Source organism: Pangasianodon hypophthalmus, chromosome 15, assembly GCF_027358585.1.
Source record: "Pangasianodon hypophthalmus isolate fPanHyp1 chromosome 15, fPanHyp1.pri, whole genome shotgun sequence".
Classification (NCBI taxonomy): Eukaryota; Metazoa; Chordata; class Actinopteri; order Siluriformes; family Pangasiidae; genus Pangasianodon; species Pangasianodon hypophthalmus.
Window position 1 is genome coordinate 22694693 of NC_069724.1, and position 72089 is coordinate 22766781.

Sequence of the window (72089 nt, forward strand, 5' to 3'; positions counted from 1 at the left end):
CACATTAACTGTTTTAATGCCGAAATTAATGTTAACAACTGTTCACATGTCCTGACACTAGACTCTATTTAAGAACAACTCATTAATTAACACATTATCTTCGTTATTGAACTTGCAGGACTTCCTTGTTCCATTGTCCATACCTAATTTAAATAGAATAAAAAAAAAAAAATATTTACATTTTACTTGTTGCTTTGCTGCTTGCTAGTGCACATTTCCTTTAGCAACAATCATTAATATAGTAAACTCTCACCCAAAACGCCTGACTCATCTAAGTCTCCAATATAAACAAAATTGGCCAAGAATTAAAGGTACACAAGTTTCTACTTCCCTCATTTACAGTTGATTAGCCAAGGATACGTCTATGGTGCAAAACTGTGCTATGATAATACAGCTAACATAGAAAAAAATATATAGCTGCCAGCTTAGCTTTGTGCTAAACATGGTTTAGCTCAGTGATACCTGTGATAGCTCAGTGATAGCTCAGTGATAGCTCAGTGATATTCATGTAAAATATAATCAAATTCTGTCCATTTTTCTACATATCAGCATAACCTGCAGTGGCCGAAACTTGAGGCAATTGTGTAATGATTAATATTTTATATTACCATTAGGTTTTCGTGATGCTAACCTCTTAGCTTCAAGCTTCCCTTACATGCTAGCAACTTTAGCTTAGTGTCAGGCCAAAAAAACCAGCGAAGCAAACATGTCTTGGCAGACTGACTTGATTTGGTGTAAAGGGGAAATAGTGTAGATTTTAATTTTGGACACACTTTCCTTTAAAGAAGGCCTGACTTCTGTAAAAAGGTAGAAAGAGTTTCTTTTCTCTACAGTGACTCTTTTCCCTGAAGAAAAAAAACCAAATGTCTGCATTAGCTACAGCTTCGGGGTATCTTTTTTTTTTTTTTTTCTAAATCCCTGTCTTTTTAAACTCGACATAATTGTGAGCCACCTTTTCAACACAAATTCCTCTGAAAATACATTAAACCTATTTCACCTCATCATTTCAGTCTCCTTTGTCTTTCTGTCTTTGTATTTATTCACAATTATAAGACATAAAGGTTTAGAGGCTGAACTTTATAACGGATACGTGCTATTGCTGAAGTGTGATATGGAGACCCAGAACACCTTTGAAAAAAAAAAGTCCACAACAGTATTTTTTCTTGCCTTTACATTTACGGCGTTTAACAGATGCTTTTAAAAACATTTACTCATTCTAATCTAAGAATACCATAATCCTAAAACCCTGTTACACATGACCTAGAGCGAAAATTGCTAGGCTACAGTGATGTTAAACACTCAATGCCTACAGTAACTATTTAGGTAACATTCTAGCCAGTTAGGTTACGCTAACATTTGCTTGCTGGCAATCGTTAGCAGCTAACAGCTAACATTAGCTGCTCAATAGGAATTTAGCTTTTTGAGTAGAACATGAAAACTTTATATGCACTTACCTTATTATTATTCCATTTCTACATATCTTCCATTTTGACTCAAATCAACACCTACGAGTTATATGAGTATACTAATATGTGAGTATATGAGAAGAGCGTAAAAGCACATAGACCATTTGTTATTTGTTTGGTTACTCTGAGTGCGTCTAATTTTCCTCGCGAATCCTGGATGCTTCACCTTTGTACACTCTCAGAAATAAAGGTACAAAACTTATATACTTTTTTTTTGTTGTACAAGCAAGGGGACATGTTTTGTACCTTGAGGATGTATCTTTGGTGCATGTGGCGTACCTTTAATTAGCTTTTAGAGTAAAGCATAGAAGTGGTCCATATGTTCCAATTGAATAATTTATGAAGGTATGAAGATACATACTAAACATACAAAATGTGTCTCCTTGATAGTACCACAACAATGAGAAGTAAACTGTTTGGTACCTTTATTGGTACCATTATGCTTTCATGCTCCTTATGCAACGTAATGCATTGTTGCTGATCATGACACTTGTCTGCTAGCATACAGTGAGCAAATCATAAAAACCAGTCTGAGTCGAGACACTTCCTAGAGTAACCCGAGCAATCTTTGCAAACCACGAGTCTGTTTCATTTTGGCATTGTGATGAAAGTAGCGAAGGGAGCGGCGGAGTAGCCCATTTTGCCAGCGGGAGGTTTTGGCGACGGCCGCCAGAGGCTGTGCCCAAGAGCTCAATGAGGGTCCGAGCTGCCACACCCCGTCGTGCCCGGCGAGGCCCAAACACATGCGTCTATTTAAGTCCCTCAACACCACCACGGCACTCATGGCTGCCTCTACCACTGACCTCCTCTTTCTACCACGGGCCACTGGCAGCCACCAGGGGTGATTATAGTCCGGATATAGCGCTACATCATATGAGACCTGTGGTTCCCTGTCCCAGTCCTGGAGTTTCCCTGCTCTAACAGACTCATTTCAAGTCGTGAATGGCTTGTTAATTAGCTGATCAGTTAAATCAGGAGCATTAAAGCGAGTCATCTAGTACTCAAGTACATCATCTAGTACTCAAATCCTGGACTTGGACTTATTAGAGTTTAACTGGAAAAAGGTTTATTCAGCTTTTAATACTGTTACTGAATCTGTTTTGGCAATTCATTAAAGGTGCAATCAATAATTCTTTAATCAGAAAACTTTTTGCAATATTTGGTGAACTTCTCCTCATATACCAAAGGTGTTAATTAATTATAAGTTTATTCGACTTTAAATAATGTTACTCAGACTGTTTTTGCAATTCATTAAAGGTGCGATCAGTAATTTTTAATTTGGTGAAGAGCATACTGACAGCTGTTCATTAATTAATTGCTGAGATTTTTGGTGGCCTTGGCTCTGTAAACAGGAGGAAAAACACGAATGATGTGGACCACCAATATCCAACCCATTATCACAAAGTGTCACTACTTTAAACCTCTTTCACTAGCACTAACCCTAGACTAACCCATTTCACCCATGGTCATCTCTGAGTAGCTATACCTTAAATAAGGAATGAAACCCCTGAGAGCATGCTGTTATTGGAAAATAATCAACAATAGAATACAATTTTTATTTATTAAAGAATGGCGTGTTGTACTTTTAACCTGTACTTTTTATTTATAGTCATTTTGTGGAACATCTGCAAAACAACACGTCATAAATAAATCTCCTTATATTTGCTCATGACCTGATTGGTTGCGTGATTAAAAAGTGCTTGATTCAGCTGTTGAACTGTATTCAACTTCTTGAGGAGCTCCGCTGTAATGAAAATGTTTTAAAAAACACTAGTACTTTTTAATCGTTTCCGTAGGACTGCACGTAAAGCATGGGCTGGTGGTCGAGGAGAAAACACACAGTGTGAAAGCAGCCTAATGTCAGTAGATTAATTGGGGGTGGCCTTGTAGGTTTAAAATTGAAAAAAAAAGTTAAATAATGTCTAATAAAGTCACACAAAATAATACAGCAACTTTATATTGCATTAAACATAGGCTGGGTATGCAGAGCTTGGTACATTAAGCACACTGTACAATACAGGAAGAAAAAAAACCCCAAGATGCTCTGTACAGGACATGGTGAGTGGTCGGGAACATCCACCTAGTCAGCATTTCTTCTATACAAAACATTTTTATCTCTTTAAGAAGAAAAACAAAAATTACTCCATTCGAGGAGACAAAAAGAACACGTTATCGATCAGTGCAGCCAGAGATGTGGCAAGATAGCTGGGTAAACTTCCTGTAAGCAAACCCACATTAACGGGGCGATGGTACATACCAATAACCTTCATAAGGCTCTACTGTCAATCTGCAGCACACATCCTGCCAGCAGAACAAGAAAAACACAGCACCAGAGGCCGAGAATCAACTCAGAAACAACTTGTCAGCACAAATACGGCACAGCTAATTTACAAACCCACTTATTGAGCAACTGTTGCTAAATGTAAAGATTACACTCCCACAAACAGTGACAAAATAATGAAGGATTTTACGAAGACTGTTTTTTTCCTGAAGGCAAGATGGCCGCCATGACAATTTTTCAATATTTCTAATTGAATTTGTGACACCAAGATTGAATTGATGAGTCTAATCAGATAAATGAGTAGCTATCTTCCAGGCACCACAAGCTCCACAAATTTCATTCCCATGGCTCCATATTTTACATACGAAAGATTAATCGATTTGTTCTGTTCAGAAAAATGCACTGAATACAGGTTTTGGGTTTAAAGGTATAAAGGAATGAGACCATACACTTCCTTGACTTGTTAGCTGCATTTCAAAATTCAAGAAGGAAACACAAGACAACAAACATACTTTATCTTGGCTGAAGTTTTGTGGAATGGAGAAAATTGTGAAATTATTTCTAAATTTCTACGCACACAAGTGTATTAGCATGTTTGCCTCGCACTTCCAGGGTTGGGGGTTCGAATCCCGCCTCCGGCCTGTGTGTTCTCCCCGTGCCTCTGGGGTTTCCTCCGGGTGTTCCGATTTCCTCCCAAGACATGCGTTGTAGGCTGATTGGCATTTCCAAATTGTCCGTGGTGTGTGAATGTGTGTGAGATTGTGCCCTGTGGTGGATTGGCACCCCATCCAGGGTGTCCCCCGCCTTGTGCCCCAGGTTCCCTGGGATAGGTTCTATTCTCCCCCTCAACCCTGTGTAGGATAAGCGGTACTGAAAATGGATGGATGGATGGAAGGATGGATGGATGGACAAGTGTATCAAAATCATCCTACAGGCAGAAAACTGGGACAAAACTGAAAGTTATTTCTTTCACATACCTTTCATTTTCACTTAACAGCTACAATTCAGAGTACTCCATATTTGAGTAAGTTCAGAGAACAGTGCATACAGAAGAGTTTTATACCTCTTACACCACAGTAATTGGCTTGACACATACTATTTATCCTTTTATAGTTACATTTAATATTGTCGAACAAGTCTCACTTACATTATTGCAGTTCTAAAGAGTCATTCCCTCACCAGATCGTCATGTTACCGAGGAAGCGCAAACCACAATGCAATCTTTCCTATGTCTGAATCTCCCAAAGCGCTGACACTGGAGACTCCTTATGTGAAGCATACATCATACAAGTTCCTGTGAATGAGCTGTTACTATAGAAACAATAACATCTAACAACATCTAACAATGTGCACTTTAATATAAACCTGGGATTTAAATTACATCCAGCTTGATAGAAAATTAATCAACACCTCCTGACCAATCAGAGTGAAAGGGGTTTAGTCAGAAGTTGAGGAAAATGGAGGAGGCAAGTGCATGAAGCTGTGAGGATGTGCACTGGGAGAGTGTGTTTCACAAACGCTGTGTGTGTGGCAGTGATGGAGAGGCGATGGGTGCAGCTCCAACCAGTGGCATGAGCAATTGGCTAACAACCTCACGCATGCAAGTTGAGACACGAGACAGCATGTGTGTGCGTGTGTGCGTGTGTGTGTGTGTGTGCGTGTGCGTGTGAGGTGGGCTGAATCTTCCCACCTACCCTGCCATGAAGTGTGAGAGAAAGTGAGATCCAGCGAGCGAGAAAGAGGTAGAGAGAGGGAAAAACAGGAACGAGAGATGGAATATAAAGAAGGGAAAGCAGTGCAAAAAGAGGAGCATGTGGGAGAGACAGAGAAGGAAAAAAAGAGATGGAGAGGGATGTGTGTGTATGTGAAAATGTGTAGGAGAGGCTAGGAAAAACATTCCGGCTTGGCAGAGATATCACAGGAGTCAGAGAAGGAGAAAGAGAAAGAAAGAGAGAGAGCGAGAGCGAGAGAGAGAGGGGAGGGGGAGGCATCTCAATATCTGAGTATGTGGTTAGATCACATTCCTCTCCTTGCCTTCTCATGCAGTAGGCTTGGAGGCAGGGAGGGAGAGAGACAGACGGACAGACAGATAGACAGATAGACAGAAAGAGAAAAGGAGGGGGGAAAAGAGAGAAAATACAAGGAGTGAGAAGAGGGGAGCTGGCATGAACCAGTCAGACCACTCCAGGTGTGTAGCCTTGGCACTGCCTCGCCCTGAGATTCACTGGGACTAGCAAATGTCTCACACACACACACACACACACACACACCATGAGTTTCTCACTCTTGTACACACCCAACAAACCCCGGAACATTTTTCCTTTATTAAGATAGTAAAACAAATAATTAGTTTGCTTTTTTAATATATGAATATACGGTGAGTGCAAAAATTTGCACTTTTCACAAATTTGCAATTTCAGTTAATTTCTTAGAAATTAAAAAAGCAAAAATGCAAAATAATAATAATAATAATAATAATAATAATAAAATCAGGAACATCTGCTAAAACCTGACATGCTCAAAACCTGATACATTTTGGTCCAAATTAATTTTCTTTCCGTGCATTTTGCTAATTTCAACCTGCTTTAGGGAGAAGGATAAAATCACGAGCAAAGCCCTGGTGGACCGTACTAATTGCCCAAAATTTATTCCATCAATTTAATACCATTCCCGTTTTTCTCTACACTTTTTTTTAGCCACTTTTTGCACCATCCTCCCTAATGATTGACCTTGATATACAATATCTCCTCATTCCACACACACACTACTGAGGAATCTCCTCCTTGTAGGACGTACGACAATTTATTCTCATGTATGTAAGAGTTAATCCTAAACAGTTACCAAGTGCATGAGTACTTAACCACAATACAAACACGCCATGAGGTGGGCGGCGGCTGAAACATCGAGGTTTTACCAAAACGGCTGGTAAACATGTCACATACACCTCGGTAGGATTTAAAAAGTGTGGACCACACCTTTAATCAATAGTTGCATGAGGAATAATTGCGGCTGTAAGTAGGGAGTTAAGTCTGAGAACTTTGAAAGTAGTTCCAGTTGCAAGACAAATCACAGATTTATATTAATGTGCTCTTTCTAATGCAGTGTCGCTTCTACTGCTCCACATAACTTAAACCAAACAATAAAAAGATTCATTTAAAAACTGTGGTTATTTAAATATGAACATTGTTGCAATTGTAAAGTTTCTGTAAGGAGTTTTTTAAACATTTGTGAAAGGAGTCTCCAGTGTCAGTGCTTTAACAGTTTTTCCTCAACAGGAAAATCTTCAGGGTGTGGGACGTTGCAACTCTCTCTTAAATATAACTAAAAACATATATAAAGATCGTTTTTTAATAAACAAAATTCATTCACAAAACTCATTGGCAAATTGCTGTGGTTTAAGAGAAATGAAACACTTCAGGATGTGCTGTTATTGAAAAATAATCAGCGTCAGAGTAGTTACAGTAACTATGGTGTTTTGAGTAGAACCGGCTGGTCTTTTTTTTTTTTTTTTTTGCAAAAGTGCAAAAGTGAGCTGGACCTTTAACACAGCTGTGTTTGTCTCTGGGTGTGCCTGAGGTACAGAGCATCCGATCCACTTGCCAGAGGTCGACCCGTCTCCTGAGAGTCTCAACCCACTGCTCGAAGTAGGAGTTAAATTCAGTTAGGAGCTCATAGATGACAATCACCGTGACATCAAATCTCTCAGTTGTTAACACACTGCACTCCAGTTTTGGTCAGAACCTGGGTTATCTGCCAAAGCTAATGGGACAAGACACCAGCTGAACACCGCACCTAACGAATATCACAGTGTACACATGCCATTATTGAGAATGAATGTAGAAACACCTGGTGACTGGTGAGATTGAGGAAGCTCCTCTGAAAGAAGTTAGAATGAAGTTAGACTAGAGAGATGTGTATCTGTGCCCTTACAAAAAAAGCATTTCACATGTGATTATGTAAGGAATATGTGATTGCGTGTGAGAAACCTGTGCAGTTCAACATGTCCTGAAATGGCACATATGAACGCGAGTAACCACGTGACATCCTGTGAATATGTGTGAAAATAACACATGAAAATAAATGAGCCATGTTTAAAAACGAATACATACATGCGGAAATAAATGAGTCATGTGTAAAAAGAATCTCATGAAAATAAATGAAGCATGTGCAAATAAAGTCGCATGTGAAAATAAATGTCATGCAGAAAAAAACGTGAAGGTAAATGAATCATTTGAGAAAGAATCACATGTAAAAATAAATGAATCATGTGTAAAAAGAATCATATGAAAATAAGTGAATCATGTGTGAAAAGAATCATATGTGGAAATAAATGAATCATGTGTAAAACGAATCACGTGAAAATGAATGAAGCATAAACAAAAAAAATTGCAAGTGAAAATAAATGTCATGCAAAAAAAAATCAAATGAAAGTAAATGAGTCATTTGAGAAAGAATCACGTGTAAAAATAAATGAATCACATGTAAAAAGAATCACATGTGGAAATAAATGAATCAGGTGCAAAAAGAATCATGTGAAAATAAGTGAATCATTTGCAAAAAGAATCATATGTGGAAATAAATGAATCACATGTCAAACGAATCACGTGAAAATGAATGAAGCATGAGCAAAAAGAATTGCATGTGGAAATAAATGAATCATGTAAAATCATAAAATTGTAACAGATTCAGGACATTTTATTTTATTGGAAATAATCTAAATCTAAATCTTGAGCTCTTTAACAGTAAACATGTTGTTTTTTTTTTTTTTTTTCAAATTCATCTGCCTTTATAAAGCACCATTTATGATCAAGGTCAGAGAGTGTGATAATACAACGATGCACATTTTTTAAACAAAGAAGTACCACTTTGGTGGAAAACTTGTTTAACATTTTTCCTTGTTTCATTTCCATTCCATGTAATAAAACATAAGAAAGTCCAGAGGTTAAAAAAAACCCTTTGAATGGGAGTGTATGTTAACAGGAAAGCACATTCAGACATTCTGATATCATAGGGACATTTTCTAGGTACCCATGTGGAAAAATCTACCCTAGAAGATCGAACCTGCAGAAATTTGTAGATTTTCTTGAAAATATTTTACCGAGGTTGAGGTTTGGGACAGTGTAGGCGTTACAGCACGGAGTTGTATTCATGCATGGTTAACTGGAAACCCCCCCGGTAAAAATAGTAGTGTGTGCAGGTGTGTGTGCACCGACAGACGTGTGTTTCTGGGGTATGACAGGATGAAAGACACAAGCGGCACAGCATGAGGAAGTGGTTCGTTTTGTCAATTCAGCTAAAAAGGGGGGGGTGTGTGTGCTAAGTGTCAAAACCATACCTCACTTCAGATCAGATAGGCATGAATTTCCACAAATTTGTAAGATTTTTAAGATTTTTTTTTTTTTGCAAACTGCTGAATGAATCATTCTCTGAAAGTATTTGAAACTTTTCCAAATAGCACAAGTTTTGTCCTAATGAGCACCTGAGGTCATAAGGACACTGTTAATCAAATTGCATTCTTTAGAAACAAGACAAACCAAAGCTAAATAAATTCAACCTTGCAACAGAAAACAGTGTGTTAAACAGTGTGTGACCTGTCAGGTCTTTCCTTTAATTACTCATACGTCGACGTCACTTAGTCAGCAAGCAGCCGAAACGAACCGATCCAGTCCCCTGATATCAAACCGTGGCCTAAATGATTAGCCTGACGTAACCCTGGTGTAATCTAGATGTCTAAATGATGGAGCGTGCGTAGGCCGAATGAAACAGTAATGTGTGTAATGTGTTTGCAGCAGCTACTGGCTTCATTGTGAAATTATCTCCGTGGCTCACGCCTGTTTTCCCAATCTCCTTCTGCACAAAGCTCACACAATGCGAGCCCCACACCCTCTTCAGAAGCCACTTAATCGCACCAACCCGGCTGATAGCACCGCTCCCTTTACCTTACACTCAGTGGTGATTAATGTGCCGAGAAAATCTGGAATCTTTTCCTGAAGTCATTCCAAAACAGTGGAGCGACCGTGGTGAAATTTACACAAGTTAATACACAAACACACAGATTTACTGTAATGTTGGTCCACTTGGTCCTACATTTTCAGATCCCCACACTGAAAAGGCTTTCAACACATAACACAGTACTTTTTAATGACTGATACTGATGTCGAGGTTTGGGAGAGATTTAGGCTACAGTCATACATGTTACGTGAAATCGGCTTCATAGTTTTACAATATTGCCAGTTCAGTTCGTTTAAATATGTTGGTAACAATGTACATATGATCTAAGATGATTAAAAAATGTTGTTTATAAATATAACAATTAAAGGCATCTAATTGTTTTCAATGTGACGTTTTCTGTAAGGAGATGTTTATTTAACATTTATGGAAGGAGTCTCCAGTGCCAGTATGTTTTCCACCACAGGAAAGTCTTCAGTACAGAGGAGTTTATGTATTGTGGTTTAAAAAAAAAAAAAAAACATGACGAGCTGCATTTTTTTTTCTCTTATTAACTTCAAGACAGAGAAAAAAGAAAGGCCGATGAGGGAACCACTTTTTATATCTGCTATAACGTTCATGAGAACAGGAACTAACTTGTTTTGAGGATGTTTCACAACATTACAAGTATCTATAAACAGATAAAAAGTATGACATGTCATCCATTAATAAATTCAAAATTGCTGCGGTATAAGAGGAATAAAACACTTCAAGACATGCTGTTATTGGAACTGCTTTCTTCAATTTTGATGTGTTGTATTTTTTGCCTCTAGCTGGTGGTTCTCCAGGTGTCTCAGCGTCCAGCCGTAATTTTCGTTAGAGCGGTATCTCAAGAATTAGATTGAATGTTTGTAGGATTTATATGGAAATATCTTTGTAACCAGCAGATGAACTGATTACATTTCGTCAAGGGTAAAGGTCAAAGTAAGGTCAAATGTCTGAGTTGAAGTATATTTTAAGTGTATCTGAGGTATACAGATTAGTAACAAGAAGCAATGCCATGACACAGTAATGATAGTTATGTATATAATTTTTTTCTGAAATTAAAATAGAGTGAGTTTGGTCTTAATGTTGGAAATGTCAACGTACCAGACGTCACATGCACCAAGCTACAAAGCTGTTGTGACATAACCTCATGTCAACAAAAATGTATTTTTTAAAATTTGTATGTCGGGTATTATGTCACATTGACATGACATCAAAACTGAATAAAAATAAAAGTCTCAAAACTTAACACCTGTGGGAATAAGCTTTTATAAATGCTTATGTGTGTGGGCGGGAGTGTTTTTCTAAATCCCACTCCTGCCCACTTCTGAAGGAATTTTTTCACCAATCCTGCCCTCTCACACACTTATTATTTTTGTTTGCACCTGCCTGCAAAAACTTAGTTGGTCAGATTTCCCAAAATATATACAAATTAGTCATTTAAAGCCCCACAATTACTTACGTTGTGTGAGCGCACAATACGTTCCCACGTTAAAGAACGTCGGCTTTAATAATAATGCATTTTTTTTTGCAATTTTAGTCATCGTCGCTCTAGTCATCATGCAGAGGTTACGAACAATTATTATAGTGACATATATTCAACGTGGTTAAAAGTTGTACATATACACACTATACACAATGCGCATGCAAAACTCACTGTCACTTTATTACCTGGACACTTCATTTCACTTGACACTTTATTCCACATGACACTGTATGCATCTAGCTTACGTACTGACTTACAGATAAGTGTGTCTTGTTAGTATTTGGTGTCTGTAATGTTATGTGTAATATCTGTAATTGTCTGCTGCTGCGACAAAACAATATCCCTCAGGGATCAATAAAGTACTCTATCTATCTATCTATCTATCTATACATATGTGGACGTTCTCTTTCCTTTGCCTGGTGTCCAAAGAATCAGTTCAGGTGACTAATAATAATAATAAAATTATTAATAATACTAATACTAATAATAATAATAACTGTCAGAAAAATCTATTTCCAAACACATTTACTTTCTCAGTTTGCTGAATTCTCATTCATTTGAAGATTATATTATTTTTTTTTCTGTACTATATTGTGAATATGAGTGTGCTTTTCATAGGTGCAGGTACACCAGTAGTGCATTCGTGTGTGTGTGTGTGTGTGTGTTACACTCCCAGCTCGACGAGCTGTGGCTCAGGTGGACGCTGCCAAAATACTTTCAGTGTAGAGGGAGGGCTGTAGGTGGGTGCACACATTTTGTTTGGTTCACTACACTGATCTCTCTCTCTCTCTCTCTCACTCTCTTTCTTTCTCCTTGAATCAGTGACACACCTTCCTGCGTGCAGCTCAACTCTTCTCCTTATCGCTCTCTCCGTCTGACGTTCGCTCTCACTTTTGCATGCTTCAGAGGGAAGATAGCAGCCTGCTTCCTGACACTGACGGAACTTGACTCAGTCAGCGGCTACGAAAGGTCAGTAATGTCTCTCTCTCTCTCTCTCTCTCTCTCTCTCTCTCTCACACACACACACACACACACACACTCACTCACTTTGTCTGTAGGTCTCTCTCTCACTCTTCCATCACTGTATATTCTGTTCCTGTGCATGGACTTAGAAAGTATCAGTTGACACCTAACCCTCTAGAAGTTCACTTTAAAGAGAGTGTTTACTGTGCTCTTGCAGTCTGGTATTCCTGCCATCCTCTCTCTCTCTCTCTGTCTCTCTCTCTCTCTTTCTCTTTCTTTCTCCCTCTCTTTCACTCTCTCTGTCTTTCTTTCTCTTTCTGTCTCATTACAAAGTCTAATACAGTAAAAGGATATGACAGGTCAGACATAGTAGGTTATCTCCCTACTCAGACGATAACAGAAACGTAATTTTTTTCCGAAAAGTTTTTATGAATAATGATTGATAAAATTGTCTCAGAGCAGCGAGTGCTTCAATTTAAGAATACCTTAATTTAATCAATTCCAAATCACACCGCAGAATGCACAGTGCTAAAAGTGTTTGATGACCCAAGCTGACCTTTAGTTAAGCATCATCCCAATTTCTATCAATTAATTAATTATTCCTTCATTATTTTCCCCTCCTTTTTTCCAAAAAGGTCAGAGCTGATTGTCTCAGAATGATACGTAGGCCGTGTGTGTTTACTCGCAGCCCCAGCAAGTGTGAGAGGAAAGTGAGAAAGTGTGAAAACCAGGGTGGTTTTTGTCTTGAATGGTCAAGGATACACTAGAGCAGGTGAATAGGCAGATGACTGGTGCTTTCAATTATTCATCCGTTTTATTGTGGCTCGGGCGCAGCGCAGGGCCACGGCACTTCCTTACAGTGTAAAAAAAAACGAATCGCTTTCAGATCGCTCAGCCTGTGTTTGAATTCACACTGATTACTCAGCCTTTGATAGCTGCTGATGTGACCGCGTATCAGGAACAGTGTAAAGAGTTAAACACCTAAAGTGAAGGACCCTCCCTGTGATACAGAGCGATAGAGAGAGAGAGAGAGAGAGTGAGAGAGAGAAGGAGAGGGAGAGGGTTATACGGGGATAGGCACCACGCCTTTGTCTTCTCAGTCACTAGGACAAGGTTTATCGAAGTTGAACCTGATCCGAGGGAGTCTTTTGTTACAGCCTGGATACTTTTACATTGGCGTGTTCACAAACATTTCAGGAGTAGCCTCCTTCTATTTGCTTTCCTCGGGGGGGGTGTGGGAAAGAGGCAGGCCTCACAATGCTCCAGATCCGGCTACACAATTCTCCACTGGCTCTATCTGCAACGCTGAGTGACTGCAAAACCCCCACTCAGAATACACGCACACACACATATACACACACATAGGACTGTTCCGACAATATCGCTTGGTTTTAAGGCCTGGCCAATTTGTTACTGATGATCTGAGGTGATGGAAAGAAAAAGACATCACCCATTCTAAAGTTTGATTCCTTTCAAATAGTTCTAAAATAAATAAATATATATATATATAAAACTGGACAAAACTAAGAACAGCATGGAGCATATTTTGATGAAAATCCAAGAACGGAAAGAGAAAGACAATATTCTGACATATCGCAGGTATGCAACATGGGTCACACGAGAAAAGAGAGCATGTAAAACAGTTCAGTCAGCATGAGAGAGACATCAGAGGGTGAATGTGGGAGTCTGACAGGCAGTGGCACATAAGAACAAACAAATTGAGTTCCCATCAGCTTATCATAGGTGATCTCAGATGATGACCGATAAGCAAGTGGATTGTTCATGCTTTTGATGCAAATTGGTTTCCTGATGTCTGCGACTCATTGAGAGGTTTGATTTACTGCTTAAAAGATTTTTACCATTTAAATGCTTTCCGCTCATTCACTTTCAGGCTCTTTACTTAAACGACAGCTGATGAACACCAAAATGATCTCGTGTCTCACGTACTTGCAGTTTCTGCCTCATTTCCCTCACATTATATACTGTATTAATGAACTGTATCAATTGTAATATTAGGACTTGCTGCTTAAAACTTGGCAGGATGAATATCAACACGAGTTTGGCTGAGTAAATGTGTGTGTGTGTGTGTGTGTGTGTGTGAGTAAGCACTGGATGGGAAAGAGGCAGTAGATGCGTGTCGTGGCTGAGCTTGGCCAGCTCACTGACAACAGAGACCATTTGGGGGGATTTTACAAACACACACACACACACAAACGCAAATACACACCACATACCACACACTAAACCTCTGTCACGATCCAGCCAGCTCATACCGAGCATCATCAACCCACCACTCACTGTTTCTCCCTCCGCTTTGCTTTACTGGCGCTGCTTTTGTACTAAAGTGGAGTTTTAGAGCGGTCTGTGATCTAGTTTCTTTGGCTTCTGTATTTACTCAAAAAAGACAGACTTTAACTTACATTTGTACTTGTATATATGTACTCCTTTATGTACATATGTACATCTTTAGAAGCACTTACACAAAGTTTGTTTGAAACGTCTTGTGTACTGCACTTTTATTACATCTCCTATAATTACTTATGTGCAGTGCAGTTACTCGCTGAATTCTTCTGATCAAATCTAAACTAAATCAATCAATTAATCAATGAATAATCAATCAATAATGGGTTGTCTGGGGTACGGGAGTTATGTTAAAGGTTAGAATGGGGCAACACTAGCCAATTGTGAGCTCATGTATGCGGAAGAGAGCAGATAACGCTTTCCCCCCTGTGATGCAGCACGAGCAGCAGTTCGAAAAGACGAAGTTAGTTGGCTTCATGTGCTTTTCGGAGCTTTCACCCTCCCTCCTGGTGTCGTATGATAGTATGTATTTGGAGCTCATTAAAACAGACGTTACCTTAGCTTAGCAGTGTTTTCGTTAAATTTTTAGCCAGAAAATCATAGACATAACATAGCTCAAATTAAAAAGAAAAAAAGAAAAAAAAGATCAAAAACAAAACAAAAGAAAACAACAAAGAGTCCATGTGAACCCACGTGAATCAGGTTATTACCTATTTATCCTGCCAAAAAAAATGCATTAAAACAATCCCCAAGGTTATACACTTTTATTTATTGTACTAACAGCTTTAATTGGTTAAACTGGTGGTTATTGTATTTAACCCTTTATACTCCCAGGATCTTTCGTCTAAGCCAGATTTACTTACATTCCTAATTCACATAATTAATTAGTTTCGCTATAATTACTATAAAATTCATGATAGTTACTGAATAATATGCTTTAAGGTAAGTAACTGAATAACAAGCTGAGAGTTTAAGGGGTTAATGGTTGTAAGTGTTTGTGTAAAAAGGTAAAAGATTTAAGTGATACTGCGTAAAGGGTGTGGAAAAACACAATGACAGGTTTAGGGCTGATTTCGATCTCTTGTTTTTAAACCAGAATAGTAGTACCTTCTTAGAAAAAAGAGTTTCTTCGAGGGTTCTTTGGATGGATAATGGTCCTGGATTTCTAAAGGGCTTCTACTTGGAAAGGTTTTGAAATCCTTGTTGTTGTAGCCAGAACCTTTAAGGGTTCCCCACAAAGTGAGAGAGAGAAACCAAAGAGAGCCTATGGGGTGTAAAGTGGAACCTTTCTTTCAAAGAGCAGTAGCAATGTAGGGCTCAGACCTAGTTTCCATTGTAAGATGATGGAGGGAGTTAACGCTACATAAAGTGTCGTTACAGGTTTTTCTTACTTCACAAAACTAGAACCATACTATTCCTTACTGCATTACTCATCTAAATAAATCCTCTGGCATAAGTTGGAGTATGGCTTCAGATTTTCCAATCAAGTCGAAGTTAGAAACTCTTCAATTTACTTAAAGTATTAGTGCCCTTTCACCAAGGAACCAAGGAATCTCTTGTTAGCTAGCATGACGTTGACCATACAAACTAGCCGAATGCTAATAGCTAGCTGTGACAATACAAATACAAAGTGTAAGTAGCAGCAGATAGATTACAGTGATGGGTCTTAGCTGTAATGCTCTGTTAAAGTTTAGATTTGTTTAGAAACCAATTTGAGTTTGCTAAAGAGATCGACTCCTTCGTGCTGACAAGTCACCTTATGACTTGACATATATGATTATAGAGAAATGTCGTGATGTTTGAAAGTCAAAATTATTTGGTGAAAGAAAAGCTCAAGTAAAGAACAGATACTTAAAAACTTAAACTTATGAATGATACTTCAGTTGTCGTATGTTTGCTTGTTGGCTAATGCACAACCAGGTTTCCATGAGCAGTTCGTTAAAACCAAACAGATATATATATATATATATGTGTGTGTGTGTGTGTGTGTGTAAATGCTTTGGGCTGTTCATGTGCACGATTACAGATTACAGATTAAAGTGCAGACATGTTAATAAATGCCAGACTATGCAAATGCCTGATAGAGAAGATGTCTATAGAAGAGATTAACAACATACACACACACATACACATATAATAAGTGGTGGTTTTGTAATGTTTCTGTAAGATTTCTGTTGTGAAACTGGATCCACCCACTTGTATGCTGGTATGAGAGGAGGAGAGGAAAGGAGGAGGGGTGTAGAGAGAGAGAGAGAGAGAGAGAGAGAGAGAGAGAAAGAGAGAGAGAGAGAGAAATGAGTGTGTGGGTTATCACTCACTCTCTCAGATCAAAATAAGGACACATTGATCCACCCACCCACCCTCCATATAGCCCAATCTCTCTTTCTGTCTTTCTCTCTCTTTCTCTTTCAGTCACACACATACACATGTTTGTGTTACTATCCTTGTGAGGACCTTCCAAAAACATATTCAATCATGCAGCTAATTAATGCTGCGCTCCACCTGAATCTAACCCTAACCTCAACCTCAGTAACTGAAAGGAAACTTTTTAGCGCTTTTAGGTTTTTGAAAAAAAGTATTTTTTCTGCTTGGGAACCAGCCACAAGGCCAAAACTGTCAGATATTCATGTCCTTGTGGGGACATTTGGTTCTCACCAACATATAAAAACATGTCCACACACACACACACACACACACACACACAGAGAGAGAGAGAGAGAGAGAGAGAGAGAGAGAGAGAAAGAGAGAGAGAGAGTGGGACAAGACAGGTAGAGCTGCTACACTGAGGGCTGGCAAAAATGTCCAAATTATCCCGTAGCTCCTAAAGGGGGCTCATATTGGGCCTGATAGTTAGAGCTGATGGGCAGAATGTGCTGCAGAGAGCTGGAGACTGAGCCGTGATTAGACCACGCAAGATTTTCTGTGCTGAGATGATGCAGGAAATAGTTGGCTAAAAAAAAAAAAAGAAAAAAAGAAAAAAAAGTAAATAAATACCAAAAATACTTTATAATTTAAGTATAACTTTTAAATTAAAACACAAAAATGCTCATAAAAAAACACAAGTTTTTCATTTTGTAATTATAATACAAAAATTGTAATAAAAATATAATAAAATGATAATTCTGTAATTATAATATTAAAAAATAAAAGAAGAAAAAGTGCCTGTTACTTAAGAAATATTTTTTGCTTGGTTGTTTTTTGTTGTTGTTATTTTCTGTAAAATGGTGGTGATAATAATCTAAGGATTTTATTATGCAAATATTATTTAATTAAACAAAATGGAGAAATAAAAAATACCTCATAAAGATCTCCTAATACCTTTATCATCTGTATTATGTATTATGGATATTAATTTTAGGCATGAATATAATTTCATTACTTGTGTGTATTTGTGTGTATTTGTGCACTTTACTATGAAAATAGTGTAGCAGTTTATACAGATGTGTATATGCAAGTATAATACAGTTGTGTGTGTATTATTAGACTATAGACTATATATCACCAAGTGTGACTATGAAAGTCTGTGTCTAACGTGTGTGTGTGTGTGTGTGTGTGTGTGTGTGTGTATTGTGTGTGTGCTACTGCTATGACAGGCATCTGTCTCCTGTGCCCTGCAGCCTGGCTGGTTTTAATTAGGAGAAGCCAGAGAGCCCGAGGGCAGACAGAGGCTAGCTATAATCACACACACACACACACACACACACACACACACACACACACAGAGAGGTTAGACTCCCCCTCATACACACACATGCCTCCGTCTTACAGCCACCCACCAAAAATTACCTTAGAAATGCACACAGAGATATACAGCAGCACACACACACACACGCACACACACACACACACACACGCACACACACGCACACACAGACGGGCACAAACACGTAATTACTCAACACAGTACGAGATAAAACACAGAGCTACTGGGCTGAAAACAGGAGTTGATGTCTTCGGCTCCTCCCTAATCCAGAGATGTAGCGAGGCACTGAAATGACCTTACAGCTGCATATTTTTAGATAGTGTACATCTGTATCTGTGTGTGTGTGTGTGTGTGTTCATATTTCTGCTTGTATTGCGTGCTTCACTGTACTTGAAGATCAAAAGTCTTCGCAAGTAACCCTGCAACGTATGTATATATAAAATACAGATATCAAAAGTCATTTTTTGTGACTCATTACAAGTCAAACTGCGATTATTTTCGACACAAAATGTAAGAAAATTGCTAACAAACTGTGTTATCAGTTTGTTAGCAATTTATTGCACAGCACACTAACTACTACTATTTAATAGCTAAGTACGTAGTAATTACAAGCCTGGTATGTGCAGTACTTCGGATTTTAAAAGCGTTTACACAGTCATTTGCGAGAAAGGGTTTTGATAGTTTAATATAATTTAATAGGATAAAACTTGGGGGCATGATGTTATAGGAAAACAATCAACGACAGGGTGGTGTGACGAAGCGGAGTTACCGTTACCACCCCTAAGATGATTACTTTCCAGCAACAGCACGTTCCAAAGTGTTTTACTCCTCTTATACTACATCAACTTGCCAACGATTATAATGATATTGTATTTATTAAACAACGCCACATCATAATTTTTAACCATTTACAGATACATTTAATGTTGTGGAACATCTGTGAAACAAGTTAGCCCATGTTATTTGTTAGTCGTTCCCTCACCATGTTCCCATTTTGTCTCTTTCTTGAAGTGAATAAGACAAAAAAAACACCTTTTCATGTTACTGAGAAACTGGGACGCACAAAATCCTCCGTCCTGAAGACTTTCCTGTGACTGAAAACTTTGTTTCAGTGATACTGAAGGCAACGTACGATGCTACACATGTTGTAATACTTACGTGTGTGTGTGTGTGTGTGTGTGTGTGTGCGTGTGTGTGTGGGAAATACCCACCCCAGTAATAGTGTGAAAATATTGAGCTGTAAATTACATTTATACACCCCTGTGTAAAAATACTGTGTACAGCCAGACAAGAGGAGTGTGTCTGCATGTGTGTGTGTGTGTGTGTGTATTGTCCTTGGACAAGTTTTTTCCCACCCAGCTAACCCTGGGAGTGGTGGGTGGGTTTGTCTGCGGCAGGGAGAGATGACACAAGTTTTCCCACCGTCCACCGTCCTCCCTGTCCGACTTCCCGAGTCACAGCCGGTGGTTTTTCACATGTTTACTTCACATCTGCTGAAAGTTTTCCCTCCTCCTAGTATCAGAGAGCTGAAGAGAAGTGAAAGACTTCATGGTAAAACTCTGTCGCTCTCCTGCGCTCATCCTCCGTTCCTCTCTCTGTGTGTAGTGTGTGTGTGTGTGTGATGACAGGAACTGAGTGTGATCACAAACAGGTACTGCAGAAGCCCAACGCTTACTCAGCCTGGACCTCCTGAGTGCGAACAGACTACACACACACACACACACACACACACATACACACACACACGAGAATCACTCACAACTCAGCCAGAAGATGTTTTTCTTATCTTATATCTCCTCTAAACTCTGACACAGTGAACTAGTACATCTTTCATAGCGTAGTTATTATACATTTTTATAATTTGTGGTACTTCTATAGATTTATAGCCACATTATTTACTATCAGTTACCAGCCAATTCCTTTAAAAAAACTGCGCAAATGTGCACTTAAGAGAAGTTTTACTGGATAGTTTACTGCTTCCCTGCTTTAAAGACTTTTTTGTTTCATGAACTGTAATCAGATAAAATGTACAACATATTGTTCTTTAATAAATAAAAAGTTGTATTCGTTGGCAAATTGCTGTGGTACAAGAGGAATAAAACACTTCAGGACGTGCTGTTATTGGAAAATATATAACACACCCCCAAGCGTTTTAATCCTTACTTAACATGAATAATTGTGTATTAAGGGGATATTATTATAAATATTATTAACATGGACTAACACTTGTAAAAGATGTAAAGGTTAAGTTTAGAGTTAGAGGCGGAGTTAGCGTTCGTATCTGTTCCTATGAGTTCATTTGTAAAAAAAAAAATAAAAAATAGACAAATTCCTTCTACATTGGCTTCAATCAGTCAAATTCACATGAATTTCTCATGAGATCATATTAAATCTTAAATCATATTAAATCTTATACAGCTACATGATACACTACCACTAGTCAATGTTTTTCAGTTTTGACGAATTATTAATTATACAGTAAATAACTTTTAAATAAATTAGTTAACAACTCATTTAGAAAAAATTATGAAAGTGGACGAAATACAAGCACGTATCAAGCTTCTTGGCTTTATAATGAGGCGAGAAGAATGGTGACATCTTGTATCTAATATAAGAAGCTTTTCTCTGAGCTCCGAGTCCACTAACTAATGAAGAGTTACCTGCTGAGGCCTGGGTTTCTATGACAACTGACTGAGCCTTACAGTGTCTCAGTGTACGTGTGTGTGTGTGTGTGTGTGTTTCAGTGAGTATTACTGTAATCTTGGTCTGTGTGGCAAGCATTTAAATGTGAGTGTTTACGCAAAAAAAGTAAAACTTGAGCTTAAACAAAATGTCAAATAATCTCTGAGGTCGTGGCAGAGAAAAATCTTCCCCACAGATATACGTTCATCCGTTCTTCCGGGGAGACAAGCAGACGTTAACCGCAAACAAAAAAAGTTTTCCATGATTGACTTACATGTCTAAATCAGTTAAATGTGAAAGATTTGTTCTTTATAAATGCTCTATAAATAATTAAACAGAAAAAAATCCTGTTAAAACAGTCTCATATTGCACATTATTATTATTATTATTATTATTATTATTATTATTATTATTATTATTATTATAACAACAATAATATATTTTTTAGCGTTATGATTATAATAATAATTCTCTTTTTTTTATTGTGGATGCTTTCTCTGATGCACAAACACCATCGCCTTTTTTTCATGGTAATTTCTGTAACTCAATTTCATATCACTAATTATAAAATTAATATTTTCTTACACCAATTTTGTCTAGGATTTTCACCTGCACTATAAATACTGTATAAATGAATAAATATAAAAATATATTTTTAAAAAACTGTCAAACAATCTCATATTGCATGTTGCATACTGATTTGTTCATTCATTCTTTCTTTCTTTCTTTCTTTCTTTTTAGTATGGATGCTTTCTGACACCTAGACACCAGCATCCTGTTTTTCTCATGCTCATTTTTCATTTTTCTAATCTTACACACACCACGTTTCAGTACGGTTAGGTGATTAGTCAATTCCGCTACATATCACGAGTAATTATTACACTGATATTTTCCTGCACTGATTTTTGTCTAAGATTTGATTTCTGACTTGAGCTATAAACACTACCTAAGTGAGAAAATTTAAATAAACTTTAAAAACCTGTTAAACGATCACGTATTGCACGTTACATGCTGTATTTTTTTATTAACATTTTTTTATATGATTTATTTATTTACTTATTTTAACATGGACACATTAGTTATTTTATTCTGTCACTCAGACATCCTGTTTTTCATGCTCCCTTTTTCCTTATTAGTCAGTTTCATCATCTATCTCAGTCCAAATCTCTTACTGCTCAGCGAGACATGATTTGAAGCAGGTCATTTAACAGAGCACAGTTCATAAACTGCTAACTCGTCTGCTTGCTGATGTCATTTAGGAAATCCTTTAAAGCACAGAGTCATGAGGTAAACGCTCATCAGTGTTTAAATCTAAAAAAAATGCAGTGAACTTTAACAAGTCGACAAAATAAGACTGAAGACAGATGAAAAGATATAACAGAAAGCTGTGTAAGCCCTTTAACAACATCATTTCAGAAGGTCACAGTTCACCGAATTCACTCATTATTGTGTATTATGAAGAAAACTTCTCAATAAGACACATGCTATGCTAAGCCGTGACAAGAGTCTTAGCCTGTAGGCTTAGCCAGGAGAAAAATATAATCGTAGTCTTTATCCTTAAATTGTTGCTTCACACAGGTCTCTGGATTAAGAACTGAGTGTGTGCACACACACACCAACACACACACGCAGACAATAAGACAGTAACTGTTATCTTGTTCAACTGCCCAATTATATCGCTTTCATTTTTAAAATATAAATATTTCTGATTAATAAATTATTGTAATATAGGAATATTCAGTGTTAAAAAACACGATGATGTTTGCAGGTATAAAATAATAACAATTATCATTTTTAAATATAATTGTTATTACGTTTTATTTATTTTTTTACTTTTTATTTATTTATCGCAAATAATTATCAAGGTAAATTTCTGGAATTATTTCATGCATATTTCTTAGTTATTACAGAAATTAATCTGTTTAAAATGATGCCAGTTACTCTGTATTTCTTATAGACAGTTGTTCATTTTGTAACTCTTAAGCTAAATAATGTCAATTTAACTCAATGCAATTTAATAAAAAACAGAAAACTCAGAAAATAAATAGAACGCTGTTTTATCAGTGTAATTGGTTTTGAGTTCAGTGAGTCAAAAGTTTAGGAATAGAAAGGTCTAATGTTTCCTTTAATAAACATCATATGATATATTTGCCTAATGGTGTCCCTTAGATTTGCGGAAAAGTGTCTGTGGAAATTATTTTTCTTTGATTCTTTGAGTTTGATTTTGAGGACTCTTGACTGACATTCACAATATTTCCATCTTAAAAATACATTTTAAAAAAGATTTTTAAAAAATGAGCCACAGGAAGCTCTATCTGCCGCTCACGAGGGATGTGAAAGATGTAACACGAACGTCAGTGCAGTGTGAACATTTGTGTCGTGATGTGCTCACGTCTCCGTCCACACGTGAACGCTCACACGCAAAGATCTATAACTCTTCATTCATTCAACCATCCAACTCCATTCCTCCATCTCATTCTTTTTTTTTTTTTACATTTCTGTCTCTTTTATCTCTCAAAGCATTAAGACAATGTTTTCTGTTCTGACAAGTTCTTACTCAGATCTTCTGTGTGACTCGGGTAATTACTTTCCACTAGCTTCGAGCTATTTAAAGCTCTGGTGCGTGATTGACACCACAGTATGACTTTATTATTCCTGTTTTTAAAAGCACGACTGAGAATGTGGCATTCGTCTGCATCCAGGTGAGAAGGAAAAAAAATCAAATGTGTAAAAACATCAGGCCTACATTCATGATAAATCATTTTTTTACTTCTAAAATTGTTATTTTTGCACAGAGTTAGACTTCATTTTCATTTTAATTGAAGTTAGAAGAAGAAAGAAAGAAAGAAAGAACCTCACAGCTTCAGGTTCCCCGGTTCGATCCTGAGCTCAGGTTACTTCTTGTGTGGAGTTTTGCATGTTCTTCCGAATCCATGTGCGTTTTCTCTGGGTTCTCCGGTTTCCTCCCACCTCCCAAAAACATGCAGGTAGGTGAACTTGCAACAGTAAATTGCCCCTGTGTGTGAATGTGTGTGTGCGTAGTGCCCTGTGATGGTCTGCATTCCCACGCCATGCTCAGTGTTCCCGTGATAGGCTCCAGATCCAGAGCGACCCTGACCCTTCAACGCTATCTGAAGATGAATAAGCGAATGAATGTCAAAGGGGGTACAAACCTTTGAGCTTGCTAAAAATGATGCTAGCTAACCTGAAGTCAGTCGGTATTTATATTTATATTTCGGTGATATAAATATAAATATTCATACCACAGTGCTGTCAAAATCTCAATTCTGATTGGTCAGAAGGTGTTGAGTGATTTTCCATAGCTTCATGCACTGATAGTAGTTCTGGCTGTAATTCAAATCACAGGTTTATATTTAATTATCGTTAATATATTATATAATATATATCATTATCATTCTAATACATTACCGTTTCTATAGTAACAACTTACACACAGACTTGTACGCCAGACGCTCCACCAAAACAGATGTAAAAACGTCTTGGTATATAAAGAAAAACTCGCTGATATGCTGACGTTTTGTGAAAGGAGAAGTTCAGTAAGGAGTCTCCAGTGTCAGCACTTTTCCATCACCGGAAAGTCTAAGCGTAGAGGAGTTTGCCTTTTCTTCATGAGAGAGAGGCTGGTGAAGGAACGATAGTTTATAGCTGATATTACGTAAGTGATAACAGGAACTATCTTGTTTCATGGATGCTCTACACCATTAAATGTAACTCTAAGTGGATAAAAAGTACATGTTGTTCATTAATAAATTTGAAAAAGTAATCGTTGATAAATTGCTGTGGTATGAGGAATAAAACATTTTGGAGTCGGGCTGCATCACACCACCTTGTCTTTGATCATTTTTCCTACACCGGCATGCCTTGTCGTGTTTTATTCCTTATACAGTGTATGGTGATTCCCTCGGGAGCAGAAACGCTCACTCCCTCTGCTCCGTCTCGAACAGCTCAATGTGCTGCACATGCACAAATAGTGTTGGCACTTCAGACTCGTTCATTTTCCTCTCTCTCTCTATCTCTCTCTCTCTCTCCTGAACCTCCCAGTGCTGTCGTCGGTTCCTCGGTCAGACGCTGCAAATCTGCTGTAAGGAAACTAAAAATTCATTTAGGCCGACCCCAAATCAGAGGGTGTCTGCACCACGGCCTTATTACACACCGGGCCCAACTTGTGTTGTGGAGGTGGATGGGGTATTATTATCTCTGTGCTACCCACCCAGCTATAAAAACGACTGGTACTGCATCTCTACATCACACACTGCCCCTGCACTAGTCCTCTCTCCCTCCCTCTCTCTCTCTCTCTCTTGCTCTCTTTCCGCTGTACAGTGGGGTCCACCTCTTCTCTTCTCTTCTGTTCTCTTCTCTCTCGCACTCATCTACTTGCTCTCGGTACCACGCACGCGTGAGTGACTGAGCGTGTGTGTGTGCGCGTGTGAGTGTGTGCGTGTGTGTGTGTGCGCGGGAGAGAGAGAGAGAGAGAGCCGTTGTTTCTGCCCCTGTTGGATGTTTTTTTGTGAATGGAAGGAAGATGAGCAGATGAGTGAGAATGGACAGGGAGCGCGGTGTAAAAGACAGGAGATGAGACAGACACAGAGAGAGAAAGAGAGACAGAGAGACGAACATCACTCCGTAGTCTCAGGATAAGTCACACACAAATTCCAGAGGAGGCTCAGGGTGAGTGTGTGTGTTTTGTTCTTTTCATCTTTTTTTTAAACTTCATGTGTTCTGTTTGTGATCATGTCTTTGAATGTATCTCTTGAAAAAGTAATTCAAGCTATTTGTGTTTCTTTTCTTTCTAACACCTGTATTTCCTTTGAGCGTGTGTGTGTACGTATCAGGTGTAGCCCGGCACAGTGACAATAGCGCAGCCGTGTCACGGCATCGGTGCGACACGGTAATTTGATGACTCATGTAATTATTTGGGTTGCAACCTTCCGTCTGAAAAAAAAAAAAGTGTGAGGCTTTGTGCTGCCGTGAAAAGGGTCAAACATGCGATCGATCCAGTTCGCTGATTCAAGTTTGACACCGTGTCGACTATTTCATTAATGTGTCAGAGGTGCTTTCCCTTAACCACGTCCTACTTCTAAAGACTACTGATATTCTGAAAAAAAAGGACACATCAAAATGTCTCACACATGCAATAAAATGCTTGCACATCAAGAACAACGCTTGGAGCTGAAATGAGGCCTGGTGCTGTAATAGTGCTGTGCTATTTGGTTGTCAAGCCGAACTGACAACTTTAGGAGCCAAACCAGTTGAATAAGAAGAGCTGAGGAGACAGATAACAAGTGTTTAAATTATTATTTGTGGGACAGCACGTCACGCCTTTGATGATGGTGTTTGTGCACTTCTGTTCTGTGTACTTACACAGCGCGGGGATTAGAGCAGACATGACCCAGCATCAGGGTGTATTAGTATCTGTGTTTCACAACCATGTCTGTTATAACGAAGGTGTGTTCATGCAACTTATTAGATCAGGATAGTTTTGGGGGCGTTTTAGCTGATAAAAAAATGAAGTTGGAAGTTAAATATGATTAAGATAATGTAATTACCTTAATGTCAAACATAATCTTGCACTTTCATAACTACACACCTTCTTTTATTAGTTTCGATGTAGTTACTGAATAATTCAGAGTAATTACTGAATAATATGCTGATATATGCTTATAGTTATATACTTATATTCATTTAGTAATTTAGTAATAACTTAGTAATTAATAATGACTAAATATTCATAGTGTTTTATCATGTTAACAAACATACACAGTCTTTTTTGCTGCCTTCTCAGAAATTCGCAACCTAAAACATGTACACGAAAACATCTTCAAGTTATATACATATATTAATCTAAGTAGGGTCTTCAGAAATAATTCAGACTCCTACAGAAAGATTCTTATATGTCATGGAGACACAAAGGACAGTCTCTTTAAAATCTTTACATTTCTAAATATAACTTATTGTTAGTGGTCAGAGATTAGGCCAAAGCCTTAGGGTTTGATCTATTTGTGGCATGATCTATATTGTTTCTATCTATATTGTTTTTTTTCACAATTCATAGCAAAGAATTCATAATTACGAGTGAAAAGCGGACCATCTAAGGAGCACTTAAATGCAGCACTGTTGAAGAAATCACAGTGTTTGGCATTGTATTTATTTCGTTACTGTCTTATAATGCTGTTATAAAGTGTCAAACAGGCTACAGGCCTCACCATAAACAGGCCAAAACAGAAAGACAAAACCTAAAATCCCACACTTTATTGTGCCCTCATTACACCCGAGCAAGTTGAAGTGTGTGAAATTATCACCAGCCGAATAAACACTGAAAAACTACAAAACACTGAATGTATACAAGACCTTAACCCTTATAACCAATTCATAAAATCACCACGACCCCAATTTGTAGTGAGAGACACACCACTGAGAATATGACCAATACATTTTCCCAAAGTTCGTAGCCAGAGTTTCCCAAACGAGGCCAGTTTAAATTCATCTGCTGATCCTGAACCGTGACGGAGGCGCTCATTACTCGTGTCACACCTGTCATTACCGCAGCGCTTCCGTCTCCTCTGGCTGAGAGACACATCACCGAAATCCAAATTCAGAACCATCTGTTCAATTATTGCAGGGCCATTGCTAAGACGCAGACGAGCGCCGGTGTGTGTAAACAGGCTAAATAAGTGGCTGTGCTAACGGCTAACAGCCTGAACCTACAGGTCGCCCTCCAGCTCAGCCTTTGGAAAGGCCCTCAAATGATCTCCCTTAGGACCCACTAACCCAGCACTGGATTGAGCCAATTTACCACCACCTATTCTTCATGTACAGCTCCTTCTTAACCTCTCTCGCTCTCTCTCTCTCGCTCTCTCTCTCTCAGTCTATCTTCCATGTCTGTCTGTAACACTGTCTCTCTCCTGCTCTTCTCTGTTGACACCTCTGTGTCCCCGGCACCATGAGATATGATGAAATATGTCTGAGAGATGTGAACTGTTTTAACTTTTCTCAAAGTTTTGTCTTAACTTTATTCCTAGCTGATGAACGACGCTTCACCTCATATCTATTAGAGTATATATATTATATATATATATATATATATATATATATATATATATATATATATATATATATATATAAATATATATATATATATATATTCACCAATAATAGAGGAAAAATAATCGTTTATTCAGTGACTCAAACCTCAAACAACAAAGTTTTTGCCACTCTGTGGAGCTTTGTCCTCAATAAGTAAAACAGTAACGGAGAGTGTGTGTGTTATTTTAAAGATCAAAGTTACTTTTGTTTTTACTCAATTAAGTGACATTTAGGTTTCTGAGGTAAACGCTAAAGCTTTGTGTTCTATCATTCCAGAATTAGAACTAGAACTACTTTTCATATCTTATAGAATCCGACTGTAAAATCAAAACCAAAACCTCAAAAGAAAATGTGCTTAAACTGAACTTAAAGTGAAACTAAATGATGCATAAAGATTAAAAGCTCACACTCTCACATACACATTCATACATATAATATACCTACAAGCACTAGTAGCCTCATCATATAGCAATGAATCAAGGAAGATGACTGTGTGGTTCGCAAGTATGACATTGATATATATATATATATATATATATATATATAGATATAAGAAATAAAACACATTGGGGGGTGTGCTGTTATAAGAAAATAATCCATGATGTCGTGGTGTGATGTGTCACGATGCAAAGCACATCCTGAAGTGTTTTATTCATCTTACACCACAACGATTTGCCAACAATTACAATTTTTAAGTAATTAACGAATTATCTCTTTTTATAAGACAAAAAATTGGGCCTGTCCGGCTAAAGAGAGATCCTCTGTCCTGAAGACTTGGCAGAAATCTTATTGATCATTACGACACACTGACACTGGAGACTCCTTCTATACATTTTAAATAAACATCTCCTAACAGAATTTTTCACCATTTCAATGATTATACTTTTTTCTTAACTAAATAACAGCACGTTAATTAATGTTCTTAGGTTATATAAAGCGTTTGGCATACAAGTTCCTGTGAATGAGTTTGGCATACAAGTTCCAATAACATATTAGAACGAATGCATTAATATAAAACTATCATTTGATCTACTGCCAGAGAATCAAGACTCGAACAGTCCTGTGGCAGAAAGTACTGTATTGGGTTAGAACCAGGAACTGGCACTTGTTACACCAAATTCTGTGCAATGCTTATGCTATAGTTTTGTCTTACTCGTTATTACTAGTTTTTTTTTTAATTCAAAATCTACTACAGCATCTGTACTACATGCTAACTTCATTGTACATTAAAACTTTAAGAAAAATGTTTAAGAAACTCATCTAAATCTCTTCACGCCACAGGCAGAATTAGATTTTCTAAGAGATTGTTCAGGTCTGAAGAGTTAAAGGAGTTAGTCAGTGGCACTGCTGTGTGTGTGTGTGTGTGTGTGTGTGTGTGTGTACTTGTGAGCCCGTGGTGGTAGCCATGTAGGACGTTACAGTGGGAAAGCAGTGCCCTCCTTCCCGCTCTGAGCATGTGTCACATCCTGCTCCTATCCTACACACACACACACATACATACACACACACATACACACATACAGACACACACACACTCACACACACTATAATTATGGGAGTGTATCTGTGAGGACAGGGGAGGGGAAGAGCACAGAGTTAGGCAGCTACAGAAGTTGCACGTGTTCCCAGAGTGGGTGGGATCGACTGTTGTTTTTAGCTCTAAATGCCTGTTTGACTTGGCTGGATTTTCCAGGGAGGGGCACCATCTTTTTTCTTTTCTTCTTTTTTTTTTTTTGAACATAACCTGTCAGGGAACTTCTGGGGACATCGGATCCCCCTCCTTCTCTCTCCTTCTGTGTTGCACTGTCATGTTTAAACAATACAAGTGCACTTTTTTACGTCAAGTGCACATGAAGACTTGACGTAAAGGTTCTTCTTTGATTGAAAGCCCTGTTGCCCACCTATAGAGGGCCTTGTTTGTAGACATTCTTGTGCAAGGTAGAAACAAATCAAGGGCATGTTAAAAAGTTCAGTAAATACCAAATCATTTCTTAATTACTGGGTATACCTTGGAGTGCTGTACATCATACTGACATATGATATAGAAGAGTGGTTCTCAAACTGGGGTTCTCTGGGGAGCTCCAGGGGTCTGTGAAGCTCAGCCATAGGGTCTGTTTATTTTGTTGTTGTCGTTTGTTTGTTTGTTTGTTTTGTTTTGTTACAGTGGTGGAAATCACAACCCACTGTTATCAAAGTTATATTTGTTATTTGCTTATTTGACTGGTCACTTAAATTGAATTCCAATCCAAATATCCAATCCAATTGAATTCCAATCCAAATATCAATACCTCAAAAAACAAGTCAGCCTATAACTGTTATTTATGCCTATAAAAATGATTTATAGAATTAAATAATCAGTTCTGTGAATATAAAGCTCATGAATAACTATCTCTCTGGCTCAAATAAACAGCCAGAGTAATATACTACACATTTAAATAATGAGCCTAATATTTGAATAGTTGGATTAGGTTCATAAAATAAATCTGTGAAATTTATTTTGCAGTTAAAGGTATCTCTGGTTGCAAGAATTTTGAGAACACTTGGCACAGAATATGGACTGAGACGTATACTGTTCTTTGTTTCATACTCATGCAGCATTTCTTCCCTCTCTGTAAATGACATCCCCGCCCCCTCTCAGACCCGCTCATCATGTTCATTATGCACTTCTCCTCATTTAAAGACATGTTGTTTCTTCTTTATTAAACTATATGTCTAATAAACTGGTAATTATAGCAACTGTCTCCTAGCAACAGTGGAAGAAATGTTCAATACTTGATTGGTAAGAGCTCAGATGTGATCGTGAACAAATAGATTCAAATAGAAGAGAAAGAAAGAGGTTGGCCTGTGGATGCCGGCAAAAACTGCTCATTTACTTTAAAGTCAGTCAACAAGGCTGGTTTGGATTTGGGAATCTCAAAGCATCCATCTAAATGTCTGCACTGACCGCGTGGTGTACACGCACTGAGATTATGCTCTATTCATAGCTGTGAATGAAGGGCGATGGTGCCAAACGTCTCTGTGTAAAAAGCAGCGTAAACATTTTAGGGAATCCACAGGTACAATTCAGCTGCCGTTCACCCGTGTGCTGAAACCAGCTGAACATATGACTTGATGTGATTTCTCTGTATGCAACAGTAGGTGCATTTAGATTAGAGCATAATTTCTGAAATTCAAATAAATAGTAAACCAATTTACAGGAATTAAAAAAGAAGCTAAAGAATATTAAAACAGTCAAGGGGGAGGTGCTGTGTGTAAAAACCATGTTGCCCTCCATACTTCTTTCCTTTAGTCTAGAAACTAGAGTCTGACCCCTTTTGCCTTCCTGTGTTTTGTTTCCAAATGTCACATAGACAGAGTGTGTGTCTGTGTGTGTGTGTGAGAGAGAGAGAGAGAGAGAGAGAGAGAGCGAAACTTTGGTATATCTTGCTTTATCAGGCTTCAGACATCATGCTTGGTTCATGAAAACCCAAAAGCAGAAGATAAGAAAGAGAGGGCTGTAGAGAGCTAAAAGGGGTGGGGCGGCCGCCAAGTCTTGCTTGATGGATTCATTATACATCTCAAAAAATGACAGTCAAGCATCCTCTGAAGGAGCTACTCAATCATTCTCTGTCACGCACATATACTGGTGTCTATGCATATGTAATGTTCTCTTCATTTTTCTACTTTCTTTCCTTCTTCCTTTCTTTGTGTAGATTCCTATAAGACTATGGCACACAGTGAGGAGGACCTCATTGGGATCCCCTTCCCGAATCATAGCAGCGACGTCCTGTGCAGTCTGAATGAACAGCGGCGTGATGGCTTCCTCTGTGATGTGGTCCTGGTGGTGAAGGACCAGGAGTACCGCACACACCGCTCTGTGCTGGCTGCATGCAGTCAGTACTTCAAAAAACTCTTCACTGTGGCCACAGGTGATGGCGACCCCAGCCATCATGGTGTTTACGAGCTGGACTTTGTAGCACCCGAGTCGCTGACAGCTATTTTAGAGTTTGCATACACATCAACCCTGACAGTGACACCCTCCAACGTGAAGGAGATCCTGGGTGCGGCACGGCTTTTGGAGATCCCGTGTATCATTAACGTATGTTTGGAGATCATGGACACTGGAGGAGGGGGAGGAACTGGTGGTGGAGAAGGAGATGAAGAGGAGGATGAAGAAGAAGATGAGGAAGAAGAGGAAGATGATGAAGAGGAGGAAATGCCAGAAGAGGCAGAGAACGACTCAAAAGATGGTGAGGTTGAGGAACGTGACGAGGATAATGTCAGTGAAAGATCTCTTCAAGCAGATGCTTCTGAAAACCAGGAGAACCGAATCACTGGAGGAGAACGAGGAGCAGACAGTCCCGCATGCAGCTCACAACAGAAGGTAGACTCAGAAAGAGACTTGCCAAACTCTCAGAGATGCCAATCACGTACCCCGGAAAAACCCAGAGAGCAAGAAGGACTGGAAGGCAGAGCACTGAAAGACTTTTCAATTGAGTCCCTGCTGCAGGAAGGGCTGTACCCAAAGATGCCAGGACTGGACAGAGGGTCAGGCTTCACCTCTCTTCTCCCTGGATTCTATCCTCCAATTTGGGCTACAGAGTTTCCAGGTTTTCCGCAAATCCTGGATCCCCAATGCCCACCTCACCCTTACCCAACTTCTTCGCTGGACAACGGGCCCTTGGATCTCGCTATCAAGAAAGAAGTCATCAAAGAGGAACTAAAAGATGAGCTCCCCAGTGCTCTGCTCCACAGAGAATTCCTCAAAGACTTTGTGAGCCCAAGTGTTGGTGCGGCTCCTGAACCCCCCCTGGGCCAGATTAAGGATGAAGCAGACCTGCGCAACTACTTAAGTTTCCTCTCAGCATCCCACCTAGGGTCGCTGTTTCCACCGTGGCAGCTAGAGGAAGAGCGGAAGCTGAAGCCCAAAGCGTCGCAGCAATGTCCCATCTGCAACAAGGTCATCCAGGGTGCAGGCAAACTACCTCGGCACATGAGGACGCACACAGGCGAGAAGCCCTACATGTGTACCATCTGCGAGGTCCGCTTCACAAGGTAAGACAGAGACTGGGCATAGCATACATTAAGTCCAACCCAGATAGCACCCAGGTGGGCACATTTTAGAGCTGGTGTGCCAAAGGCCTCCTCCAGGGGGGCATTGAGAGCAAGTCTTGAGAACACACACTTGGCAGGGGGGTGAGATCCACACTGTTTAGGTGTGAAAGTTGAGGTGCTGGTCATACCTGCTGACCTGAGACCATATTAGCCTTTTAAATCATGATGAACAGAAGGTTATCACTTGGCTAATGAAACAATCCACCTGCCAAATCAGCACAACTGGAAGACTGGAAGATTTAGTTTCCTCAGCTTAAGTCTTTCAAAATGTGTTTCTGGACAATGTTTAAACATGCTTACTAGTTATACATGAAAGTTTTCAAAAGTCATTTGAAGGTCACATAGTCATAAAACATAACAACATTGAAATGGCATGAATAACAGGAAGGTTGGGGAGTTGACTAGGCCAGACCAAATCAGTCACACAAAAAGAAGTTGCAAAAGCATCAAGTGCCTGTCATATAGCATCACCCCAGTCATGCAAATGCATTTGTGAAACAGTTTGTGCAATTTTGTGGTCTGCCTCCGTCTGAGCTTCACAGTGGTTTCCATACTGTAATAACATAAGAAAATACAACCTAGATTTCAGTTCTTAACTAGCACACACTGTACTACTTAATAACAGAAAGCTACAGGAGAGAAGTTTTGACCAAAAAGCACTTAAGAGAAAAAACTGGAATGCTGATATGACTTTAGTGTACCACAAGAAGACAAAAGACAAATCCTAAAAAACCCACTGGCATGTCCATCCTTTTTTCACCTATGTAGGGCAAGATTTACTCGCATGCTTTTTAAGCATATGAAACAACCACTATGAATGTGTGCATGTGTATGGGTAGTTGCTTTCAGCTTTAATAGTTCTTGAGGTTTAAAGGGGATTTTTTTGGGCATGAAAAATGCATAAAGCTGCAGAATCTTTCACAACTGTCGAAGGATAACCCTAAAACCCACCGGTTCTATTTTTCTTTCTTTATCTCTCAGGCAAGACAAGCTAAAGATCCACATGCGCAAGCACACAGGCGAGCGACCCTATATGTGCCTGCACTGCAACTCCAAATTTGTGCACAACTACGACCTGAAGAACCATCTGCGTATCCATACAGGTGTGCGGCCCTACCAGTGCGAGCACTGCTACAAAAGCTTCACCCGCTCTGACCACCTGCACCGGCACATCAAGCGTCAGAGCTGCCGTGTGTCACGCCCACGCAGGGGACGCAAACCCTCCTCCTCCTGGCGCTCTTCCTCTGGCTTCTTCTACCCTCCAGATGCCCACCCACTACAAGGAGACCAAACATTGCATTTGCCATCCCTTGGAGCACCGGTTCCCGCTCAACTGCCTGAAAGACGGCAGGATTTAGACGGTGGCAGCAGCAGAGAGAAAATGACCGACAGGAAGCTCATCTCAGAGGATGTGGACAGGAAGAGGGGGGTGTTTGCTTTTGCCCTGGCAAGGGAGGACGTTCTACCGCACCCAGCCTTTTACCCCCCGACCCCTGATCCCTGGACCGTGAGACTGGAGCGAGCGCCACCCGTTCCTGAAGCTGCAAACTGACCACTCAAAATTTTTCGGTCACGCACATCTCTTTGGTTATTTTTCCTTAATTTGACTGAGAAGAATAGACAAGCTCAAGGCCAGACCTTTCCCTGCAATGGGTGTGCACTTGAGCAGAAAATGTTTTTCAGAATTTCTGAGACTTTGCAAATCATATTGGCAAATTGCTGATTTTAACTGATGTCTTTTTGTTGTTTAATCGTCAGCTTTCTAATGTGATGCCAGGGATTTTAAAAGGATCAAAAAATGGTTAATATCTTGGACATGTATTTGTATTTATGATTCTTCTGGTTGTTTTATGGTTCTGTACTTGCTAACAAGGGTAAATTAAAGTGGGACTAAAACCTACCCACAGACTGTTAAGTGCAATTCATTTTTTTTTCCATTCCAAAGTTTCACAGGTAAGTCAGGTATCTAAAGGGACAAATAACTTCCATAACCTCTGTCAGAAATAAGCTATAGGCTTATCAGTGCATCTGGAAAGTAACTGTCATCTCCTCCAGCTAGGATTACATATACCACTATGCAAAGATTACATGAATAAATGTTTAGCTGTTAGAAATTTTATCACAAATTAATGCCAAAAAACACAAAACAAACAGGAACAAGTCAAGGTTTTCATGACAAAACAGATTCAAAGCATTACAGTAAGCAATATGATGGCTAATTGCATTTTACATGTAAAAAAAAAAAAAATTCTAGATTAATTTCTTTCACGACAACCAGTGCAAAAAAAAAAAAACATATGCTTTTTATTTGGATTTACTTTCAGACTCAACATATCTAGTTTACCCTTGATTAGTGTCCAATGCTTCGTATGCACTATTGTACATATTTTATATCATGTTTTATATAATCTTATAGTGAAGTTGCTAATTGTTGTAAAGTATTTAGACTTTTGAACATTTAAAACACCCAAAGATGTGTTGTATGAGAACAAACTTGAAAGTCTTTTTAAAATCACATTTTTAAATCACTTTAAATCTCTTAAATGGCTTAACTAAAGTTGTTTAGTCTTTTTCTTTTTTTTTTTTTCCCTAGCTATAGGTTGCTGGTTGAAAGTGTCTTGCAGGTGCTTGTCATGTACAGAAATTAAAACAGGGACTGTGTCCATCATTTTGATATTATTGTTCCTCTTTTTAGCTAAATGACTATTGTACGTCAACGGTGTTTGAATTGCTATGGAGAAAATATTTTCAAGCTATTTATGCATATTTAAATAGGCCTTGGCTATATTTTGCTAAGATGTTTTTATAAAGACACTAAAATGTCCATGTCCTTGTTTGTCTGTACAAAAAAAAAAAAAAATTGGCATTTTTCTTTTTTAAACAACAGAAAGTGTGCTTATGTGATGTTTACATCATTAATGATCTCAATTTAATACATGTGAAGTGGAAAGAAGTCACTTCAAAAAAAAAAAAAAGCTTTCATTTTCTCACTTCCTCTGTGAAAGTAAAGCAAAATAAAGCCAACTTTCATAACCTTTATGAGCAAAACAGTAACCTTTTTCATCTAAATCAGAGTTTGCGCTGTGAAAATGTCCTAATGTTTTATATGCACATATAAATATAAAATCTGAACGATAATGAACATATAAAACAGTGCTCTGTATCTGACAATGCATTGGTATATAATAATTTAGAAATTATAGACACAACTAAATCTCTAGAGGGTAAAGACATAAATCTCTAGAGCACTGAGGTGATGAGTGATGGAAATATACTTGCACTATGTGTTTATGAAAGAACTAACCATAAACATTTTTTTAAGAATAAAAAAAAAGTCACAATATTTGAGAGATGCACTTTACTTTATACAAGAATGCTCTCCATCAGAGTTATCAGAATAAATATGTGTTTTATTTGTACATTTACATTTAATTACATCTACATCCCTGGAGCAAACTGATGAATGAATTCATTCAAGTTGTGGAATAATGAATAAAAATGCTTTTTTTTGTTTGCAAACTTTACTTTTGCCTTTGATTATTTGCCACACAATTTTACATACTGTATGATTGTATATGGTTTAAAACTATACTAATGGAATAATATATATGTTTTTGCCTTGTATATGAGTAAAGAAACAGACAGACAATGAGGATGACTTTGTGTCGGGTGTTTCGGTGTCCGGAGTGTGTGTCAGTCCTTCCTGGCCTTTGTAGGCGTCCTTTGAGTGCATCACTTTCACACCAAATATGAATCACCAACATCAGAGCAGAAAACTCATACCATCAAACAGCAGAAAAAGATCAAAAACTTACTAGTTTAAATATTTCCTATGGTTTGAAAAAAAAAAAAGAAACAGAACAAAGTGAGTTCTGAGTTGACAATCAACTCTCACTTTTTCTTAACACCAGTCATAGTATTTACACAGACTAAAAAAAAGTCTGGTCAGTCTTGCGTAATAGTGAACATCTTCTCATCTTTAATCAGTCAGGACTCAGTCACAAACCAGGCCACAAAAATAATTTTGCTGAATAGCAAAATCAATCAAAAATCCTAATAAAATCTAAAGACCGGCTTACACTCAATGTAAAATCAGATGAGTTCAATTTGAAAGTAACGCAATAAAACTGAAAATACTTATCACGATTTTACTGTTCCACAGTGGGATTTTTTTGGAGTTCCCTATACAGGCTAATCTCAGAAATGACAGCTTGATCCTGACAGACTCAGTGACACTTCATATTTCAAACTAAGCACACTGAGCATACTTTGTCTGCTGCCACCCTATCGAGTCATCTGGTCTTAAAATGTTCATTATGTTGAGTATATTGTGCAAGGATTCACTTACAATAGTGGTTCTCAAAGAGGGGTCCAGGTACCTATCAGGGGTCCATGAAGAATATCCAGGGGGTCTGTAATATATATATTTTTTTAAATTTAATTACAGTTGAATTGAACGGGTTTAGTCTACACCTCAATAACTCAAAAACAAGTCGCCTATAAATAATGTAAACTGTGACCTAAAGTGTTCTGTCTGTCAGGAATAAAAAGCTCTATGGCTCTGATAAATAGACAAAAGATTATTGTACACTTTTAGGTAATTTTCAATAAGTAACTCTGTACTGAGGCAGTGCGTGGAATTTCCCTGCATTCAATACACGGGATAGATGCATTCAAGAACTGCCACCTTATTGAGCCATCAGATGGTAAAATGTTAAATATGTTGAGGATTGAGTAATAGTCAAATCTGGATGGGCAAACACCAGTGGAAATAGCAATTACAAGTGATAGACATTAGGAAGGGTCCCTTTGCAGCATCCACACCACACACATACTCGACTACTGCCTCCTAGTGGACAATAATGCAAAGTGCATCCGCTTATCACATAGTTCATTTCTTTACCTTAAAAGGTAATACAGCTGTAAATATTTGATACTTAATAAAACTGACCCTTTCTTATTAGCAATATAAACAATATTTGTTGAACTATACACACAAAAAGGAATGGCATGTTATGTTCATTTTAGTGAATACTTCTCACAAAAAACAGCCCACAAATTAATGGTGTCCATATTAACACAGTATTAAAACTTGCTTTCAGTCACATTAGCCTTTTAATTAGACCCCCAGGACTTTCCTCAGGACTATGTTTAAAATGCAACTCAAGAAGCTAAGCTGGGCAAAGTCAGAACAGTCTTGTTGAAATACAAACATTTAACAACACTTTTTACTTTAAAACTGGTTAAAATATACTGTACTAAATTAACCAGAGAAAAAAGAACTGTCTTTATGATAAGACATGGTCCAGTGAAATGCTAAATGCTAATTTATCAAGTGGGGTAGATAAATAGATATGATTACTTTGGTATAAAATATTAATTGAAAGATGTTCAGTATCAAAAGGACACATACTGTATTTCTACCACAAGAGGACGCTCTTTTACCAGGAACATGTTCTTGACTTTAAGAAAATAACTGACATCCAAAACGCTCATCATAGATTCTCAGCATAGTCCACTCCAGCCAGTCCACATTTCTGTTGAGCAACCATAGGAACACACCTGAGCTCAGGTGTACTGCGAGTTAAAGTATAAAACGTGGACTGGATTTAGAACTATCATTTATTCGTTTTGCACAAATTGGTGTTGGGATTTCTGCTGAAGAAATGTGAAGTGCCATCCATCCACCCATCCATCCATCCACTTTCCGTACCACTTATCTTACACAGGGTTGCGGGGGAGCCTGGAGCCTACCCCATGGAACTCGGGGCACAAGGCGGGGTACCAACCCATCACAGGGCATAATCGCACACTATGGGCAATTTGGAAATCAGCCTCCAATCAGCCTCCAACGCATGTCTTTGGATTGGGCAGGAAACCCCGAAGCACAGGGAGCACATGCAAACTCCGTTCACACAGGGCAGAGACAGGATTCGACATATACTTGAGACGTTTCTTATTTGCATACAATATGGTGACGCAGTCAGAAGTATTGCCACCTCACAGCTCCAGGGTCCACGATTTGATCCAAAGGATGGGTTACTAACTATGTTGTCCTCGGGTCCGTGTGAGTTCCTCCGGGTTCTCTGGTTTCCTCCCACCTTCCAAAAACGTGACTGTAAGAGGACTGGTCATTCTAAAATACCCCTAGTTGTGAATGTGTGTGCACGGTGCCCTGAGATAGACTGGTGACCCATCCTAGCCTCACACTCAGTGTTCCCGGGATAGGCTTCTGATCTCCCGCAACCCTGACCAAGATAAAGTGGTTACGGAAGATGAACGAATGAATGATATATTCTAGAATAACAAAAAGGTCAAAACTCATGTCCTCCTATTCAACCAACTTTATGCCCTCACAGCAAATTTGGATTCAGCTCCACCTAAAGAGCTTTTTATAAACGACCACTGTTGAGACGATGTCAAGCCATAGACAATATAATTACGTGTGGTTACCCATGAACCCGAGCAGATTGGATGAAGCAGCCAACACATCTGCACAAGGAGGAGCTCTGGGGTCCCTCAAACCCCCATGCTACCTCAAAGCTCCACCAGTTTTTTGGCTGTTCTTCAGGGTTTTTTGTTTTGATTTCATTTCATTTATGTCACACAACATCTCATGGACCTTCACCCTTTAACCTAAATTAAATCGAGAACATTGTATTGAGGTAGCAGATTTCATTACCCATAGTCAAGACTACAGCATGCTGCATTTACAAGTAATCAGAATCTCTATTCATGACATGCACATCCTTGCAGAGTTGACATTTAGATTTAAATATAAAAAAAATTTTATTTAATAAGTGGTCTTGTAGACTCATCTTCCTTTGTCATGTTCTACCTACTCTACGTCTTCTTCAGGCAAGACACATACTTCTAAAACCAACTCAGCAGGATTTTTATAATGCTCAACAAATTGTATATTTTGGAGTTTATTTGAATTCAAGCTCGTCTTCTGTGTCTGTGGGGCCTCCAGTAATCTCCACCCTGCAAGAGACCACACAGTCTGGGCTCCACCACTGATCTCCCAGACTCTCGCTATGGAGGGAACTTCTCCACTATCCTCCCTGCCAACAGTGATGGCTAAGACCTCCAGCTGTGAATGCCACGTCTAATTTGTCCGTTTCTGCAAGTAGAATGTTAAGCTTTGTTTTTAAGCCTAGTTTTTATGTAAATGGCTACTATGTTTAAGTTTATAGACAACTAAACAAATAAAGGATGCATCAGAGTAGCATAGTTTTAACATAGCCTTAGTTATAGCTTATACCTATCCTCTAGCAGATTCAACATCTGCAGTTAACAAAACTACTACTTGGTAATTCTGTTCAAAGTGACAGAAGATAAGGGTGATTTTCCTGTCATGAGCACATAATGTGTTCTAAACAGAGATACAAATACAGATTCAAAAAGGAGGTGCACTTATCATTTTTGTGGGTTTTTGCTGGTAAAAATGGTTCACAGACTACCTAGTTTAGACTAGAGGTGTGCATCAGGACTGTGATCCTGCAAGACACAGCAAAAAGGCTACAAGAGCGGGAGTTTTTTACTTTCAATATGTGTGTTCATTCATCGTTAGTAACTCCCTGGTCCGGACTGTGATGGTTTAAATTAGGTCACTAATTTTGTGACCTAACTTTGTTTATATTTTGGGAAGTAAAACCAACTAAATTCGTTAGAAAATACTGTGGGCATGTATAAACAAAAATAACTGTATGAGTGGGAAAAAGTACCATTCATGTCTCTAGTTGAGATCAATTATGAACTGCAGTGATGTAACATTTCTACATCTGGGGTTTTTAACCAGTGTCTTTGGAGGCATAGTGGTAGGCCTTAGGCCACGCCCACTTCAGGTTTAAACCCATATCCAGATGTGGATATTAGCAGCACTAAACATATATAGATACAGATAGTGTCACTGAGTTACATCTCTAACACACACTTGTGCTGTACTTTTATATAAACCCTTTATTTCAGCTCTCTTTTTGCACAGTTCAGTTTTTGCCTAGCCTGAACAGTCTGAGCCTTGCTTTTTTCTTTATATGGCAATCACGTTTTGACTCTCTTTCACTGGATATCTTCACCATCTCTGAATTCTTTCCATTGCTCAATTTGCCCCCATTTTTGACCTATGCCTGCGGTAATATTTTCTGTTCTTGGAACTGTTTTTGTGCTTCTGCAAAATTAACCTTAAACTACATTAAATTACCAAAAATAGCACTTATAAAGTAAACAACTAGTAAATTAAACTGCAAGACAGTCAGAAGTTATTTTACATCTTGAAATGACTGTTCAAGGTCATCTGCGATGATTAAGAGATAAAGTCTGCAAAACATGACTAATTTTAAAATATCCCCTTTTAGAATGACTATGAACAGAAATATTTCATCACAGGTTTGACCAAATTCCCCAAACTAATCAGTCAGTGAACCAAACTTACAGTACTAATGACTGATCCTTATCTCCAGGACCACATGCGGGGGCTCAATATGGTTTTATTGGGCAAACCAAGAATCATCCTCAGAGTTCATAGCAGACGTCAAAACACAGGTAGGAAGAGTTAATCTATCATAAGTGAAAAAAGGACCTAAAACAGGAGCAAAAAACACTAAAACTAAGTCATAGACATAAAAACACCAATGCATGGCAAACAAAGTAAAAGGGATACACTGATAGCTTAAATTACTTAAGGGACAACAAGAAACAGGTGAACACCATCAGAGAAACAAAACAATGACAACACAGGGGTGGAGATAACACCACAATTGCAACCAAAATAAAAAAGCATACAGCATTGGTCCCCATGAAAAAACACAATTCACCAAAATACCCTAAATTGATTTCACCAAAATACCCTACATTGCTCTTTATTATTCTTTATTCTGAAGAGCCAGATGAGATTTATCTCACTTCTAGAAATGCAGAGAAACAACTAGCAATTAAAAACGCATATAGATAAATATAGGCGCTCAAAACCATTACACGACCTGAATTTAGACTTCAATATTTTATTGCATAATACATTATCTAAGGAATAAAACACTTGGGGCGTGCTGTTTTAAGAAAATAATGACAGCCTGACAGTGCATTAGCGCATTAATATAAACCTGTGATTTGAATTATAGCTGGAGCTGCTGTCAAAGCTGAAGATTAATCAACACCTTCTGACCAATCAGATTCAAGAATTCAATAGTTCTTTGGTATAAATGTAAATATTATAAAAGCATACTCCATTATAATATACTCGCTAGCTATACTTGAATAATGAACAACCTATACAACCTAAAAAAAAAACAAAAGTGGGGTAGATTAAAAAAAGCAAGGGATAAAAAAAGCAAACTGCTCATTTCAGCATATATAGATCTCGCTGGCTTTGCCCTCCAACAGCAGCTTGAATTGATTTAAGAAACTGTACTGTAATTTTGTGGACTGTAATCATTTCTGATCCAATGGGAACTGCAAAAACACGTTTTCAGACCATATGCTGTGCTATGAAATATAACTTAAAGATCTGACTCAACTTTTATTGTAATACATCCGATAAGAAATGTTTAATTGTAGACAATTTCAGCATTATATACGGCTTCAAAAATATAAAGTATGTCCTATTGGCATGCAAGATAAAGCCTCACGGGGAGAACTATGAAGTGTATACGTAATAATTCATTCATTCATCTTCAGTAACCACTTTATCCTGGTTCATAATTCTCCCCGTGAGGTTTTATCTTGCATGCCAGTAGGACATGCAAGATAAAGCCTCATGGGGAGAATTATGAAGTGGAAAGAACTATGAAGTGTATAAGTAATAATTCTTTCATTCATCTTCAGTAAGCACTTTATCCTGGTCCCAGGAATACTGGGCATGAGGCGGGAATACACCCAGGATGGAACACCAGAGCACCATGCGCAAACAATCACACACTCAGAGTAATTTATCATAGCCAGTCCACCTACTGGCAAGTTTTTTGGGAGCTGGGAGGCAGCACTGTGCCACCAAATAATTTCTTTTATTGTTCATTTTATTATTATTATTCATCATTTCCCCAAAAAGCATCTCGTCATCAGTCCAGATATTTAGGTGCTTCTAACAAAAAACACACACATGATAAGAGGAAGGTTTCTCAACAAGACTGCATCCTCTGAGGAAACGAGATCACAATACGTCACCGAGGCGTTGATATCAGCATGACACTCCTTCAACATATAGGAAACTCCACTCACAATGCTCCACAAAAACACTCCAGACACATTCATGAGAACGTTTTTAGATGTACAGCTTTCGGAAAGAGGTAGAGCGGAAGAGACAGTTCCCTTGTGATTAACCAGGGCCTGAAATCATGCTTTCCTACAGCGAGTGAGACGAGAGATCATTCAGCACCATCTATTGTTCTAAACTGAAATAACAACACATCAATCGCCCAAGAACAATGCTTCGTCTAGCAGGACTGTGTTTCTGTAAGAAGATGGTGATTCATTATTGTATGGATGCACTCTTTTAAGGTCTTTGAGATGACATGGACACAATGCACATAAGATGATGGATCAAGGCAGGCAGTGGTCGAATATTGCTGATTCGGAGTTTGTTGAATCGAGTTCTGTCTTGACGGGAAGAACAGATTTCACACTAAAAAAAAATGTCTGTATTGATGTCTTTCGTTGAATAACGTTATGTTGTTTGATACCAATTTAAAGTCACAAATCTATGCCACAATCTGCTCCTTCATCAAACACTCCAAAATGGGTTACATTGCAGTGAACTCCAGAATTACTGGTACTCATCAAAAGAATAGGCAAAAATTAGTTCATTAAATAAACCTTAAATAAAATGATTCAAAGTTACAAACAATGATTGAAATTATTTGTTCTTGTTGTCACAAGAACCTACTTTCTTTAAAGTGCAAATGGCAAAATTACTGACAAAACTAAGGAATACTAAATATAAATTCAAACTGTCATTCTTGGAAAAGCAAAATTTTTTTCAAACTGTTCTTAGTTTCCAGAAACCTGTTGCCTTTGACTAGTCTTGTAAGTCTGGTACTTTTAGCTGTTAAATGTGGCCAAGACCTGCCTAATTTCACAGGAAGAGGCCATTTGACTGACATTATTCCATTTCCAAAGACACCTATTTCAGTTTCTGCATATTGCATAGGCTTGTAAGAACAGACGTTAAAATACTGCAGCACAAGGGGGAGTTGCCAGGCTCCTGGGAAGTGACAGTGGATGAAGGTGCTGCAGCCACTTCTGAAAGGTTGTGACAAGTTTCCAAGCACAGTGCAATAGGTGACACATATACCTTTAGTGTAAATGGGGACTTAATTCTGCACTGTAAAACATGATAGCCCCATTAAGTTATGTGAACTTATTTCTTCTCTTTAACACCAATTGTCATGACAAGTTTTGGATATTGAACTCAAGTGGATAAGTTTTCAAATATTAAGATTAAGTAATGCATTGTCTTGACTTTGAGTCATTGTCTTGACATGACTTTGAGCTGAAACAAAGGTTATCTTCAAGTTGAGTTTACTCATGTTTTTAAGGCAGCAGGTGAACTTTCGTTTCTAAGTTTAACCAAGTTGAAATGTCTAACAGTGTGTGCAAGGTGAGAAGAATTAGAGTTAGGTGGAGGAAAAACCCAGTTCCACCTGACAAAGAGGCCTGCCTGTGTCCTGCCAAACCTTTCCCCTACTTGAGATATCACGAACAGTGTAGGCGACACCCTCCCATGTGTATATGCTGCCCAGTACAACCCTGACAGATAGGTCTGAGAGCCTAACTGTGGAATGTCCCTTCTGAGGTGTTTTCAGGTGGAACTGGGAGAGCCACTGGATCTCATGCCACCCTGATGATTGATATAGCTGTCACAGTATTGTCCAAGTGGACCAACAATTGGTGACATCTCAGAACTGGCAACAGAAACCTGAGGGGCAGATCACGCCAGGCCTTATGGCACCACACTTCTCCCCATCCAGTGAGGGAAGTGTCTGTGGAGAATACCTCTCTCAGATATGGCACTGTTCCCATTTGGACCAATATTAAACCTTTAGAGGGTGCTTGCTCCACTATTAGACATGTATACTATAAGAGAAAAAAAGAACCCTTCAAGGGTTCCTTGGATAGTTAAAGGTTCTTAGCTTCCTTAGGTTCTACTTGGAACCATCTCTGATATGGAAACACTCAAGTGTACCATTCTGGCAGTGACCTTTGTATATAATATTTACCTGGAAGCACAACTGAAGAACTCTTTAAGGTTCTCTAGATTTAACCTAACCCTTTTTTATCTCAAATTATAAAAGCTTGTGTCTCTGATAATGAGGAAGTGCAGACATTAACATTTGTTTGTTCTCTCTTCAACTGAATGAAAAAAATTTGGCTTGTACTGCACGCAGGTTTCCTGTAGGCCTGAGTCCAGTAACCTCGTAATAGGCAAAAATCCCCCCCATCATACGTCAACACTGGCCACAACACCAAGACGCTGTTTCGGTTTCAGAGAGTTGATTTTCTTTTCCCTCTTTCACATCATCTATTCATTATAATCTTTCCCATATATCTACTTCCTTTATCTATATCTGTAGTCTTACTAATCTTTTTCTGTTTCATACTTTTCTGGGGAAAAAAAACAAGAAACTCACACAAGACTTTCACAAGAGGGGTTGCCCTTGAGTAAGTAATCAACTGTTACAAGTACACTGAAGTCAAACATGATGTCATTACCCAAGGTAAAAGAAAGAAGAAACAAAGAAAGAATGAAACAAAGAAGATTTCTACCTACACTTAGAAAAAAAAAAGTAACTAGAACAGTATAAAAACTCTCTGTTTTAACAGGTCATTTAAGTCACAGACTTTATATGTCACACCATTCACTTCCTCACATGACTGCAAAGGACATACAGAGCAAGTGAGACAAAGGCAACATACCAAACCACATACTATTGTTCAAAATGATACTAGTACTCCACTGTATGAAGTAACAAATTAACAGTGTATTCTTAAACTAGTATGACTTTCTGGATGTGTCCACAGATTTCTAGTAAACTAACTGAGACAAATTTTGTTTTTCGACCCTTACCTTCAACAATTCGTTTTATTTCCACTTTGTGTTGTCTATTTGTGAATTTGTGTTCAAATTTTGTGATTTTAGATTCTGTCTTGGATTTTGTAAATAAACTTCCTGTACACAGAAACTTCAAACATCTCCTGAGGTCTGTCCATTACAGTGCCTGAACAGTATGGGTGTAAGAAAATGCCATTATCTGTATTTGGATTTAAACCTGAAGTGGATATGGTCATTAAAAAAAAGCTTGTGCTGAATTTTTGTGGCAGCAAAAATGTAGAAATAAAATAAAAGAGGAAAAATCAATCCCATGATGTTGGACGGTTCGAATTAGAGAGTGAAAGCAAACTTGAGGTCATTGGCAAACTGACAGTCCCTGGATGATTGATTTTCCATGAAAGAAAGAGGCAAAAGTACATGAGATACATATATATATATATATATATATATATATATATATATATATATATATATATATATATATATATAGTAAAAGTACATGAGATATATATATATATATATATATAGTGGCTGGGGATGGCACAGTTGGTCTGTCTCAGCATGCCATTTCAGCACATTGAGCAGATGTTATGCAGACATATACAAAATGGTGGTGCAGTGAGTTTAGTCTAGCAGAAATAGGTGACAAGGAAAAAGGTTTTGGGCTTTCCCCATATGGGGATGTGGTTAACATTAAAAGTTGTTTAGATCTTGATGGACTCAAGGACCTAAGTCTGATGCTGGTGTGAACTGATACCAAACTATGTGTTGAGATTGAACACGAAAATGATGAAAAAGATGGAGCTATTACTTGCTGCTTTTTTCCAGTTCTACAGATACAAATGTCAGAAACCATCTAATCAAATCTGCTGATCTTTACATAGGAGCTTGAACAACTCATTTAAGGTGAACGTCTGAAGATTTAGATATGCAGTTTGTATGACTTTAGCTCTAGTGATAAACTGAACCACTTTAGGACCAAACGTCTTGGCAGATTGACACCAACTGCGGTAAAGGGGAAATGTGTGCAAATTTTATTTGGCCATAAAGAATTTGAGCAAAAGAATATCTGGAAAACCTGATTTTTTTTATGGCCCTTGAGCAAAACTCTTACTTTTCCACCAGATGGAGTGCCATGATTACCCATAATCCTCCATGTTGTCCCTGTGATGTTCTAAAGCACCCATGCCAAAATTTGGTTACTTTTCTTGCCCAGGTAATACAAAATCATTTGTATTTTCATTATAAATTAAAGTATTGGCACCCCCATTGGTTTGGGAGCGTGGAGAGCCAAGTGAAAGTTTGCTTCTCTTTATTTTCATTAAAAATTGAAGCATCATTATATTTGCATGCTACCATTTAAACAAATGCTTGCTTTCACTCTACTTACTTTCATTTCAAAATCATTTATTTCAATTATGTGTAGTATTTTACTAGTCCTGCCTAACAAGTCACTACACAGTAATCATAAAGGTCCAGAGAAACCTTTTCTTTCCAACTCATGGATTTTCTCTTCAACTCAGCTCTCTGCTCGTGTGGATTGCATTGTGCCTCGTTTGTAAGGTCCTTTGGATACATATAAGTTTACTCCTCTACAGAGCACAGTAGAGTAATCAGACAAAATAGCATTGCTGTATGCTGCTCTAACACACATCTTGAGCTTCTTTTAGAAGTTGTGGTGAAACCACAAAGCTGCACGGAAGTTAAAAAGGCATTGAAGCAAGGCTGAGAGAGATACAGAGAAAGATAAAAATTACCTGAAAAGCTCCATTTTATCATGGATTGCAGCAATATTTATGATCAGGTGAACAGTTTGAATGTTGTACATTCCACCTATGTGATGTTTACATTCCTTTAAAACCAAAATACTCAAAAGGAAACTTGCAACCAGTCCAAATTCCATGCCTTCAGGATATGTGGTTGGTTGCTGAAATCATTTCCCAAACGTCAGTAGGCACATAAACTGTGACCTTCATTCAAACCACAACATTGAAGTCACAGATGTCTGATGGAACTAATGTATAGATGGCGTAATCGTTTACTTAAAATATCTGTCCCATCACCCACAGTCTATCTTGCAAATGTGCTCACACATGCAAATTATAGCCTTCACCGCTGCATGCTCGTATAAAATCCGAACGTTTCTTAGCTGCACAGCCTATTGCAACTGGGACAAACATTATGATGCAAATAAATTACATATTCACCCACATAGTAACACAACCACTACAGATTTAGCAGAAAATTAAATGCGAGTTTCACAGTGAGACAGTAACCAGAGCTCAAGATCGAACCGAGGAAAATGGAGCCGAGAGGCAGTAACACTACTCATTGCACCACTATGCCACCCGCAGCCTTAATAACAGGATAAAGGATAGAATTTATTTAACAGAGAAAAACATGTATCATTGATATGGTAAATGTTATAGACTTTTCTTTAACATTTATAGAAGGAGTCCCCAGGGTCAGTGTTTGTAATAGTCAGAGATAAAGCTATAACTTGCAAGTTTCCCAGCAACAGAGAAGTTTGTGCTTTTCTTGTATCTTTTTTTTTCTCTTATTAATGTCAAGAGAAAAAGAAGAAGCTGCTAAGGAAATGGCTTTTCATAGATGCAATAACAGAAGTGATCACTTTTATGACTGGATTAAAAACTATGATGTGTCATTCTTTAATTAATAAAAAAATGTTAGTTTTGGCAAATTGTTGTGGTATAAAGGGAATTAAGCACTTCAAGACATGCTTTTATAGGATAATATTTCTGACATATCATTAACACTTTGCATTAAGTCTGACTGGATGTGATGCAACATTTCTTAAAAAGAAAAAAAATCATACCACAGTTTAATGAAAGAAGGAAGCAGTACATATTGACAAATTGTTTTTTTTCTAAATTGGTAATATGGTTTAGTTTCACAAGCACAAACTGAGAAGTTGAGACATCATAACGTCCTTAAAGATGCAGTTGGTGCTTTTTAAGTCAGCACTTAATTAATTTATAATATTTGGCAAATTATGACTTCACCGTTGCACTTGTTTACCAGCCAACATCCAACAAATCTGGACTCAATCAGTTCAGTTCATGTTCTAAGCTTAGGCATGTGTTTTGAAGGTATGGCTTTGGTGGAACACTGGTCTGAATTCTGGGTTTCAAAAATGCTAGCTTCTGCTAACTTCTGCCAAAATAAGGTTTTTAATTCCATTTTAAAGAACTTCTGGGAGTCACAATGATTCTGTCAAATTCAATTTGTGAATTTTTGCTTTCATCATAAAAACATAAGAACTTGTTGCTCACTGTTTTTAAGACACTGTTGCTAGGCATAACCTAGCATAACCTAGATCATTACTCAGGCTAAAAATGTAGCCAGCTATGATCTTCAGAAATAAATTTTCCTCAGATATGCTGGTAAATTGCTAAGAACAGTGTACATACAACTGTAATTACATCTAGCACCAACTGCAAATTCCCCTTATTTCCTCATATAAAGAAACATCAATATTGTGTCACAACTTGTCACAGTTGTGTCACTTCCCTGAGTATTGAATATACCAAAAGAAATGTTTTTCGTACATATCGATTAAAAGCAGCCCAGAGCTGAAATATACACCAGATACACCTTTTTTGACCAGTCTGATATAACCCTGGCCTAAGACTGTAAATATTTTTGTCACCACGACATTGTAATGTATCTTTATGGAACGTTTTCGATGTTATTGACAGCAGAAGTATTTTTTGTTTAGTTGAATTGGCTAAGAAAAAAAATATGTTTAGTTTAGAACAAATTTGAATTGAATTATATTTCAGATTGCTACCTGAAATACTATATGATTATCCTTAACACCTAAAACCTCCAGAATTTTTTGACAGGTTCAGACGTATATATTTACATTATATAATTTCATCATAATAACAATAATAATAATAATAATAATAATAATATGCTTTTAATAGGAAGAAATAACTAATAATGCAGAAGTTTAAGGGGTTAAAATTATACCTGATGCAAAACAAGAACTAAAAAAAATAACAAATACAAAAATGTATTTCAATCAGATACATTATCATGTTATGAGTTTTAGTTGGTGTGTGTGAGTGAGTCTGTCATTATTTTCCCTCAGCAAGCACATTTATTAAAGCTCATAACGTACGCATTTTCTTTTTCTTAGCTAGCGCAAATAAATGGACTATTGTTATTAGCAGATAATGCATTTATACTGACAGGAATACTAACAGCAGCATTGATTCAGTTTATCAGTTTATAAATCATTACACCTCTTCAAGCTGAAATATGAAACCTCAGCTAAATGCGTATCATGTTCCTACTCTACTGAGGTTGTATAACCGTTACTATTACAGGACATTATTTCATAGACTAGACTGTGGAACATGAAGAAAGTCTCCAGAGTGCCACAGATGGGAGCTAAGATTAGTTGCTGATCTCAGGCTTGTGTTGTGGTTTGTTATATAATAGTAAAAGGAAAAAAATAGAGTAAAAATATTGGTTGGAAATGACCGCTAAACGCCACCTGCAGATTAGCTGAAACACAGCTGACTTTAGAGTTTTATAGCTGAATGCTGGACAGGTACAATTTTGCAAACAATGTAAATCACCCTGAAAGATACAACAGTGGCCCTTAAAGGAAAACTGTACCCTGAAATCCATTAAACGTGTTTATACTGAAAGCATCCCAGAACGAACAACATGTCAAACATTGAGGTGGATGAGCTACAACAGCAGAAGACCACATCGGGCTCCAGTCGTGTCAGCCGAGAACAAGAATCAGACTGGACAGAGAAAGAGCAGGGAAATGATTAGGCAACTTGTTCAGTGGGCCTGTGTCCACTGTAGCCTCAGAGTTCTGGTAAACTATGTAAAACTTCGGCTTATTACTATTCAAATGTATTTAAATTTACTAAAATGTGACTATTTGACTCAACTTCTATATTAACATAAACACATTTAATCTCAAAGAGCCACCATACCCATACTCTACCCTAAAGACCTGCCATTTCCAAAGCTAACCTCTGTTAGCTTCACAAAGCTCAAACCTGAAAATGCACTACCTCACACATACACAATATTTCTGTACTAGCTTTACAACGGATTTGTTTCTTACTTCTAGTAGCTCAGTGTTCATTCCAACAAAATCTTATAGAATGATATGATAGTATCTAATAACATTATGTTACATTAGATAATGAATTTGCAATAAAGTCAGTTTGACTTCTTTTACAGCTTTCAGTTACCGCAGACACTTACACACAAACACCTACGCATTGCAACCCTCAAACACAAGGGGAAAAAAAATGATCTCTTGCCATTACCACAGACCAGAGCAAAGATCAGGGCTTCCGCAGCACGTCTAGACGCATTTTACTAGTCATAGTATACCACAGTGCTGTTGAATTTTAAAGTCTGACTGGTCAAAAGGTGTTGATTAGTTTTCTATAACAGCAGCTATGCTATACAACCATTGCTGGCTGTAATTCAAATCACAGGTTTATATGAATACACTCATTTTATTACGTTATTGTTTCCAGAGTAACAGCTCATACACAGGAACCTGTAATGTTGATGTTGTTATTTAAAAAAGTAAAACTTATAATCATTACTTTTTCTGTAAGGAGATGTTTATTTAATATTTATGGAAGGAGTCTCCAGTGTCGGTGCTATGTAACAGCGGGAAACACTTCAGTTTTTGTCTTAATAGCTTTGAGAGAAAGTGACGAGATGACTATAGTTGCTATAACCCTATACTCTAGCGACAGCAAGAATTGACTTTTTCATGGATGTTCCACAACACTGAATGTAACTATAAACGGATAAAAAAATGAAATATTCTTTAATAAAACAAAATAAAATAAAAAATGTAATCGCTGGTTTATTGCTGTGATATAAGAGGAATAACACACCACCCTGTTGTTGATTATTTTCCCATAACTGCACACCCCATTGTGCTTTTTTCTTAATTAAATGGCTACAAAGCATCTCTATCTCCACTCTGGATGGTTCTGGCCTAAAAGATAAAATGTACAGTACATGTTCTTTGCTATTGCCTAAAAAAGTCAAACATTTTTTTAAAAATAAAAAAAGGAATTTCTGTGTCCTCACTCCATTTCCTTTCTTTCATGCTTTTTTATAAAGACATTATTGGTTAACTGACCCCTCATTCTCTCGGCCTAACCTCACACAAATTGTAGCCTACACTCAGTCATGCTCATTAAACGTCCTCTGAAACGATCATGCTCTTTTTTTTGCTCCCTCACAACAATATGAATAATTCAAAGGATATAAAAAGCAACGATAAATGTCACGTTGCATGCTTCAGTGTGGATTCTGTTTGCACTCAGCTGCATCTTAAAACTCCAAGGGAAACAAAACAAACACAGAATTGTGGATCTAATCAAACCTCCACAGATCCCTCCTCACAGGTCCCTCCCAGTTACATCCTCTTTAGTGGGTCATGTGGCTCTAATGCTCTAAACCTCCTCACTGCTTCTGCATGAAGTGGGCTGAAGAGAGAAAGTGCATCACATATGCTGAGGCTATGAGTATATGCTGATGTCGTGGTCAGTAAATGGAAACCTGGCAACTCCATTACACTATTTCTGCAGTGTAAGCAAGTGCACTGAAGATGTTTTCCTTGCTTATAGTAGTTCTGCTTGTAGTTGAAGGAAACGCCACAGCAGGATGAAGTTAAGAGTCTTCACACTCTGCTGGAATACGTAGAAGACGGGGGATTTTTTTTTTTGGAGCATAAGAACTTAGATGGTGAGTGTGGGAAGTCTATTTTAAACTACAATATTAACCCATTTAATCTGAATTCTACTGTAGAATTCAGTAAACTGCTCAGTAAACTGTTGATTTTTCAAAGAGAGTAAAAAGAATTTAGTTGCAAGACTTGAGTCTGTTAATTTGTGAATATACTGCATACTTAAAACTTTATTTAAAGTACTCTCAGAGAGTTGCCTACTCTCTTTTATTATTCACTACCTAATCCAATGGGCAAGATTCAAGCTCATACTGCTATGGAAAATACAATATTATATAACTATATATAAAATATATAGTTTATAGTACATACCCTAATATTTTGGAGCAGTTGTTAAACATATTCATCTTAACCATGTATTGAAAAGCTTGAGTATGTTTTGTAGCTGTAAATGTGTTTATCTTCATTTTATTGATTACAAACATGTAAGAAAGTGTTTCTCTATCAATCAGGGAAAGATTTTCTACAAACCTCTTATCTCCTAAGAGACTGCTAAGATCAAGGAATACACTAGAATCTCCAAAGTCCCTCCATCATTCTGCAAACCCAGCAGGAAACCTCTCTCACCAGGGGCACCCGGTCTCAAGTGTTCCTTCTTCTCTGTACTGTACCGCCTCCTGCTGGAGCAATGACAAACCCATACATATACGATCATTACAATTACACAGGTAAGCTGCACAATCGGAATGACACCACCAGTTTTGATTTAGATCCCAAGAAGGCGGTGTTTCTGGTTATATGCAGCTTCATAGTGCTGGAAAACTTGATAGTGCTGATAGCAATATGGAAAAACCACAAATTCCACAGCCGCATGTATTTTTTCATTGGGAATCTTGCACTGTGTGACTTGCTTGCCGGTGTGGCATACGTCGTAAATCTATTGATGTCTGGGGAAAGAACTCTGCACCTTTCGACAGAAGAGTGGTTCATGCGTGAGGGGAGTGTGTTTGTAGCACTGGGAGCATCCATTTTTAGTCTGCTGGCTATTGCCATTGAAAGGCATCTCACCATGATCAAAATGAGGCCTTATGACTCTACTAAGAACTACAGAGTGTTTCTGCTCATAGGGGCGTGCTGGCTGATTGCTGTGGCTCTCGGAGTGCTGCCCATCCTGGGCTGGAACTGCCTGGGCAACCTTCCAGATTGCTCAGTCATTTTACCGCTCTACACAAAGAAGTACGTGGCATTCTGCATCAGCATCTTCACGGCCTTGCTGCTGACCATTTCTGTACTGTACGCTCGCATTTACGTCCTGGTGAAGTCCAGTAGCCGCAAGGTGATGAAGCACAGCAACTCTGAGCACTCCATGGCCCTGCTGCGGACAGTTATCATCGTCGTCGGGGTCTTCATCGCATGCTGGATGCCCATTTTTGTCCTCCTGCTTACTGATGTGGCCTGCAAGCCAAGGCAATGCCCTATCCTGCTCAGTGCCGACTGGTTTATTGCTCTGGCCGTGATGAACTCGGCTTTGAACCCGGTGATCTACACTCTGGCGAGCAGGGAGATGCGACGGGCGTTTTTAGGGGTGCTGTGTGGATGTTTAGTGACACCATGTATGGTTGGCGGCAAAGCAAATGGAGAAGGCAGCAGGAGTAAGAGCTCTAGCCAGAGTCAGAAACCAGCTGAAGATCAGGAGAAACAAGAGAACGCTGTCACTCAGCCATCATAGAGAGCCCAGACTCGTGGAATGAGGCGTAACCCTCAAAGATCCATTTAAGACTAGTATATAGCCATGAATGTTGGGTTTATCTTCAGAAGGTCCAGCAGAAGTTGAAGTTTTTCTCCTCGGCTTATGTCACAGAGTTGAACAGGCAGCTAATGACAGACCATTGAAAGCAGAGAATTTCATTCCTGGTTGGTCTATGCACAAAAACATACATTCAATCAAACAGTCTTATTCTTCTGTGCTTTATGAATACCATATAAACACCAATATTCTTAAAACACATCAAACTGCCAATGTATAACTTGATTTTGTGACTAAAATCAATCTACAGTCTATCAGATTCTCCAAACCCAAGCCTATTCTGAACTTAAACACCGACCCTGAGATCTTTCCTGCCAAGACTGAGGAAACATTTGGAGCAAGACACCATGATATTTTAAACTGGAATGGAAATTTCAACCAAGTCTTTCAACCATCCTTTTTTTTGCTTGTTATAAAAACTGTTCTTGCATGTTGTAATTTCTTTGCCCATGATTAGTTTTTTCAGCATAAGAGGGCTGACAAAGAATTCCAGATGGTGGTGGAAAAAAAGGACTAGGCTGCCTCAATTTCCCTTCTTTGTCGTGCCATTTGGTCTATATTTTAGCAAAGGAACCAGCAGCTTAAACTGAATGAATTTGGTTGTACATTACTGACTGAATCCATGTAGCTGATACAGAGGTAGACCCTAGAAAGTAGCAACGTTTAATGTCAGATAATCCAAATTGTACTTACCTTAGACCTGGCTTCACATTTCACCACAATTAATTCTACTTATACCACAGTCATGTTGAATTTCTGCACTCGTTCTAATATGTTATCATTTCTATATTAACAACAGATTTTTAAAAAGTATATAATCAATAATGGTGATGTTTTCTGTAGCACTTTTGGAAGAAGTCTTCAATGCTTTATAACAGTCGGAAGTAAAGCTGTAACTTTAAGTATTCAGACATGGGAAAGTCTTCAGGATGGAGGGATTTGCAATTTCTCCGTAACACAAGATACATTTTTGTCTTATTAACTTCAAAAGAGCAAACATCTGTTTGGTAAATTCATTTTAAATGTAACTATGAACTATGATGTAACATTGATCATTGACAAATTGCTGTGGTATAAAAGGAATAAAACACTTCAGAAATAATCAACTTCAGGGTGGTAACAGTAAATCCACCTCTATCACTGATTACTTTCCTATAAAAGCACGAAGAAGTGTTTTATTCTTTGCATGTTTTTCACCAAACCAAACTGCCCAGTTGCCTGTGAGATGTTCTGTTTGTGATTTCAGAAGTCACTCTGAAGAACAAATCATTTCTGACCACGATTAGTGTATTAATATTACTGTTCAATGTGAGTATGATGTTATGCTTCTATTACAACTATGTGACTTTACAATCGTGACTCGTTTGAGTTATGTTCGGATGTGAGGTATCAGTGCATGAAAAGAACTTTTGAAAATGATATTCTCAAACTTTATAAAACACTAAGCTGTAGAGTTTTGATTGTACTCTAGTATAAAATAAATCTAGTGCTTTAAATAAAGCTAAGTTTGGGATCTGAAGTAGAAAAAAATTTTACAGTGTGTTGTGTCTTCTTTGCATGGAATATCCCAGAGGTCTCCACCACACACACACACACACACAGGTATATATGTCATATCCTTGGTATCCATGATACTTCAGTCATCGCAACACACACAGCTGGCTCCCTCTCCTGGAGCTAAACATGAAGTACAGGTAACATGTCTGAAGGTTTCAGTCTTTCAGGTTGCTGGACATTCTTGTAGAACCTAGTCAAGGGAACTGAACTTGTGTTATAGTATTGAAGATGTTTTTTCCACTCAAGACACACCATCACACCACTCTGTTGTTGATTATTTTCCTATAACAGCACACCCTCTTCATGGTTTATAAGAACATGCATAAACACACCAGTTTGTAAAGAATGGGGCTTGATTAGGAATGGCATCTCTGATGTTGATCTTTCATAATACACTGTGGTAAAATTGGCATGATGTAAAAATCAGCAAATCAAATAGTGGAATTCAATTATACAGAGCACTCAAGTCATGCATTATTATACAAAAAAACTGCTTTTAAGTTGCTAGTTGCATTATATTTCCCTTCAACTTGTCAGACCAGAACACAGTCACCATTTTATTGCCAACAGTCATACAGAATAATGATAATTCATAATCCCCCGGTTAATAATTCTGTAAACATTGGTTTGAACTTTGCTGTGGAGGATTGAAAAAAACTTCAGGGCATGCTGTTACAGAATAATCATCAACTTCGGGCCACGTCACACCACACCACTGGGAAACATGGCCTGTGTTGAACGTATTGGAACATAATAATCACTTACATTTTATAACACAGTAACACAAGAATGCAGCAAAATATAAGGTTTAGGGTGACTTTAAGAGTGTTTATAAGTCTTCCTATGGAGAAAACTATGTAAAAAAAAATAAAATAAAAGTGATTTCATTACAAATGAACTAGAATAGATTTAAAAGGAAGTTTTTTTACTAATACAAAACTAGTTCAGCTTTTTAGAGCCTTAGTATGTGGAGTTGTATTACATATGCAATCAAATCCACTATGCTTTTTTGTGTCTCCATGTAGGAGACCCAAAATGCAAATCTGCTTCTGTATAGACTTTATAGATTTAGAGTGGTAGTGGAAGAACTCGAGTGTCCTGCACAGAGTCCTGACCTCAACCCCACTGAACACCTTTGGGATGAACTGGAACACCGACTGAACCCCAGACCTCCTCGACATTCCAACACCAGCGCCTGATCTCACTAATGCTCTGGTAGCTGAATGATCACAAATCCTCATAGCCACGCTCCAAAATCTAGTGGAAAGCCTTCTCAGAAGAGTGGAGCTTATTATAACAGCAAAATGGAGAAGAAACCTGGAATGAGATGTTCAGCAAGCACATATGGGTGTGATGGTCAGGTGTCCACATTCTTTTGGCCATATAGTGTATTTGTGAGTAAAGAATTAAGTGTATGCATATATGAAAATAAAACAGTATCAAAACGTTTTACAAGTGCACAAATATGCATCGTGCCTCAAATAGTCATAATTGCACAAATAAACTGGTTATAAATTAAATTAAAAGCAAAGGCTATATTCAGGTTGTAAAGTACATACATGAATTCTCATTGAATTTCTCATTGAAATTCTCATTGAATTTGTGCATTACATTAGATAAAATATTGTATATTTTACTGTACACATTATTTTGCCTCTATGTGTAGAACATGTCTTGAGACTTCATATATGCATCTTACACTTGTATTTGTAAAAGGTTTTGAAACTGTTTTACTTTTATATGTATGAGAGTTTACACAGTACAGTGTGGTGTGAACTGTAGTGCTTCCATGGACGGAGTGGTGGAGGAATAACTACAATAATAAATTATTGTTGAGGCCAGAAATTCACGCTTTTTATCAATCAAATGTGAAAACAGATCATTTTAAACCTTTTCAAACCATCCTCTATACAGTGAAGCCACACATTCAGAAATTAAACCTCAGTTAGTTTCAGTCGTCATCACTGGTGTTTTGTGTATTTTATGTGAAAAATATATCAATACATCAATATTAGGTGTCCAGTGTGTGATTAAGAAATGATCACAATATCCAAAAAGAACAATCTTGCTTTTTTTAATCTACTCCAACGTATATGAAAATAACCATTTTTGCCTATGCAAGTACTAGTACTGGAGTATAAATACATTCACTACTTGGTAATGCAGCCTACTATCTTAATTGTAAGATTGATAAATGTAAATTATTATTACACAAATTTCTAAGCATGTCTCCAGGATTAATAAGATGTTCCTAATTCTACATATCTGCTCTTTTTTTATATAATGAACTTACAAGTGTAATTGCATAGGTGAATGATTAGTTTCATATATTGTGAAACGCTCTCCGGCGGCCACCTGAACAAGAATGCAGAACTGAAACCGGTGCACTTTCGTGACATACGTGTGAGTTACTTTGGAAAGACTTGTCAAGTACTGTGGTTAGTTTTTCCTTCAAAATGAGGATGCACAGTTATGAAAAGGAAAAAAAATTAAAAATCGAACGTCTGTTGTTGGTGCATAAAACCGTGTTGGCGAGGGACAATCTAAGCACCTGATTCACTAAAGCCATTGGCATGCACATGAGTTTCTTAGCTTGCTTAAAAATAAATAAATAAACAAACAAACAAGTAAATAAATAAATAAATAAATAAATAACCCATAATCTGTGATTGGATGCTGACAAATTAATTACCCAATCATTGATCATGTTACTAAAATTGCTAACAATGTTAATACGCACTAATTACCTTAATAAATCTGGATTTATGCATTGTTTGTGCTATCCATTATATAATTTAAAATGATATCAACCTGTGTGTGTGCATGTGTGTGTGTGTGTGTGTGTGTGTGTGTTTTTAAAGCCCACAATCAAGCCGTGAAAAGCCGTAAAATGATAGAAACATCCATGGTATAAAAGAAGCCCTGAACATAATTAACTACACACCTTTTTACAAGTTTAAAGAAGGAACCAAATTCAATCATTAATATTCGGAATAAAAGCATAAATATTGTACATCGTCAGCATACACAAGCACCTGTCAGTGGGCTTTGAGGGCTACAAACGATGACCACGATAACAATTAACTTTTTTTTTCAAGTCATGCGAGTGCGCTGCCACAGGATTCAACATCATAGAAAAGTGTCAGTACCTTAAAGCTGTGTGTGTGTGTGTGTGTGTGTGTGTATGTGTGTGTGTCTGTCTGTGTTTGTCTACGGTTTAAGCAAATACACTGATATCTTCCTCCATAAAAGCAGACCCAACAGTGATTTGATAGGATCAAACGACCTGTCACTGGCACTAGCTGCAGTTAAAGAACGATTTCTAAAATAGTTCAATATAAACAACTTTTTTTTTTTTTCCTCAAGTATTTGTATCTCGTCTAACTCTTACCAACGAACATGTAAATCCGGTTGTGCTTGATAGATAAAACTAAAACTTTTTTAGGTTATTCTAAAATACTTTTTTTTTTAATCTTATCTCCCGTAGAGTTCGCAGTCATCCAAATATTTTGCCTTTTGAGTTTAAAACACCGATAAGCCCAAATGCACCCATGTCTTCTCAAAAAATATAGAATTTCAGTCATCACAACAAAATAATTAGAACAGTTCTATAAATCAGGCGTCGTCTTTATACACGCGGATCTCTTTCACGTAGTCCAAAAGCGATCGTACAAATGACGTCGCTGTAAAACTGACTACGTCCACCGTCATCTTCACACACTCGATATTCATATTCATCTTCAAGTATCAGGTTTCAGGGTTGACCCTGTTCCCCCTGTGCAGGTTGTTTATTTATTTATTTTTACGGAGGGATGTCGTCACTGTTTTCTGTCGACGGGCTGCTTCAAGCACAGTTCGCTTCCCGCCGAGACGATTGGCAGGTTGTTGTCGCGGTGATGGCCAATCAGGTGGCTGATGCTTTCAAATATGTGATCTTTAGTTCGTACCTTTTGAAGATAAAGATTAATTTGTGACGAGTCACGAATTTAAAAATGTTCAGACATTTCTTTGAGATTTGCAGTAAATTCTGTGGAACAATACTACAACTGAAAATTGATGCTCAATTTCTAGAATAATAAATATGAAAAATAATTGAAGAAAGTTTCTTTTGATGCTCACCGTGCCCTCTGGATCGACGAGCAGCAGATGTTTGGCGAGGCCGTTGTGCATGCCCGTCAGCACGTACGAGCCCGGGTTGGTAGTGCTTTTGCGCACCAGGAAGTCTCCGTCACTGCGCAGGAGTTTCTCGGCATTGTGGCGGCTCATCTCTCCGTGGTACCAGCTCTGCTGCTCGAGCTCGGGGAGGGAGCGCAGGGCCGAGCGCGTCAGCACCGGGCTGCAGTTATCCACTGACGATGCCTTATTCAACACAGACACTGACGATGACGGGGACTGAGTCACGATCGCCTCTTCAAACGGCTCTGTGCAGAAAGAGGAGCGATGGCAAACCAATAAATCTCAGTTTCAACTTACAATATGGTTAAACCTTGAAATCACCTGTTCTATTTCATTCAACACTCCTTATTTTGTTTATTACATTTCTTTTTTTGGAATATTTGAAACTTTTTTTAGTATTTTAAAATTTTGGGATATTCTGGGAAACTTTCTCTACCAACTTTCTGTAACTGTGTTCTGTAACTTCTGTATCTACCACTTGCCAAACACAAAGAGTTCTGGATATTAATTTTATTGTGAAATCATTCTCAATTTAGGAATCGAGAATACTGTATATCACTGTGTACATCACTGTGCACACACAGGGAAAAAAAAATCTTAATTTGAAACCTATAATGTTGAATGCTAACTTTATATTAGAACAAAAAAAACATGGTGAATGATTACAGATTTATTAAAGGAGTCTCCAGTGTCAGCACTTTTACGGTCAGTAAGTTTTCTGCCCGGGAAAGTCTTCAGGACAGAGGACTACACGCTTTGCAGTGTCTCATTCACATGACATTTATTTTATTATCTTCGAGAGAAAAAAAGAGAAAAAAAGAGACACTGGAGAGGGAACTTGTTTCACAGACATTCCACAACATTAAATGTAACTATAAATGATGTTTCATTCTTTAATAAACAAACAATTGTTAGTATTGGCTGTTGTATGAGAGGAATAAAACACTTCAGGATGTTCTGTTATAGGAAAATAATCCATTTCAGGGTGGTAACAGTAACTGCATTGGCCATCGGGTCAAATCAAATGTTTCCTAATCTTAATAGAAGTAACTGCTATATATGTGTCACTGTGAAAATTTCTAAAAATTAATATTTTTAGATAGAATTTTTAGCTGCTAAATGTTATCAGTTTGATGTCAGATAGATTTCCATACTTCTTAATGTGTTGTTGAACCCATCAGGTATCTCCTGTGTATCCTGTGCATTAGTGTTAAGATGGATCTGATCAAAGCAGGTCGGTTCTGAAGATGTATAAAAGTCGCTGGGCCTTACTCATGTCGAAGAGGTCTTTCCTGGGGCTGTCTTTGGCTATGGCGCCCCCACATGGCTCACACACTGCCTCTGTTTCGCCCTGCAGCGCCGCCAGCACCTGTGGATCGATGTGCTGCGTGTTCACGTATGTAGGAACCTCGCCCAGCTTAGGACTCTGACCTTTGACCTCGGGCAAACTGTATATGTCACAAGATCCTGAAAGTGAACATACAAGAAAAAAGGAAAAAGAGGTCGATAAGTGAAAACGTATATACAACAGATTAAATAGCTGATTAAATCAGAATATGGTCACAATATGGACCTTTATGGATGAATTAAAATCCCATCAGTATGTGAAAAAGTGTGTGTGAGAGAGTGAGAGAGAGGACAAAGATAGATGAAGGAGAAGCTCCTCACCTTGTTGGACAAGTATAGGCCTGCCTTGATAGTACGTCTGGTCTACTCCGGCCCCCTGCGACAAACGAGAGCCAGCCGAGAGAGAGAGAGAGAGAGAGGGAGAGAGAGCGACAGAGAGAGAGAGAGAGAGAGAATATGAGTCATCGCCAGTAATAAAACAGCCACTCCGCATCACTGCAACCCCAGGCTGCAACACTAATCTACTGCAAATAAGACCTTACATAAGCCAGAGTCATCACATCATCACACACAGGATGTATGTGAAGTGGACAAAGCAGAGTGCAGACCTGGGATCAGGTTTTTTGATTAGCGCTCATACTCTGAGGCTGCTTATATCTCCATGGAAGTGTATTTTTTTCCCTAAGTGTCTCAAGATCAATTATCATTGTCCTCCAAACAAGGCTAAAAATAAGTTTCCAAGTGGACTCGACTGTGATGTCAGCAATAATTTGCCTCTGGGTCAACCCAGCGTATCAGCCCGAGTGTCATATAGCGAAAAATGTGGCTTACAGACAATGAAATAACATCCGACCAGCTTTAGTAGCACTCATTGTGTTAGACAGGATTGTATAAGTTGATTATGATTTATATTTTTATGACCATTTACCAACATTCATTCATCATCAGTAACTACATTATCCTGGTTTAAATGACTAATTTGCTTATATTTTGAGAAATCAAACCAACTAAGCTCTTCAGAAAATACTGCGGAGAGGTGAAAACAATAACTGCTGAAGCAGGCGGAATTGATCAAACTTTCTGTAGGAGTGGGCAGGATTAGGATCTAAAAATTGCACACATCTCTACTTCAGACACATGTCTTGGTGAATCAATGACATTTGCAATAAGAGGGAAATTGTGTAAATTTGATTATTTTACAATTCAGTGGCGCTTCACATGGCAGGATAATCCTAAAGATACTAAAGTACTGCAGTTTTTATGACCAAAAATTGGATAGTGGACAAAAAAATATAAATTATTAGCGAAGACTACAAAGCCTGAAATAGTAGGAAGTAGGGAATGAAAAGAGCTCTGCTCCAGGTTTTAAAGAGCATAACCAGGGAGGATACCTAGTGATTAGTGATGTCTGGTGATCATTTTCAGACATCGTAGAGTCATCACTTACAAACGATTGCAATTAAATTAACAAAGGTAATGATTTAAGAGTTTGTTTACACACAAGGCCATGATTATTTTATGGTTCAACCAATTCAATGCAGAGCGTAAAGCCAAAACAAATAAATATGACTGTGCATCTAAACTGTCCCCATTACCCAAGTAATAAGTAATTAATAAGTAATAAGTAAGTAATAAGTAAGCACTGTAATAAGTATTATATTACTAAGGTGGTCTAAACCAAGATGAATTGTATGCTGTGAGAATGAATGTATGCCATTAGACTAGATTAGCTGAGGAGACCTGGCTGCTCTCTGCTGTCTGATTGGTTAACCGTGCATCGATGAAACCGCCAGGAGGGGGCATCTTGCCAGGGATGTTGTTATAATATGAGTGATCAGGAGGCTCCTCTCCTTCCTCAGTCCATGAAGGCTCCTCTACACTCAGGACCCTAAAAGAGAGAGAGAGAGAGACAGAGAGAGAGAGAGAGAAAGAGAGAGAGAAGATTTATATTAAGAAGTTTGCCATGATCTGTCAAACATTACTCAGATTTGGCATCACAGTGTGAGCAGCTGTACTCTCCTGTAAATTCAATAAAACGATAAAACATCTAAATATGTACAAAAATATAGAAATAATGACGTACGACATTAAATACATGATAAATAAAAAGCTTAAAATTATACATTTATATTTGCCGTGTATATATAAAACCTTCATATAAAAAATGTACAATACTATATGAATATTAATGTGTTAATATATTAGTAAAACATACATAAACAAAGTATCTGTTAATAGCAAAAGAGCGGACATTTTAAAATTAATAAAATATTTAGGATGAAAATATTTTATTTAGAAGCAAAAAGCAAATAATTCAGCAAATGGTATAAATGGCAATATGAATGAAAGAAATTGCATGATTTATTAAATAAATATTAAAAATAACAATTTGATTAGATATTAAAAATAACAATTTGATTTGATTGGGCTTGATTAGTCTGATAAATGTGAAACTGGAACTCTGTGACAAAATTGAATACGGAGCTAAAGTAAGTGCGTGTGTGTGTGTGTGTGTGTGTGTGTGTGTGTTACCTATCGTGTATAGCTGACAGCTTGTTGGAGGGACACTGAAGGTACTGTTGGAAGCGCAGGTCGAACGCCTGCCCTATCGTACTGATCACATCCTGGGCAAGACCATCAGAACATTCCAGAATATGACATGCTGCAAAACACACACACACACACACACACACATACACACACACACACACACACACACATGATCAGTCATTTTATGAACACACAGCAGCAAGCATGGTCGTAAATATACAGACACACACTGTAATGTAGGTTAGTGCGCTCTCTCTCTCTCTCTCTCTCTCTCTCTCTCACACACACACACACACACACACACACACACACAGGATTGGATATCAGCAGATAGCCAGGGAAAACGGAAGCCAGTTTGCTGACTCATTCCCCAGCCGCGCTCATTATCGGATCTTTCCCCATGACGTCATCAGAAATGCGTTCTAAAGTATAGAGGATCGTTTTATAGCTCGGACGAGAGGTCAGACGCACAGGAAAGGGGGGGAAAAAAAAAGACAGGCCACAGCATAAATTGATTTTTTTTCCCTACAAAGCTAAATACAGCTACACAGGATCAATCAATGCCCTTCTGCTTCAGAATGCAGTGTTAGAAGCTGTAAAGAGGTCAAATCCCTCACGTGCACAAACACAACTCGTGATTTTTACTGATGCACTTTTAAAAAAATCTCCATCAAGGACACACTGTGGTTAAGTACTGATTCAGTTCTATTCAGTTTCATCTATGCAGCACTTTTAGCAACAGGCATTGTCACAAAGCAAGACATGAACTTATATGTGTGAGAGATTCTCAGAAAGAAGATTACTTGGATAGTTTACAGAAGTTAGTAAAGCGTGAAGGATAAATCTTACCTCTGCGGTTAACTGGATCTTTTGCTACGTAAGCAACAAAATCGGTCGTGTCCTTTAAACAGAGCACAGAAATACACACACTTAGAAAAAAGCCGCATTACTGTACTGGCTTTTTTAAATGATGTTAACTGTCTTATCATAATAATATCTACAAATCGAGGTATTATATGATTTATTTAGCATGAATCATTTCTGTCCACCGATAACATTTCTGAAATAGAAATCCACATGGCACACATACTCACACAGTGTTTTCCAGACTATAAGATACTATTGTTCTCCTCTAATGCTGCAAAATGCTGCAATTTCTATACTGTAGCATTAGACAAATTTTAATGTGCCTGTTTTTTACAGTTTTTACGGTAGGTTATAAGAAAATGCACTCTCAGAAAATTCCATTCCCATACTAGTGAAAATTTGCATCACAGTTTGATGATTGGACAAAAAAAAACCTACATATGAAGTGAATTTCAAGTCAGGAATGTGCTGTTATAGGAAAATAATCAACGGCTGGGTGGTTTGATGTAACCTGACACAAAGTGGAGTTAGTGTTACCTAATTAGTATTATCTAGTTAGCATTATCTAGTGTTACCTAGTTTTATCTAAAAGTTTATTATTTTTCTATAACAGCATCTCAGAGTATTTTGTTTAATTATGATTACTATTTAATTTATTAAAGAATGACACGTCATACATTTTAACCATTTCTAGTTACATTTTATTTTGTCTTACCTCCTACTATATGGTCGATGTTATGGGTTCAGTAACTCAGTAACATTTTTATGTGTTCTGGCCAGCCCAGTCTCACAGACGAAACATTCGCATGCAACTTTTCTACATTGCAGCGCCTTGTATATGTTGAATATCCAGCACAAGCAACACAGCAAACCTTCACTCGAATGCTTTGTGTGTCACGTTCTGTATCAACATGATTTAACCAAATCCACCTCTACCACTACGCTGTTACGTCTGTTACCAGTTTTCACAACATATAATTAGACTTACCAGGCTCGTAAAATAAGCTTTGATTCTCCTTTTATCTGCAAACACAATCAGGCTTGCAAGTCACGGGGCAATGCGGTACGGTAACGCAGGTATTTTCAAAATGCGGATGTTTTTTAGGCTGTAAATTCTTTGGGCTACTGAGAATACAGACACTTTAAATCTTACTCAAATAGCTTAGTGTTAGAGGTGGGCTTGGTTAAATTAAGTTTGATACAGTGCTATGCAATATACGCTTGTGCCAGAATGCTGATATATAGAAGGTGCTGCAGATAAGTTGCATGCAAACGTTTTTTTTTTCTGAGAATGGGTTGCTTTTGACAGTTTGTAGCCACGACTAGAAAAATCTATCTCTCTAGAGTTGAGCATTTAAATGACGTCCTTCAAACGATGCAATATGCGACTTGTTTCAGTCCAAAAACTCAAGCTGTAATCATGAACTAGTGAGTTGTAAATAAAAGTAGCAATTTGTGAATAAGAATTTCAGCATCAATACTGAGAAGACATAAATTAGGATACTGTAATGTTACTGGCCTCACAAAATGTGGGTCACAATCATGGTCTCAGATTACGAAATTCCAAGTTTGAAATCTGCGATTATATGTACAATTCGTTTTTGATGGAAAAATTACTCCATATGAGCCATGGTAACACTAACGACACAAAACTTAAACTGTAACTTACCAATTAGTGTTCCTGAAATACCATTTACAAAGATTTATACTAAATAAATTTCCATCATATTAATGTGACTTACACAATGGAACACTGTATATATTGATTCTCTATTAGCAGACAAAATGTAGGTGTGTTATAGAGATTCCTTACCGGATCTCCACCGGAGGCGAAGGATATCGACTGCATATGGTGATTGGCTATTATCTACCGGAGCAGACAGGAAAGAGAATCATTGATTTTCAGACCATCATGCAACTTCCTGCTGTCAGTAAAACACAAAAATGTGTGTGTGTGTGTGTGTTTGTGTGTGTGTGAGAGAAAGAGAGAGAGAGAGAGATATAAATTGCTTTAGAGATAATGTGTGCTCCCCATTACAAATTAAACATTAATATGATCCATTGCAACTTTGATCATGAGTATAGGAATTGCTATAGTGATGTAGTTTAATAAAAAAAAAACAAAAAAAAAAACAATGAGCAGTGTTTAATTTAGCCAAGTGTGAATATTTGGTGCGTACCTGCTTGGAGTCGGGGGTCATTAGGTTTAAGCTGCTGATTGAGATGTTCAGGTTGATACTCATTCCAGCAAACTGCAGGTTACTTTTCCCCAAAATACTAGAAAGAGCTTTCGAGGGGGGCTTAAGAGAAGAGGATGGAGAGAGTGAGCTGTAATTCAATTCATTCATCTAGTTTATGATCCTGTCATTACTTCAACTATCATTAACATCTAAGTCAGGTGACTTTGAAGAGCCATTTTACACAACTATATGATTTACATTTGTCTTAGAAAGCCTTTAGATTAAAATGTCTTGAAGATCATTCATTCCAATTAGGCGTGTACAAACTTTTGACTAGAGCACACACACACACTCAAGCAAGCCTAGCTGAACTGATTGCAGATCCTCAGCACAAAATGAGTCACAGTTCTAACAGTGTGTATCGTGGGCTGTGTGTCCACCCACACACACTGAACCGCACCACATCTCTCCTTCTCTTATAATCCCGCTCTCTTCCTCTGGCTTTCCCCCTCTATCTCTCTTTCAAACCTTTTTCTTCTTTTTCACTTGCATTGTATTTTCCTTGGCCTCTTTCTCTTTACTCCACACACAACACTTTCTCACCATCTTTCCCTTCCCTGCTCATTTGTACAGTAGAAGGATGCTCTCTGTCTGTCTTGTTTCTATTTCTGCATCCCTGCTTGTCTCACTCTTCATTTAGTTCTCTTCATTTGTTCTTTCTCTCTCCATCTTACCTTTTTCTTGCGCAGTGCTCCTTTGGTGCCAGGTACTGCCTCACACACCAAACTGATGGCCTCCCTGGAGGAAGAGACAGAGAGAGAGAGAGAGAGAGAGAGAGAGATAGAGAGAGAGACAGACAGACAAACAGAAAGTTTGAGTTTTGTCTCTGTTAGAATCTAAACTTTAATAGAATGCATTGTAAAAATAAATACACATAAAATAACACAAAAGAAAAATCAAAAGCAATGATGTAAAAGTATGGATGCTGTCATCAGACATTCATTAAATACTTCAATTATTCAAGGATTAAATAAAATACTTTTTTGGCCATAGAAGGTTGCTGATTACAGGAGCGATGCCAGGGAACTATCTCTAACAAGACAATTTATGTTCAGGACCAGGGACAGCAACCGAGAAACTACTTTGTACAGCAAATAAAAAGTAACTTTTTTTTTTTTTGCCCATAGATCCACCATCACTGTTTGTGGACCCTTACACATCTACATGAGTCTAGAGTTGTGCATGTTAGAACCAGCATCTGTGACCAATTTTCTGTACATTACCATGTCAACATTTTCTATACAGAAAGAACTCTTAAAATACAAAGCTAATTCGAGATAAAGTCGAGTGTCAGCCCAACCTAATGAAATGACAAGAAACCTAAACTTTCATGCTTAATTTAGACTATGCTAACATTTTGCATGAGAATAAAATATTAAAGAATTTAAATCTTTAGTCTACCCTGTTTAGTTTCACCAATGTTAAAAAATTTTGGCATTTCTCAAAAGGAATTTAATTATAGTCAGATTTACCGCTCTATAAATATCTGTATTGACCTTTACAAAAAGTGTGATGGCCTGGGAAAACCCTTCACATGGTGAAATTGACATTTTCAACTATATATAAAACTCTAAAAACTACAGACTTTCCTGAACTGAAATGTTTCTCTTTTGTTTGTATCTTAACTACGAAGTCTGGTGTAAAGGAAGAAACTCACATTTACAGATTTCATCCTGACTGCGGCACAGGAGCAGGGGATACAATTTGACAGTCGTTATTTAATTAATTTATAAATTATTTAATTATTTATTTAATTAATTAGAAGAGAACTGACAGGGCTTTAATAGCTAGCCAACAACTTGATCAAAGCGTGATCGTCACTCTGAGGAAATCACACTTAGCTAGTTCATTCTTTTACTGTTTACCAAATTTCAGCCGCAGTGGCATGCAACGGGTTTTCGCATTGTGACGATGATCACCACGTGCCTTTCTTTTGGTCCTGCTTACTTACTGTGTTCTCCAGTCTGGTGTTAGCGCTTGATTAATTTGGCTGCTTATACCCTGGTGTGTCTGTGCATCATTGCAAAGTCTTGTCGACTGCATTGTGCATTCCTGAGCCTTGTTTCCCAGCATCTTGTTTCTTGTGTATTCTTGTTTTGATTATGGAGTGCTCTATGTTAACTCGGCCGGCCTGTGATTTGACCCATGCAATGGCTACGATTCTTGGTTTGCCCTAAATAAAGCTCGCACTTGCGTCCTGCAGTAAACAGCTGCAGTAAACCGGCCTTCTCTGAGAAAGAAACGTTGGAACGATTTCCTCTTTAATCTCTGTTGAAATCATACAGAACAAGAGACACATTCATTGTTATTCTGGGCTTTGATTTAGGCTTTTAAAAACTCTATAAATAGTGCTTTATCTCCAAGTGTGCTGAATGGAGAGAATGAACATGTGTGTTTTGTGTGTGTGTGTGTGTGTGAATGCAAGCTTAGTGGGGAACAGGAAGTCAGGTGGAAAAGTGGATGTGACATGCCATCTCTCTCTCTCTCTCTCTCCCACACAGTGTTCGATAAATAAGCAGTGTCCGCTGGGAGAAGTCCGGCCTTCTCCTAACCAACGTTATGCAGTGACTCATATGCACACATGGATGAGTTGGAGTCACATTCTTTATCTCCTGTTTCACAAATCTGAACAGACGGAAGTGGGGTCAATGCAAAACAGGATTTTAAAGTGAGCCTTGTGCTCAAGTAACAAGCAAATACTGAACCTCATGAATCAATCTTTTATTAAAGTTATGTGTAAATATTTTTGCTGCCAAACCAAACTAAAAATTCCCACCAGATTTACAAAACTTCCCATAACACTGATTTTCATTGTACTCTTGCCATATGCGAATCAGAAAGAATGATTTCTTTTCTTGAATCTTTGACAGTTGTTCACAGAGTTCTGTAAATGGACTGCAGGTGTCCGTGTTACGAGTAAGAGTGTGTTAGATACAGAGTGAGTGAGATGGTCGTGGGCTGATGGTGGAGGAGTTGTACCTTGTTATTTGGGATCTTGTGGTGAAGTCGAGGGATCTCATGGACCGAAGCACTTCTATGCAGCCCAAATACTGTAACAAGAAAGCAGAGAGACCAGACAAACAGAGAGATATACTATTTATTATTTCTCTTATTTATAGACCAATAGGACAAAACTGATGGACCATGACAAGGGGTGTGTTCAGGACAGTGACACAATAAACAGGAAAAATGTGAAGTAGAAGATAATGTTGCTTTGTAAAAAAAAAAAAAAAATGAAGGAAATGGAGAACACTCCTGTAAGAATTTGAGAGGAACTGTGGATTTGCTTTTAGTACTAGCAGGTTCCAGGAGATTTTTGCTAGCTAACTTCCATATTAAGCACTGTTTGTATGAAATAAGCAAATCTTATCTAAATTAAGGTCATAAAACTGTAATGTGTGTGAGAGGTGTAAGCTATTTTATCACACTTTTAATTCACTATTCTGATTAATTAATTCTGACAAATTAAATTAATTGTATTATTCTGACAAATTAATAAAATAATGGCAAGGTTTTGTTAATTTGATGCACTCCCCTCTAAAAAAAAAAAAGTGCCCACGATTTGAAGGATAAGCTGACAGAGAACTCATTTGCTACGATTACAGCTCACTCACGAGCAGTTCATAATTTTGTCCATAAAAATTTCAGTCCTCCAATTAATCAATGTCTCCAACTAAGATGACTCTCCTCCAATGTCCTCAAAAAAACTTTTAGTGGACCTTCAGTGGAAATACCGATGTGGAAAATTTCAGTATTAAATCCACACTGGGTGAACGTAACTCGACTCTGAATACGGCCCAAATAATGATCAATCAATGCATCTTCCATACTGTTAGGTATTTTTATTATTTTGTTGCATGTGTATTCTGTATTACAATACACTAATACACTAATACTGTGTTTTTCAGTATTAGAAGTGAACTCGGGTGATGGAAATTCATGATTCGTACAAGAGAATGCAAGAGCAAACAACAACACCTAAAAAACACACACACACACACACACACACAAAATAAAAGACAGGAACCAGGAAGTAAGACAGGAAGAAAACTGAAGGTTTGAATGTCTTTCAAAAAAAGTTAACCCACTTTTTACATGTTTGTGGTGTTCACGTGTCACTGTAAAATCACATGTAGAGGAGGTTTTGGACGAATTAAATTCACCCACACACGGGCACTGGCATGGACACACACACACACACACACAAAATGCAAGCGAGTGTGTAGGAGACAGTGTGAGAAAGAACATGCGGATTACACACTGAGAACAGTTTGTCAGATCACACATCGGAGTTGATTAGGCCATGCGCCTGCTGCGATGATGAGACAAGGTTGTGGGTTGAATAACACATATCTCGAATAGCACCTTTAATATTACATAACTGGCATGAACAGCTTGCTCGGTCTGACCTCTGAGACGAATACTGACCGATATCAAATAATTATCAATCATTATTACACCGAATGTATCGCCAAACAGGGTGGCACCCAAAAGTACCAGTGCTGCTACAAAGACTAACATGTGCATCAACGTCGGCCCTGAAGATTCCTGGCGCTCTGTGATGTGCTCTGTGATGTGTTCCGGCAATGAAACTATAAATTATATTATATAAATATATAAATAAACTATATATTATATAGATAAATACACAGTAGAATAATAAATATTATTTCCAGTTATATTTCCAAATTTTTTTTTGCATCCACATATCACAGAATTATCAGTGAATTCAGGA

General features: G+C 38.0%; 3 protein-coding genes across 4 annotated transcripts in view; 2 read left to right on the forward strand and 1 right to left on the reverse strand.

Moving 5' to 3' along the window:
* The first annotated feature begins 11943 nt into the window (after positions 1-11943).
* Positions 11944-37429, forward strand: LOC113535404 (zinc finger and BTB domain-containing protein 7C). Of its 2 annotated transcripts, none has more exons than XM_026928673.3 (3): positions 11944-12175; positions 31652-32993; positions 34035-37429. In XM_026928673.3, the coding sequence occupies exons 2-3, from the start codon at positions 31666-31668 to the stop codon at positions 34603-34605; spliced, it is 1899 nt and encodes a 632-aa protein (XP_026784474.3). In that variant the 5' UTR covers positions 11944-12175; positions 31652-31665; the 3' UTR covers positions 34606-37429. The 2 variants fall into 2 exon arrangements, with proteins under 2 accessions (XP_026784474.3, XP_026784475.3); XM_026928674.3 differs by lacking the exon at positions 11944-12175 and adding an exon at positions 22834-25544.
* Positions 37430-52602: 15173 nt separating this feature from the next.
* LOC113535455 (sphingosine 1-phosphate receptor 3) lies at positions 52603-56147 on the forward strand. The gene is made up of 2 exons (XM_026928743.3): positions 52603-52869; positions 53323-56147. The coding sequence occupies exon 2, from the start codon at positions 53499-53501 to the stop codon at positions 54537-54539; it is 1041 nt and encodes a 346-aa protein (XP_026784544.3). The 5' UTR covers positions 52603-52869; positions 53323-53498; the 3' UTR covers positions 54540-56147.
* A 3346-nt stretch (positions 56148-59493) lies between these two features.
* The window catches only part of shc3 (SHC (Src homology 2 domain containing) transforming protein 3), a 21044-nt gene continuing 8448 nt past the window's right edge, over positions 59494-72089 (reverse strand). The window contains exons 2-12 of the mRNA XM_026929325.3: positions 70334-70404; positions 68029-68092; positions 67295-67414; positions 66928-66981; positions 65097-65148; positions 64230-64359; positions 63438-63585; positions 62019-62073; positions 61623-61817; positions 60294-60595; positions 59494-60121 (exon numbers count right to left, since the gene is read on the reverse strand). Coding sequence (XP_026785126.3) covers positions 59993-60121; positions 60294-60595; positions 61623-61817; positions 62019-62073; positions 63438-63585; positions 64230-64359; positions 65097-65148; positions 66928-66981; positions 67295-67414; positions 68029-68092; positions 70334-70404 — 1320 coding nt within the window. The 3' untranslated portion in view covers positions 59494-59992. The remainder of the gene's footprint in view (positions 60122-60293; positions 60596-61622; positions 61818-62018; positions 62074-63437; positions 63586-64229; positions 64360-65096; positions 65149-66927; positions 66982-67294; positions 67415-68028; positions 68093-70333; positions 70405-72089) is intronic.

Excerpts from the sequence above, each read along its gene's own strand:
- LOC113535404 (XM_026928673.3), top strand. The coding sequence starts at position 31,666 with ATGGCACACAGTGAGGAGGACCTCATTGGGATCCCCTTCCCGAATCAT. Across the intron at positions 32,994-34,034 it reads TGCGAGGTCCGCTTCACAAG|GCAAGACAAGCTAAAGATCC; the intron begins GTAAGACAGAGA and ends TTTATCTCTCAG.
- LOC113535455 (XM_026928743.3), top strand. The coding sequence starts at position 53,499 with ATGACAAACCCATACATATACGATCATTACAATTACACAGGTAAGCTG.